This window comes from Colossoma macropomum, unplaced genomic scaffold, assembly GCF_904425465.1.
Source record: "Colossoma macropomum unplaced genomic scaffold, Colossoma_macropomum, whole genome shotgun sequence".
In the NCBI taxonomy this organism is placed as follows: Eukaryota; Metazoa; Chordata; class Actinopteri; order Characiformes; family Serrasalmidae; genus Colossoma; species Colossoma macropomum.
The window spans coordinates 13,046,026-13,112,952 of NW_023494801.1; the positions used below are offsets into that span (position 1 = coordinate 13,046,026).

The 66,927-nt window shown below is 39.9% G+C and overlaps 4 protein-coding genes across 10 annotated transcripts; all 4 read right to left on the bottom strand.

Annotated features, from left to right (window-relative positions):
- Positions 1 to 7,730: 7,730 nt before the first annotated feature.
- On the bottom strand, positions 7,731 to 9,895 carry hoxb1a (homeobox B1a). Its single transcript, XM_036589980.1, has 2 exons — positions 8,956 to 9,895; positions 7,731 to 8,147 (listed from the first exon to the last, which is right to left on the bottom strand). The coding sequence occupies exons 1-2, from the start codon at positions 9,581 to 9,583 to the stop codon at positions 7,831 to 7,833; spliced, it is 945 nt and encodes a 314-aa protein (XP_036445873.1). The 5' UTR covers positions 9,584 to 9,895; the 3' UTR covers positions 7,731 to 7,830.
- Positions 9,896 to 26,195: 16,300 nt separating this feature from the next.
- Positions 26,196 to 29,291, bottom strand: hoxb2a (homeobox B2a). The gene is made up of 2 exons (XM_036590174.1): positions 28,317 to 29,291; positions 26,196 to 27,483 (listed from the first exon to the last, which is right to left on the bottom strand). The coding sequence occupies exons 1-2, from the start codon at positions 28,777 to 28,779 to the stop codon at positions 26,744 to 26,746; spliced, it is 1,203 nt and encodes a 400-aa protein (XP_036446067.1). The 5' UTR covers positions 28,780 to 29,291; the 3' UTR covers positions 26,196 to 26,743.
- Positions 29,292 to 31,379: 2,088 nt separating this feature from the next.
- On the bottom strand, positions 31,380 to 55,760 carry hoxb3a (homeobox B3a). 7 transcript variants are annotated; one of them, XM_036590166.1, is made up of 4 exons: positions 55,669 to 55,760; positions 40,841 to 40,904; positions 34,316 to 34,913; positions 31,380 to 33,633 (listed from the first exon to the last, which is right to left on the bottom strand). In XM_036590166.1, the coding sequence occupies exons 3-4, from the start codon at positions 34,803 to 34,805 to the stop codon at positions 32,873 to 32,875; spliced, it is 1,251 nt and encodes a 416-aa protein (XP_036446059.1). In that variant the 5' UTR covers positions 34,806 to 34,913; positions 40,841 to 40,904; positions 55,669 to 55,760; the 3' UTR covers positions 31,380 to 32,872. The 7 variants fall into 7 exon arrangements, with proteins under 7 accessions (XP_036446059.1, XP_036446061.1, XP_036446062.1 ...); XM_036590168.1 differs by lacking the exon at positions 55,669 to 55,760 and adding an exon at positions 50,599 to 51,327; XM_036590169.1 differs by lacking the exon at positions 55,669 to 55,760 and adding an exon at positions 45,915 to 47,828.
- A 1,552-nt stretch (positions 55,761 to 57,312) lies between these two features.
- Positions 57,313 to 60,427, bottom strand: hoxb4a (homeobox B4a). Its single transcript, XM_036590177.1, has 2 exons — positions 60,001 to 60,427; positions 57,313 to 59,058 (listed from the first exon to the last, which is right to left on the bottom strand). The coding sequence occupies exons 1-2, from the start codon at positions 60,422 to 60,424 to the stop codon at positions 58,745 to 58,747; spliced, it is 738 nt and encodes a 245-aa protein (XP_036446070.1). The 5' UTR covers positions 60,425 to 60,427; the 3' UTR covers positions 57,313 to 58,744.
- Between the last annotated feature and the right edge of the window lie 6,500 nt (positions 60,428 to 66,927).

Consider the following 66,927-nt stretch of genomic DNA (forward strand, 5'->3'; position numbering starts at 1 on the left):
ACAAACAATGTAAATGTACCCTCAAAGATACAACAGTGATTTTAAGGTCTAATTGTGTATCTTAAATACGTTTTTCCAGGTGAAAAGTACATATTTCTACCTTTTCATAACCTAATGTTTTAAAACAGAACTATAAAATAAAAAGGCTGGAGACGAGACGATGTGTGAGGAGTCTATACAACAGAAAATATCATTTTAATGGATTATGGTACAATTATGTTCCCTGACTAAAGGTACTGAGACTGAGGCCTTGAGGGTACCACCCCAGTGACATAAGGAGTACTGCCCCAGTGACAGTTTACTACCTGTATTTCTGAGAGTGTCGTTCCCTAAAGAATCATCCAAAGATTTTTTAGGGACTAAAAGAGGTTTTTCTGTGGCATTGTGCACAGAACTCTTTTCGGCACCTTTCTTTGAAGGAAAGGGGGACTGAAGAGTAACTTTATTAACAAAAAACGTCTTAATGTATTTCATCTCAAATTCACTTATTCTGCTAATTTCAATTATTTTTCATAATTATTACATCATTAAATAGTTGAAATGTGAACAAAGTCTTTCAGGGTGGTTTAATGTGAAATTATCCATTCTAGAGAAACTTGCCAGGTCAGAATTGTTCATAGTACTGGTGGTAGGAGCCAGACGCCTGTAGAGTTAAATGCCTCTAACAAAACGTTATTACATAAAATGGTAACAAATATATTGCTAATACCTGAGGTATTGTTTTCTAGTAGTTTTTAGACCTGAAACTTTTTTTAATCCATGCATGGTGGAGAAGTACATTTGCAGAGCAAAATGGTGCCAAAAAATATTTTTCTTCTTTTCCCACATTAAATGTTCTTTTACTATTATCAGTATTACATATTAATATTGTGAGAACGATTTAGTTATGCGTTTTTTTAACTGATGGAATCTCTCTTAATGCTCACCTGGACATCAACTTAAGCTTGCAAAGCTTGAGGTCATGTAGAGTGAAAAGCTAAAATTAGCGTGTGTTTAAGCTTCAGTTACTGATGTAGATGCCTGACAGCGTTACAGCTAGTTGAGGTTACTGTGTTGGCTCGGGGCTCCGCTGATTAATAGTGCTGTAGAGCTCAGTGCAGTTATTGAGCAGTTCTGTTAGTCTCTGATTGTGTCGTTTTGAAGTAGGTGCTGAAACAGCGCCACGAAAAGCCAAATGCATTTTCACAGATCAAGGCTGAGATTTAGCAATGACACGCTGGCCTATTAATAATGGACACTTCATTTCCTGGCTATGTGTACATGACTTCTAATGTGTCTTGCACTGTTCTGTATTATTTAATAGGCTAAATGCTTCTGGATTTCGGCTGCCTCTCCTGCCAGTCAGCCTGCTGCCTTTTCCTCTGGCGTTCCTCATGCGTTTAGGAGCGAAGGAATTTTTTTGTCAGATAACCTTTTGCTCTGAATTCACCCAAGAATGTGAGAAGACGCAGAAGTCGGCCTGTTTTTGTGCTCCTTCTCACCAGTTCGTACAATTTTTTTTCTTTATGGTGTAACGTAAATCTTTATTTACCACGAAGTTCAAGATCAGAAGTGCTTGAACAGTAATTGCCGTAGTCTTTCAGGTTACATAGTTAAATACAGTTAAAGGCAGTGTTTTTTGAAGTTGTTTTTCTAAAGGAGTAACTCTTAATCGCTTAATTAATGGTATATATTGGTCAATGCACAGTTAGTGATTGTTTTAAGCCATACAAGAATCGTTTTTTTGCAGATATTCTTTTCAGGTTCTTTTCATATATTTTATTTTTATGTTAAATTGTCACTTTCAGCAGATTGCTGTCCAGTTTGCATCTCACTACATTCCAGGATGTTGTGCGTGCGGCTGGTCAGCGCGGGGTCATGGTGAGGTCACCGCCATTTTTAACACATTCAGCTGGAAGACGTTTGCCGGCCACTGAATGAGTAGAGATACTTTATCATTATTATTATTATTATTATTATTATTATTATTATTGATAAATTATGAAGAAATTTCTCTTCCACCATCTGTATATGTGGACAGCATTAGCCAGAGAGTATACAGGATGTAAGATTAAAGTATCATTTATTTTTACCAAAAGTCTGTACATTATTATAGTAGACTTTGTTTAATGGAAGCATGTATATTATTATTATTATTATTATTATTATTATTATTATTATTACTCGGCATTTTTTCAAATGGCTAATGTATGCTAGCATTTTTAGAAGGCCTGTTTAGAAACATGTGTTCGTTTTTAGTGTTTCAGATTATTCAGTCTGAACGAACATTTTATTGTAATGAATAATTAGCAGCCCGAAACGAGCCTCCCAAAGCGCGCTCACACCCGACAGTGCTGCAAATAAGATTAATGTCTTTTGGCTCTGTTCTCCGAGAAAAGCTTTGTATTTTATTATTTTTATTTTTTATTTATTTATTTTTTTTTGAAGGAAAGTCAAACGGGTTCAATAATAATTCAAATTATGTTTATGTTTCACATATCAAAGAGTGAAAGTTTGCATGCAGCGTTTAAACTATTACCAACAAAAAGACAAGTATAAAAATAGACCTTTGACATAAGTGACATTATTTTAGGTCACTTATTTTTTCATAAAGTTTCGAATGGTAACTTTGAACATGTGTGTCGGGTATATATCCCAAAACCAAACTATTTTGGACACACACACACACACACACACACACAAACCCACACACACACATATATATGTGTGTGTGTGTGTGTGTGTCCAAAATAGTTTGGTATAAAAAATTATATATGTATTTATTTTTTTGTATAATGAAGATAAAAAAGATATATATTGACTATTTATCAGAAGCACAATAGCTTACAAAGTGTAAAAAAATAAGGGAAAATCTGTGTAAAATCTCTTCTGTTGTTTGAGACGCTCAGCATTTTAATTTCCGAACACAGACATTGGGAATGGACAGAGGGGGAGCTGGAGAGGGAGCGAGATAAGAAAGGTGAGCAGGGCGAGGTGAAGACCGGAGTGGCGCTGAGGGGAGAGACCTGCGTTTGACCCCGCTGAGATGGGAGCTCGCGGCAGCTCCTCTCAGGCTGCCCCTCTACGCCTCTCCAGAATTAATTTGGTGCTGAACTCTCGGTGAACCGCGGCCGCGGAGAGCGGCCCTGGCAGGCCGGAGCTGTTTGAGGCCGGGGCCCGGGGCAAAGCCATCCGCCTGTGCAAATATTGAGGCAGTCCGTCAGAGGGTCGGGGGATGAAATGGACCTGTCAAGTCCGCGTAAACTTTGAGGAAGAGGTGAGGCCACGAGAGAGAGAGCGCGAGGAAAAAAAAACCTTTGGCAAAGTCGTTTCCTCAAATGTTGGTGAAAAAGACCCCCAAAACCTGTCCGACCTCCTAACACTCTTCCCCTCTTTCCCCGCACCCTCTTGTCAGCACCCTCAGAGTCGTTCCCCTCGAACCTTTCACCGGAGCTCTCCAGCCTCGCAGGGCTCGGATACGAAGCAAAAGGCCACGGGACTTTAATATGATGTCTAATTTTAAGAAAGAACCGTGGCTTCCTGGGCTGTGCGCGCGTGCGTGCGTGTACTCGTTGGATGGGATTCTTTCAGGTTGAACTCATCGGGTAACCCCCCTCAGACTTCTGTTTTTCCTCACATAACTCACTCCCTCAGGATCAGGTTCTTCTGGCCTTTTTGTGTTGATTAAAGTTTTTGTTTCTGTGAGATGTGAACGCGGAAAATTCGAATTAAAATAAAAGTATGTTGCTCACAATCAGTTCCACCCGCTAATAAAGGAAGAAATATAGACTGCCCTGATTCCACATTAAGAAAGTATATCACGTCATCCCAGTTACTGCAGCAATTGTGTTTATTTAATATGATAATTTAGAAACAATATTTTAAAGTATTGGAATCAAGTAAAATTCAAACACTAGATTTTTTTTTTCCTCAAAAAGTAAAATTAAAATATTCATCCTGCACACTTTGAGTTTATTCAATTAAAATCAAAATACATTTACTCAATTACAAAGTATGAATTAAACTGTTAATAAATTTGTACTAAGAACTTAAGGTTTGAACTTTTTCTGTATAAAGGTCAAAAAAGTTTTGAGCTTTACCATTTAATTTTAGGCCAAAAGTGCATCAAAAAGAGAAGAAAAGATCTTAATAAACGCCACTTCCTGTGCTGATGGGTGTACTAATAAGTTCAGCAGCAGTTCTAGAGTGAACTTGGTACTTAAGTGCACTGTTAAAAAGATGGCTCTTCAAGGGTTCTTTAGTAAAGACAATGGTTCTATATGTAACCATGAACACTCAAAGAACCAATGTATGCTTAAATTGTTCTTTGCATGGTGTAATCCTTTTTCAGATTGATGGAGAATGTGTTATATATGGTTCTGTGTAGAACTTTTTTGAAAATTATTCTACATAGCAACAAATAGGGATCTTCTATTATAACATGCTTGACATCATAACAATAGCAGAACACTTGGTGCTATATAGAACCATTTTCAAAAAGGTTCTACAAAAGAAATCATATAAAAAAATATTATCCATCAATCTGAAGAACCATTTCACCATGCAGAACCATTTAAGTATGCAAATGGTTGTTGGAGTGCTCATGGTTCTATAGAACCCTTGAAGAACCATCTTTTGTAAGAGTGTAGTGTTTTGGCCTTAAACTTTTGTACTCACACTTTAGCTGTTTTTGAAAAGATAGTTTTAGTTTTAATTGAGTTATTATTTCACAGAACTAACAATACTTTCACTTGTTTATGGGTTTACCAACCTTTGTTAAACCCCTATAAACATAACCACCCATCCTGTAGGACCTCCTGGATAAATGATAGAAGGAATCAAGGGCTAATCATTAAACTACAGTCCCTTTAAAATGAAAAAAAAAATGCTGAGGTTAAGCGGTAATGAGTTTAACTCATTCTAGCAGGTTGACCACATTAGCATTTGCTCATGATGATGCTTGTTTTCCATTATTTTAGATGGTGTCCCAAAGTCTATAAAACTGTCTGAATACATCGGAGTTAATTAGGCCTAATAGCAGTTTTATGCTGGAAAGAACTGTTCTTGCTAGTTTGTACAATAGGCTAATAAACACATCGTGGCGTGTATGAGGGCGGTTAGCTTCAAGATCCTTTAATAGGCTATTCGCTTTAGCCACAGTCCAAAGCACTGGAAGGTGCAAACAAACTGTACCTTTGCTACAGTGCATATTTCAGTTGTTTTAGAATGAAAGAAAGAGAACGTAGTGGTCAGTGTGGAAAAGTCCACATGTGGAAGAGTTCACTTAAAGTTAAGGGTGACCTCTGGTTAAACCCGCCACTGTGTGCGTTGGGCTGCTTTGCGTTTCAATGCAAGCTCGCGATGGTGACCGCAGGGAACAGCGGGTTTGATCAAAGGCCGTTTTGGGGGGTACAGGACAAACGCCCTGAACAGCGTGACTGAAATCCACACCAACTGCGCTAGCAGATGGTCAGGAAAGACTTTTTCTGGGGAATCCTAGGATAAGACGTAGAGTTATGATTTAAGACAGTTTGTCCTATGAAGTTGTGTTATGAGACACCCATACTACGCCCTCTCACACTAGTGTTCAATGCTGAAGATAAATAGCATGTTAAACGTTTTACAACTAATTGGTAGCATGAATTGTGAGCTATTCAGACAGGCCACAAAATTATCAGTCTTTTAGACCTATTGTGTTGTGGTGTCATGCTGACTGGCTTGCAGCATTTTATTCCGCAAGGCAACCACCCAGGGAGTGGATAGACGCAAAAAAAGGATTCAGAAAGGTTCATAAATGGTTCTTGCGTAGGATGTGTGGTTCTAAGAAAGAAAAAAAAAATATTTGTAGCTAGAAAATTATATATATATATATATATATATATATATATACATTTTGCAAAAGGTTTTTCACACTCATTTGCAAAACCATTAAAAACTTCTTTATGCAATTAAAAAGTCTTTTTAGTACTTGTATTTTCAACAATGTGCATTTATTTTTTTTAGTAAATGATCTATTTATGCTCCTCATTTTACAACCAAGTGTCTTTGAATTGTCAAAATCTGCTCATTAATCTGGGGTTGGTTTCTATTATTCAGCAATTAGGCACCATTTAATCTGCGCCTGTTTTGAAGATGCTATTCTTGTAGCAACCTATTATGTTTATATGGGTCCAAATGTAAGATTTATGCCTGAGAAATATAGTCCTAAATCTAAGTTACAGGTCACACAGTGGAGCTTTAGGCATTTAGTATACATCACATCAGATTTACGACTTCAAATAGGTGTTCCTAGTAACTCAGAGTGGCCTTTTCTTATTACCCTAGCTTAGCACTGGACATTGAATATGTTTAACTTTAAATCAGAGCAGGTTTGCTGCAGTAAACGCCACTGAAACAACTCGTTTGGGAGAGTTTGTTTACATGTTTAGAGATCGCAGAGGTAAAAGGGTCAGCTTGAGCCACCCGGGAAGTATAGCAACATTCCTCACTGAGAACAACAGTACTGACTGGTGGTCGCTTTCTAGCTCTATCCCAGTACAGGCAGACCCATATAGACCCGTTTGCCTTTTCACGAAGTGAAGGCAGATTGATGCCCAAGACAAAGGAGAACACGAGGCAAGGACGAAGCATTGATCAAGTGTCATAAAAATGCAGGATAAAGTTGTTTAAATAATGTATAAGAGTATTTCAAGCATACATTGAATGTGTGTGTATATATATATATATATATATATATATATATATATATATATATATATATATATATATATAAACCTTGAAAGCAAGAACCGTAACTACCTTAAATTGTCTTCATCAAATAGTAAGACACTTTAAAAAGTTTTAAGCTAACTCAGTTACTTACATTTTTTTAAGTTAAAACATCAAATTAAACAGTAGCCTTCTCTCTTAAATGACGAAGAAACGAGGTACAAAATATTACAACACATTACAAAATTATGAAAAATGTTTACGGAACCAAAAAACTGTAAAATACTTTTATTATTATTATTTGAGGTAGATACACAGTTGAAATAGTACTTTCATTAAATCAGACAGACATAAACTAATAAAACTCAGCCAGTCTGTGTTTACACGATAAAATAAAAATATATATATCAATTTCTAAAACCGTTCTGAAAACAAAAAGCACATTAAAACCCTGTATTTTTTCCTAAACAAATGAACGCTACAATTTTCAAAATAAATCTGTCCGTGACATGAAGTCGAAATAGGCCCGCTGAATCCAGCACTCCAAGATATGATAAAAAGAGTACATTACACTTTGCTTCTGGTTGCAATTTTAAGTTAAACACTGAAAAAGGAATTAGAAGAACAACATTCATTCGCATGGAGGGGAAATCTTCAGCAGATTCCCGATGTGAGGGGCATTACTGGAGTTGAGGCCTGTACCCTGTAACCGCGTAGTGCAAACGGTCAGATTAACCTTTATAACATAGCTAGGCCAACTATTCACAATCAATTCTCAAACTTTCATCTAAATCACAAAAAAAATCACAATAGCACAACAAAAGTCTTTCTTTTTGCCCTTATAGGCTCCCTGTAGTCGAAAGGCCCATTTAGAGATTTGTAAACATGCTGAAAGTGCACTGTCTTGGAGGAAACCCTGAATTACTTAGTTCGCCTTAGCGCTGTAGAAGTGGTTCTGAAACTTCGAACTAGTCAGAATGATTCCACTTCTGTGGTGGTTAATTTTCCCACAGTTCAACACATAAAATATACAAGCCATGTGGACGAAGTTCTGGGCACAGTTTGGAATGTTTAGAAGACATGATTTTGTAATTTATAGCTCGTCAGTTGATTTAGTGCATTAAGTTCTGCCTTTTTCATGCGTTAAGCCTCAGGACTTGGGGACGCGCCTGGAGATGTGGATGTGGAATGGTCCGAGTTCTCTTCGAAGTCTTTAGACGCGGTGGACGAGGCTGGGGCGAGGCCCTCCTTTTCGCGCTTCTTCTGCTTCATTCGCCGGTTCTGGAACCAAATCTTCACTTGGGTCTCGTTCAGCTCGAGCGTGGCGGCGATTTCAACGCGCCGCGCACGCGTGAGATATTTGCTGAAGTGGAATTCCTTCTCGAGCTCGGTGAGCTGCTTCGTGGTGAAGTTCGTCCGGATTGTGTTTTGGGGGCCCAGTCCAAACTCGGCCACTTTTGCTGTAGAAAAAAGATTCAAAAGAGTTTAACACATTTTAAACAACATAACAGGCTATTTATAGTGGACAGTGTGTTTTCCTTTTCCAGAAAACATAGTGTGGATAGTGAAGAGGTTAAAAAGCACGTGTAGACACATATGTGTGTTGCTTAGGAGCCAACATTTCAACCGGGGTGAATAACTCATGGTGACATAGTCTTGATAACCTCCGTGTTTACTTATGTTATCAATTTTGAGTGAGTACACAGCAGGACACATCCATGCGCGCGATGTATGTAATTCAGTATCCCCCAAAGATGCTTTTATGACTACTCTATTTGTACAGTAAGTCAAAATGGTGGTCCCCGTGCGTAAGAGGTGGTGTTTTAAATCGTTGTTAGACAGCCTTGGACAGGGTTGCGGAGGAAAGCCTAAGAACACAATGGAGGCCAACGAAAACGAATGGAGCACAGCAAGAGCCGGGGACAAGCTAAAGATAACAAAGTTGGGACATTTCCTAGGGCGTAAGAAAGCATGTCTGTTCGACGCATTAGCGCGAGGGGAGACGGGCAGAGAGTGCAAGCAAGGCTTTTGGACAAGCTTTTTACTCTGAGATAGCGCTATGTGGATCAAAGATATGGAAAGGGAGAAAAAAGCTTTCTGAATCTCTTATTCCTTCCATTATGTGGAGGCCTTCGCCATAAGTTGGCGCAAATTCAGCAAAATGGAACATATTAACTGTAAGTCAGATAATAGTTTCGTAAAGAATCGCTCACAGTGATTAATTTCTAACGATTGCGATCTAGGAGGAATAAACGAAAGCCAACCCACCAGTTTTAGGAGGGTTCCTTTTGACTTTCATCCAGTCGAAGGTCTTCCCTGGTATTTGATCCGAGTCTCTCTCTTTTTCTTGGCAGGATGATAGGTCGGCGTATGTGCCCTGGTTATAGAGTCGTTGGTGGTCTTGGCCCTCGAGGCCGTGATATTGATATGGCGCCGCTGGAACTGCACCCTGCGTCCCGCAGTACGCACCAGCCAGGGACCCATAATTAGGCCCCACGTTTGGAGCAATAAAGCCTGTAGACTGATAATACATCCCATCCTGGTCATGGTTCATGACGTACTGGTGATGACTATAGTCCTGGTTGGCAGAGGCCTGCGCTCCATAGCCTGTGGTTCCTGTGCCACCATAAGACAGGCCCATGCCGTTGTGTGGAGTTTGGTGCTGGTGATGCGCGTAGCCTCCGCCATGGTGCTGATGTTGTGCCATGGCCGGCGACGCACTTCCCCCTACGTAAAGTCGTCCATCAGTGTTATAGCTGTCACTTGCTTGAGCGGACTGGTAGGGGCCCGAGAAAGCCTGATCCAAGTGATGGTATCCTGACTTGGACGAGTAGCTGTTGGTCCCCCGGTTACAAATCGTGTACTCCAAAAAAGAGTTCATTCTGGAATTGTCCATGCGCAGCTGATGGCGAAGGGGGAACCTGGGAGTTTGGGATTGCCTATCCTGCGACCTCGCAGCAGTGTTTCATGAGGGGAAAGGGGGAACGCTTACCTCCAGTGTATTTGCCCGTGCTTCCCTATAACACATCTTTACCTCAGCTGCTGGTCACGTGAGCCGTCACGGCGCCAATGGTGAGGGGACCTCCAGAAGTTTGTCAGCGCACGGCGACCATCCATCACGCGCTTGACATTTGCATGACAAAGGCACTTCAATCAAACTGGCCCATCAATCTGATAACAGCACGAATATGTCAAACCCCGCGTGAAAGACTGGGCTGAAAGAGAGAAAGAGAAACGAAGAAAGGGAGTTACAAATGTTCTTTTGAGATTTTAAGCCTTCTTCCCGTCTTTTCTCTTAGGTCTCCTTACTAGAGTGCAATGCGTTTAGCTCAGCTGCTAGATGCTATTTTCTTCTCTCTTTACTGTAGAAAGCTGAAGTGCAGCGTCTTATGCGATGCCACTTATTTCCTGCTCTTATACTGACTTCACATAAGGTTTATACAGAGTTCAGTATCTGCATTCAGGTTTGAAATCCATTTAACACTCGAATTGGAAGTGACGCCATCGTTTTCAGATCGGTCCGGGTAGGCTTTGGGCCTATCTAATTGAATCAGTGGACTGATCTGTTACCAAAACGAGGTTAGGCAGACAGCAAGCCTTCTGTTGAGTCCGGACCAACAGGAAAAGAGCGTGGAACGAGTTTCTCCCACGTAGCCTCAGCACATAACTATGTGGAGCCTTCATTTTTGCGTCTATATGGAGTATGATGTCTGGTGAATTGGCTCAAAGACATTTATTTTAGTTGATGTACACTCGAACCACTGACTGATCTATCGCGCATCTTCACCAAATACGTCAAACCCAGGCATCTGAGCGCGTTCACACTTTGGGTTACCTGACAGGCGTTGGCGGAGGACATGGAAAGAAGCAAAGGGCTACAGCTAATTATTAATGGGGATGACAATAGTCTAGCAAATCTTCCTCTTCATTAAAAAGGCCCACGCTCAAAGGAGGGGGCTGAAGGATCTCGAATATATTTGCTCGTTGCTACACGGAAAGACAAGAGCAACTAACAATATGACGCCCACAGCAATTTGTTACTTGTCAGGATGTTTACTGCCGTCTCTGGAGAAGGGATGGTCATGCGGGCAAAGGTTCAGAGCTTGTTAGCCAGCCTTTTTCAACTGGTGCTATCTTCTTTCTTAAGTGTGCTGAAAGGTTTTAGTCACCCCCCCTCAAATTTGCCCAGCAGCTCTGTACATCACTGTAACACAGTCTGTTTGTGCATGGTTACATAACTAGTCCACTCACATTCTACATAATAACCTGCTTATTGAGTCCACCCCCCACACGTTTGATAGGTGTCTAGGTCTGTAAATAATGTGTAATTGCATAAATGTAAATATAAAATATAACCACCATCTCTCACCACTGTTTAGATTATGAAGCACCATGGGACATTGTTAGTCTACAATAGGCTTCCATAACAAATGGCAGGCCAGTCTATTTATTGTAGCCAGTAGCAGACTGGAGAACTCTGGGATTTCATTATTCAGATATTATCGAAAGTTTACTGGGATGTGACAAGTGGTAACTTATCAGATGTTGATAAGTTTTGATGTGAGTTAGCCATGTTACTGGCCATAGTAACCTAGTTGAATATTAAACAAATACGAATAAAAAAATGGATAATCGTTAAAAGTCTAACTGTTTGTCTTTATTTCGTCCAAATATATAATAATAATAATAATAATAATAATAATAATAATAATAATAATAATGTACAAATGTATTAGGTACACCAACAGGACACGACGAAAATACCACACATGCAAGTTCGTGACCATTAGCAAGCATATCAACATAAGCCCCAACCCTACTGAAAAAAAACAACAAAAACAACCCCCCCCCCCAAAAAATATACATTTGTACATTATTATTATTATTATTATTATTATTATTATTGTTGTTTTGTTATTATCATTATTATTATTATTATTAGTAGTAGTAGTAGTAGTAAATATAATGATTAACAAATCAATAATAAGCCTAAGACTTAAGTTCGTCAAATACCCAGGGTTCTTATGTCTCAGTTACACTAATGATTTAGTCCTGGAAGTATTATTAAAATTTGCGTTATAATTTATTTAATACATTTTCAAAATACTAGTATACTGATCGTTAATGGTCCAATAATATGATACGTATCATGTGTAGTTCTATGAATGGCAAAAAAAGACTAAACTTTCTAATTACTTACATACATACATACATACATACATACATACATACATACATACATTTTGCATTAATACATAACTATGAATATATAGCCTTCCTTTCATTGTTGGATAAAAAGGCCACGGTGAATTAGGTTTAAATCGTTGGTTTAAAGCCTTTTAAATAGTTTCAAATAGATCGTTTGCTAGACAATGACGAGACGAAACGAACCTAACGACACGGCTAATTCCGTCAGCAGTAGCTAGGCTTCGACCTGTTGGCTACGTATTTTGTCCGCCTGGCGGTGTGAATGTGCGGGAACAAGAGCAGCAGGCGCTTCACAGCGAGGCGTGCCGTCTCTTCTTAATGCGCACTCTTGCGGTACCATGGCGAGTTGCTTGCTAGAATTAGCTAGCCTAGTTTTGCGGCATAAAGCGTAAGAAGGCATACCAGTTCAACGCATTCTCGCATGACACCTATTAACCCATCCAGTGTTCAACAGCTAAATTTCTACAAGGAAATGTATATTGTTATACACTGGATGATCCTCAGACAATACATGGTTTAAACATTTTGATTACATGTAATTTTTATACTTTTATTCAAAACTGAAATTGGAGTTTACATTGCTTTGTTAAAAAACACATGACAAAGTTTAGATTTAATATAAAATGTTAAGTGATAAAAACTCACTTTTTAGCTATATCATGTTTGTGCATGGGTATATAACTAGTCCACTCACAGTCTACCAAATAACCTGCTTATTGAATCTACACCCCACACATTTGATAGGTGTCTAGGACATCTATAAATAATGTTTAATAATGTAAATATAAAATATAACCACCATCTCTCACCACTGTTTAGATTATGAAGCACCATGGGACATTGTTAGTCTGCAATAGGCTTCCATAACAAATGGCAGGCCAGTCTATTTATTGTAGCCAGTAGCAGACTGGAGAACTCTGGGATTTCATTATTCAGATATTATCGAAAGTTTACTGGGATGTGACAAGTGGTAACTTATCAGATGTTGATAAGTTTTGATGTGAGTTAGCCATGTTACTGGCCATGGTAACCTAGTTGAATATTAAACAAATACGAAAAAAAACAAATGGATAATCATTAGAAGTCTAACTGTTTCTCTTTATTTCGTCCACATATATATATATATATATATATATATATATATATATATATATATATATGTATAGATATTATATATATATATACAGTTTGTACTCAGGCAAGCTCAGAGAACATATATAGTAGCACTTTCTGTCTGAAATAAATAGGACTAAATAATGGTCTCGAAATTCCAGGACAAATTTTGTCTTGTCAGTCATCCTTACAGCAGAGGCTCTCACAAGCCAACACAGGCACAGTGGTGTAGGCTGCTTTGGCTTTTTATAACCCCAAACTTAAAATGCCTCTGCAGGGTTCTGTGCTTCTGTCTTGTTTTGCAATAGGCCTATAAGGTTTTGTCTCTGCGTTTGCAATGCATTTTAAACATGCCAAAACAAATATTTGTGTTTTAACTCTGGTGTGTAGCCTTTTATCAGACAAATTTTAAATATCACTTTCCTTCATCATGTTGTGAATGCAGAGGAAAAAAACGTTCAATAATCACTTGATGGGTTCTGCTTATAAAATGTCATAGCAGCCATTGGCTTCTGTCATACTGCTAAATAAAACTCTTTGATGGTTGATACAAAGTAGGCAAATTCTAAGAAGCAAGATGTTATGAGCAACTGGAATACATGTTTTGTCTCTGTGTCTTTTATTTTTCTGTTGTCGCACTACATATGGCATTCAGCAAAAATCTATTTTTTAACAAAATGGGTTATGCTTTTCACTGGATGACATAAACATCCAATCAAAATATAACAAATCTAAAGAATTGTTAAGGCTTCATGTAAGGTCAATAGATTCTGCAGAATGCCTACAACAGCATAAAAACAGAATGTATTAAGACACGCAGTATGAAGTTGTGTGCTTTGTTTATGAACTCAGGCCTAATCCTGTGGTGTGGTGGCAAAACAAATACAGCTGAAACAGTGGTATGGTTGGCCCTGAGTTTGCTAACAGAGAACATGATAAACAAACCTATGCTAAATGCCTATGCTAAGTGAACACTTGAATTGTTGGATTGCTCATAATGCAAGTTGAATTTTGATCCAGGTCCAGAAGGCTGGAACATGCATAGTGACCCATTGCATTTGATCAATGAAATCTCAGCCTTTCTAATAACTGTTTATAAGGCTGGCTTTACATGGCAAAAGTTTCACACAGCTACACTGTAAATGTTAATTAGTTGACTTTAAAAAAAAATCATGCAAACTTATTGAGTCAAAAAAATTAAGTGAAGTTATTCAAGTTACTCACTTTAGGTTCAAGCTTAACCCCTTACCAAGCCAAGTTTTATTAGACTCTTCTGTAACCTAAGAAAAGCTCCATTTGTTTGCATTGAAGTCCATGTAGTCAATTAACATTAAGCCTTAGGTAATAAGCTTGGAATGTTAAGGGATCAAATACTTTTGTCACTTATAGTTACTTTATAATTTTCAGTGATCCACACTTCTGCAACAGAGTAAGAGTAACAGTACTTTTTCCTGGTTACTGTCCTGGTTACTCTTGAGTTAGTTAGGTTAACTTGAATATTTTTTTTTTTCTTGTGTAAATGGACTGCTTCATACAGTGACAGGTAGATGGCTTAGATAAGACTGGAATCACCCATTTCTGAGGAATTGTTAAATGCATACTTGCTGTTCTCTTTGCATTCATGGCTCCAGGCGAAACTGGTAAACCTGAACACAAAACACTGTCATAGTGAGAACAACAAACATGTTAAATGCACCCAAACTTCACATTTCACAAACTAAGTATGCTATGACACAAAAATAACATTTTCCAAAGAGAATTATATTTATAAAGCAGAAATATAAGAATTAATTAACAAAAATACATTAACAAAACCACTGGGAAGCTTTTTGAGAAAGATTTTCTTCTGTAGGGCTTGTCCAGATTAACTGATCTTAAGAAGATTTACCTTAGTAACTTAAGGTTATACAAGAAATAGTGTTACTAGATTTGTATTAGTAATTTTAACGAATTAGTAAACCAAAAAAAAAATAAAAATACAGTGTGGTTGCAGGATGTGACTTTCACACTTCATAATATCTGTACAGCTTGTAGTTAACACGAAATAATTCATAGACAATCAAATTCTCATGCAAAACAAATGACTATTCTACTTGTTAGCAAAATTAAAAGCTAGTATTTTTCATATCATTCCTGCTTCTCTTATTTGAGCTAAGATCACATGATAGGCTACAGCAGTCTAACAAAGCAGAAGAAACATGGACACAAGAAGCATTCAAACAGCTGTCAAGTTGGCATTAGCTGGCTAAGTGGTTACCAAGAAACATTGTAGAGACCAGAGACCATCATCTGTTTTATTTTGCTGTGTGTCAGTTAAAATCAATTGGTTAAAATGATACTGTTTGACATTATCACACAATGCTTTAGCTACATTTGACTTCATGAAAACTGTTTCACAAAGTTATAAGATGGTTGCAATTGTTGCAGCAGAGTTTAATGCATGTTTCGAGAGAGCTGCAGAAGGCTTTACATCGGGGATGCTCCGTCCTAGTATTGGAGATCTACCACCCTGCAGAGTTTAGCTCCAGTCCTAATTTAGCACACCTGATCCAGGTAGTGAAGGCCTTCAAGGGTACTTGAATATTAGAGCCAGGTGTGTTGGATGGAAAATCTCCAGGGTGGTAGATCTCCAGGACCAGGATTGGGCACGCCTGCTTTACATTATCTAACGAAGACGAAATTTAACAATATGTAAAGTTCAATCAACTTAAGTTCTGTAAATTTTTAAGCCAGCCTAAGGGCCAGACTTCCTTTCTTTACTCTCATAACTATGTACCTTACAAGATTAAAATATTAATTCACTAATACCTATTGAACACTTAGTAGTACCTACTGAATAATAAGACATAATGATTAATAACTCAATAACAATTCTGAAGTTTAATCAAATACCCAGAGTTTTTATGTCCCAATGGAAAATTCACTTAGTCCATGTCCTGTAAACATCAATTCCCCATTTGCTGAGGAGATTCAAATAGATTCTGGCAACTGCAAGCAGGTCTCTGATTTCAACCAGCTCCAATTCAGGAGTAAGATGCCTTTAACATATTGGTTGACAGAACATAATATTGACATGTCAGTTAAGACGGTACAGTAAGTTGATGAAGTTCATTCACATTTTTGTTGGAACAACACTGTTGGAAAGGAACATCAGACAAATAATGAAAACGTCAGTTCTTGAATTAGTGTCCAGTTTAGTTCAGGTTAGTGACAATTTAAAAACTGATATTAATCTGTGTCTTGTTTGTTCACTGTTCAACACAGTTTTAGTCACCACACATTAACCTTATCTTCTCACCCACATACATTGACCCTTTTAAAATAACACTTAATCCATTTCCCAGCACTACTCTGATATCCATACGGCATGTGTGTTAATTATAGTGCCTCACTTTATTGTATCTGCCGTGCCAGGACAAATATATGTCCTGCCACCAACACCTGAACCATCTATACTTATGCCTCTGCAATTCCACAAACAATGGCAACTCTTCCCTTTAATGTGTACACATTGATTTTTCAAAGGACACTTACATTTACCATACATACAGGTACATGCAGGAAAAACAACTATTTTTTGTGAATCCAGCTTATATAGTGCCATAGCAGTCATTGACTGCTGTTAATGCTGCTACTGCTAACTTTTGATTTCTTATCAAAATCAGCTGTACTCTGAAAGAAGGAAGATGTTAATACAAAATTATCCTAAAAAGTGCCCTAACAGGGCAGGTCTCAAGACACATAGTATGTCACAAGACATGCTTTCAAATGCGTTCAGAGATATTGTAAAGTCCTTTTGGGGGGAGAAAAGGGTAAATGTCATTCAACACATGGGGTTTCCCAGTTAGAAGGTCTTGACACCTTAAAATCCCAGGCTTATTATATACTAAGGTTATTATTCAGTAACTACAGGGACTTAAATGCAAACTGGTTGAGCTGTTCTTAGATTATAGAAGTGTGTAATAAAACTTTGGCCATGTAAGGAGTTAAACAATTCTTGATGATGCTATTACTTACAGAGATGGTCAATTTCCATGTGATATGATATCCAAATTATTGTTTAATCTACAGTTTGCCTTTACACATCAGTGTCAGTTTATCCACAGTTAAATCAAACTCCCAATTTATTAATAATTAGACACTGTGTCTCACAATAATCACTGTATATGTTGAAAACTATTGACATACATGTTTTAAAAAGTGCTGGGGAAAATAATGAGGGTTAGATTAAAAAAAGTACAAAACTAACATGTTAGCTGTACTGTTTAAGCTAAAGTTTCAAGTAACATAGCTAGCGAGCTAACAGCTAACAACTATTCATGTTTCAAAAGCTAGGTAGCACTGCATAGCCACCATGCCAACTGAATGGTAAGGAATGACCTTTTCTGTATGGTCTCAGTAACGTTTTTAGGACATGTTTTTACAGATTTCCATCACAATCTATTATATAAAAGATCCTCAATAGTTTACACTATTAGTCTAAAGGTTTTCAGTAGTCTACACTAACTGTCTAAAAAGTCTAAAAACAGTCTAAAACTATTACAAAAAGTGGTGGGGACTTGTTCCCAGCTGGCAAAATAGACTCTCACCACCTCCAAGACCAAATGAAACACTGTTTCTAAATGATCTTGTATTTATTTCAGGAATGTTTTGTGTGTATGTCCTTCTATAAGGTCCCCTAAAGGAAATAGTAGATATTCATTTTTACATACACATATTTTGAGATGAATACTCAGTGTGGTAAATGGTGCTTTGATTAGCATAGTAGACCTATGCATTACAAAACCATTCAACCAGTCATTCAAGATTTCTGGTTTATTTTGTGAAAAGTAGAACTGCATGTTTAGGAGAGACAGTACATAATGTTCTGTGAATTTCAGGAAAATATTAGTTTTTAGTGATTTCAGTGGATTTCATTGTCCAGTATACTCAACATTGGAATTAGGCACATAAAAAACATATTAAATATCATTAGTGTAACAGACCCAAACAAAATTCTGAAAATATTTTGGCATATAAAATATATGTAATGTGTGTAATATTGCATATAAATCTATTTATTATGTAATAAGGCATATGTAGTGTTTTCTGACTTTTTTCATCAATAACCTTGATTGTTTCAACCATTTGTTTATTTTAAATAGAGTAACGTGTAGTAATACATGTTTATAAAACATTTGTAATAAAAACTTTATACTAAGCAAATGTAGAGTACAGATTTGTACCTTTTACATCTTCACTGTGTGCCTGGCATAAATTACACCTGTGTGGAAACTGAACAGTCTTGCCCTCATTTCACCTGTTCACCTGTACAGATTGCTGTCACCTATATGCAAAAGAGATGCAAACACTATGCGGAGATGTTGTCGTTTCAGGTGGGTGAACACTGAAGTGGTGGTGGGCCATGCGTGACTGAATCTGGAGTGCCTTAGCCAGATATGGACGCCAACATTTCCATACAAGCAAAGTTTTTTCAGTCATCCTGAAACACCTTGCAACCAGAACATTTCCTGTGTGTGCTTTTGTATTTGCTTGAACTCCCTCATTAGAATCTCTGTTTCAGTTTCTTGTATCTGTTAGCATTAGTATGTGCCATTTTCATACAAAGCTTAGTTTATGGGCAAATCTCAGCAAAGGCATACTGGCAGAAACTTCTGCTTAGGAGGTGCTTTCACTCTTCTGCCATTCTACACTTTTGCTCAGACTTGCTTTTTAAGCAGGCCATAGCTGGAGGTGACACGCTGTTTTTATTTTCACTAAAGGATGAGGTTGCAAAAACTGGCACAAGAGACCTTCCACTACAGCAGATACTTTGTTGTGATTTCATGGTGTCGTCATTGTGGTAGGCGAGACTGTTGTAGCCAAAGGTAAATGTTTTATTTGATAAACCTGGGTTATGTTTTCACTGGGCAAATGAAGTCGTCTTTGCACAGCCCTCATTCTCACGTGGTTTGAGTTTTGCATTATGCGTCTAATTTGCTTAAGCTTTAACTGCATTGCAAAGCTTTGTGGGTCGTGTATAAGCTGTTAAGTGGCTAGGGATGAGTTAACAGAGTCAATAGAATGTTTTTTTTCTATTATCAAAAACAAAAACAAATATAGCAGCTGGTGAGACAGATAGACACTCACCACCTCCAAGACCAAATGAAACACTGTTTCTGCTTCATCTTGTATTGATTTCAGAAATGTTTTTGTGTGTATGTCCTTCTATAATGTCCCTCTTGTGAAAGGTAAAACAGGAAGTAGTAGATACTTATTTCTACATACACAGATTTTGAGAGAAGGACTCAGTGTAGTAAATTATGCTTTGATTAATGTAATAGACTTATGTGTTACAAAACATTCAGGATTTTTGTTTATTTTGTGAAAAGTAGAGCTGTATGTTTATTTAGGAGTAACAGAAGAGGATTTACTGACAAGTATACTGGACATTGAAATTAGGCACATGAAATCTGCAAGACTGAAAAATAAACATCTTTAATATCAGTGTAACAGACCCAAACAAAAACCTGAAATGTTATTTGTCTATGACCCTGGTCTGGCATATGAAATGCATGTTATGTATGTAATATTACATACAAATAAAAAACATATGTAATATAGCTTATGTGATGTTTTTCTGATTTCTTGGATTGATCACCTTGATTATTCAACTGTTTATTTTAGATATGCTAACATGTAGTAATAAACATTTTCAACGGTTGCATTTTACACACAAACAAGATATATTGGTTTTAAAACTTTACATAAAGCAAATGCAGAGTATAGTTTTGTGTTCTTCACATGTGTAAATTCCAGCAACCAATACAATTTACTGGAAGCTACAGTTCATTGAGGATGCTTTCTACTGGTTCTACTGGATGTTTTTATACATTCAGTCTCATAACTGACCCTGTTCCAAGCTTTCAGCAGGTCACATGATATACTATATGGCATTCATTACCACTTTACCGTATACAGGGGCTGCCTTACAGGAAAGTGGAATGTGATATGCCCTCTCTGATGCTCTCTTGTCCTTTTTAGTGGGTTTGCAATTGCATTAACCCTATTGGCAAAACTTCTTTACTTCTACATTTAAGGATAGATAGTTAGATAGACAGACACAGACATACACACATCTATGCATATACCAGCGTCATATCTGTGATTTCTGTTGGTGAAAAGTCATGGCATTCCAAAAAGAGAATAGATAGTACTATGTAACAATGTCTCAGACATACTGTATAAAGACCACCATGAAGCCGAAGGAACGTCAGCTTCATGGTCCATGAAGTTCATGAAGCTGACTAGGAAAGCTTTAAAGGTTCTTGAATATTCTGACTGTTGGCAGTGAAAATTTGGGGTTAATACCAGTTTAATGAAGCAATGAACCATTAACATTAACTAACCATTGTCTTTCATGTTTTCTCTTCTTATAGTGGCTCATATTATGCCTTGGATAAGGTCAGTTCAGCATAAATATCATCCAGTCTTTGTAAGTAATTTTTTTTCTAAACATCTAATTTCATTATTGGTAGAATACAAGGGCAGGTATGATGAAGCACTCAAGGCATCTACATATAATGCATGCAGGAATTAGTGTGAAGAGTTTTCAAATTAGTCCAAATATATTAGCCCAGCTCAGTTGTTTTCTAACCATACCAATATGAATTGTACTATAGTATGCTCTTTAATTGTTGGCGGCTATAATAACTATTAGCATGTTTTATTGTTTATCTGCTTGATCTTACACTGAAATTTGAGATATAGAGAGAAATATTTTATTTGCCATCCCTTCTCCAAGATGATTCTTTTCTTCTAAAGCAGGACTGTGGTGGGAGAACACTTAACATTTGGGAAGCCTTCCACCTAGTTTTTGGCATAAGAGTCGCATCTAATTGTAGTTTTGGAGACTTTATTATTGCCTCCAGCAATTCTCTAACTGTGATCCTTGGAGGTGGTTTTTCTTCTCAAACTATCCCCCTCACTGCTTGTGGGAGCAAAATACACTTGCATCATCTTTCAGGCTTGCAGGGCCATCATTGCTGTAGTTGTTTGAAATGTCTTAGTTACTGAGAAATGGAAATTGCTGTTTTCAGGTGTAAAGCTTTTTTTATTCATACACAATTAAACATAATGGTTCTTGACTTGGACATACGCTCTACGAGAAACCTTTGATTGATAAAGAACCTTTACATTATATGGACGTTTTTTCAAACAAAAAAGGTTCTTAATGCTTTTTGGCTGGTTAAAGAACCTTCCTTTGAAAGATTCTTTTGAAAGATTCTTTTGAAAGATTCTTTCAAAAGCCAAAGGTGCTATTGACTATAGCTATTGCCTGATTTATGAATCCATATATTATAACACCCATTTGTCTCACTTCATTTGTGTATTCTCAGATCATGACCATTAATGGAAAGCTCACAGTGGGGCAGACTTTTTGAATATTCTTCCTTTGAATAGTTGAATAGTTTTATATGTTCTCACTGAAAGATTAGGTTGCTCTCATATTGTCGGTGTAAGATCATAAACAACAAGGACAGTTTCGCTCATGTTTACCAAGAGTCTAAACTCACCTGTATTCTCCTAGGCTAGATGTAGGTAAAGCCTTTTTTGTTTGAACTGATGTAGGTGCTCACTATCCAAGTTGAGACATGAACTGTTGTAAATGAATCATCAGAACTGTCCTAAGAACAATTTCAGTGTTTACCTGGAAAATAATCTCAATAAACATTTATCTCTGGTAGAGTGGTTATGGAGTCTCAAAGATGGCGGCAAGATGTCACATTAATCAAATCAGTGATTTGTTTGAAGTCACATGATTTGTGGTGGCAGCCAATTCAGCAAGAAAGTACAAAAGGTGACTGTTGCTCTGTCTATGTTTACCCTACGCTCTCAGAAAAAAAAGGTACTAATCTGTTGCTGGGGTGGTACCCTCAAGAGTGAATGTTCTCTACTTTTAGTTAGGGAAGATAATTGTACCATAATCCATTGCAATTATATTTTTTAGGTTATATTGACACCACACAACCGGTCTTGTCTCCAGGCTATTTATTTTGTTGTTCTAAAATGTTTTTTTTAAATATTAGGTTATGAAAAGGTACAAAAACATACCTTTCTTCTGGGAAAGACTTATATAAGATACACAGTTGGACCTTACAACTATTGTTGTTCTTTTTGAGGGTACATTTATATTGTTTGTACCTTGACAAATGAAAAATGTACCTGCACAGTACATTTTTTTCTGACAGTGTACCTTTGCATGTAAAGTGACTTGAGTCTCTTATCAGTGGAGAGGTGGAGACATATTTATATTCAGTTATTTTACTTGCTAGTAAAATAAGGGTAGAGTATAATTATCTTCTTTTCCCCAGGCCGTCCATGTTAGGAAGATGTCATTCTGATGTTTTGGAAAGTTTTTTAAAGAAATTTTCTAGAGTTGTGATCATCGTGATTAGAAAGTGTTCTACTAATCAGCCAAAACAATGTTGGTGTTTACATGTTAAAACTGTGTCCAATAGCTCTGTCTGTGTTTACCTAATGGAAGACTTTGGTTTAATCAGCCCATGTTCTACATTTGTCTTGTATGAGGTCCATTTATGAGGTCAGTGCAATTGGGTGAGCTGAAAATGTATTGGTTTTTGTAATGTCACAAAAACAATTCAAAACAGGTTATTTCTGAAAATAGTTTGTGGATGGTGAAGAGAATGGTTAATGTTGAAACTTTTACAATTAAAGTATTATTAGTATGTAGACTGTAGTACATAACTGTAGTATGTATTGTCTAGTGGAAAACTTTTGTTGGAAAATGATTTAAAAGAACTGTTATCAATTGGACTTAATATTTTAGCTTATATTAGATACTAGCTTCACATCAGTTGCTAGTGTACAGCATCCATTCTGCAGCAGAGAATGGCCAAGATAGCATGTTGACCACTTTCAAATGTGGGTGCACCGTGCCATCTTTGATCACCCTTCACTGATAAGGGTCAAAATGGCTCTTGTTGGCAAAAAGTCATTTTAATGAATTAACAGTATATATACATGAATAAATGCTGCTCCATGAAGATAAAGCTAAAGCAAGTCTTTTAAAAGCCTAAAATTAGATGTATGCATTTCGGTGCCACATTTGCATTTTGCTTTATATTTGCTACACAGCTTGTACTTGGTTCGATATTCCCCTTTCCTTCATTCTTATATAGAATATTATCTTAATACCTAGCAATAGTTCATGCATTACTATTACCAAGGGCATACTTTTGAATATGTTAACATTTTTGTCTTGTGAGGAAATCCCCATATCACTGCACCTTTGCTTATTTTAGGCTGTACCTTCCCAGAAGAGGAAGCAGTGCCAAAACTTGTGCACTGGAAAATAAACAAACGGGCTCCTGATTATGACAAAGCGAGACTGAGAAAGCATGCCACTGATAGACCTGTGAGAGTTGGCAGTCCACCAAGTAAAGCTGAGAAAGAGAGATAAAAGTCGACATGGCACCACACCTCAAATTATCATGTTAGTGGAAAAAAATGTGCCCTGTAGACATCTAAATATCTACTAGATATGAATGGCCTTAGAGCAAGTTGGATATTGTTGATCTTGTTTTAAGATGGCAATATGTTAAATCTTTGTCTTGTTCATCTGGTGTTTACCAAAATAGACATAGGAGTATGAGAAAGTGAACAGGCCCTGTCCATGATGAAATCAGGAAACTGGGGGATTTAGTAGAAGCTAACTGGAGAGCTGCCCAGTCTGAAATAACTGCGTCTCGGGGGAAGTCTATTCCTATGCTATCAGGAAAAAAAAGGGAACTGTACAGGTAGATTTTTGTTCATCAAGGTAAAAGTAGTGTAAATATACATGCGCAAAGATACAACAGTGGTCTTAAGGTCCAATTGTGCATTTTAAATACATTCTAAAGATTCTAAAGAACTCAAAAATATACAAATGGAATGAAATATGGTACAGTTATATTCTCTAACAAGGTACTGAAGTCATACTTTTTGGGGTGCCACCTGTGATCTATCTAGACAGACTGATGTCCCACCAACAATATCCATTGTTGTGTTTTGGCAAGAATTGTATTGATGTAAACAACTGCATCTTGGTGGGAGAGAGTCTTAAGCCTGTCTGTTTATCTATCTATCTATCTATCTATCTGTCTGTCTGTCTGTCTGTCTGTATACATGTCCCTTACCTTATTCAGCTGTGTTGATAAGACATCAATATAATATGTCTCACCAACACAATGGCTGTCCTTCATTTTACATCATTTGGTTGATGTAATATATTGTATTTGGTGCAACCAGTTGAAACTTTTCAGTCATATAATTTTTTTAGTGTATCCATCTATCTTTGTCTGTCTATCTATCTGTCTGTCTGTTTTCCTGGTGTTCATGTGTAAATGTAAATGTGTCCGTCAATCTCTTCCTCTTTACCTTACTGTGACACAACTGTATCATTTGAAACATCACAAGAGATCGAAGTTCATTCACTGTCCTTCTCTTCCAATTTCCAATTGATTTATGCCTGTCAACAATACGTCCCTGCATTTGTGTTGAATTCTCTGGGTAGACAGAGATATGAAGTATGTATCAATGAGTTGTACAACCTCTGCGCACACAGTTAAGCTTCAGTTTGGTAGCTAAGTGTTGACTATGGTGTGACCATACAGCTAATCTTTTTACCACACGTTCCCTCTCCAGCTCACTGATACACACACATAAACGAGCACACATATGTATATGTGTGCAGATGAATGTATATATGCCTATATAATGTTTTCACAACCTGGTGCCATCATGTGAAAGATGCACACCAATTCAGAAACCTTAGGATGTATGAACCCTTAAAAGCATGATACAGTTATGTAATTGTGTAATAAATGTAATATTTAGAAAAGGTCAAAATGTGTATGCTGTTGAGTAATGAGTAATAAAAACAGCTTTCAAAGAATCTGGTTTTAAAAATTACATTCATGAGAGAGTTAAATATGGCTTAAGGGCTTAAAAGGCGATTTGCACTTGGAGTTTGGATCTTATTCACTGACTTGAGCAAAGATATTAGTATTACTTATTGCTGTTCCCAGAAAACATTACAAAATCATTAGAAACTATATGTTATTATTACTATTATTATTGTTGTTGTTGTTGTTGTTCACTTAATTGTTACCACAGTCTTATTTTGTTTAGTCTGCATGGTCGTCTTGTGGTGTTATAATACGCTGTATTGGGGCAGATCCATCTATTACCTAAGTCTTCCACTATTGATTATGATGTCAAAAAGAATCATTATGATTTGACAAGACCTTCGTTTGCGTTAAAATGTTAATCTAAAATGATACATACAGCCGGGCACTGGCTAGTTCAGTGTCTCCTGCTCTCAGACTCAACCAAGACGTTCGATAATGGCTGCCGCGTTATTGTTCATATCCTTCATTGTGCTCCCAGCGCCATTTTGGGCTACATCTCAGCCAACGCAGCCATAAGAGCCCAGCTCAGCAAGACCAGAGCCCGTGTGAATGAACGGCCCACACAGGGCACACATTTCGCTAAATAGCTATTTTAAATGCATATAATAATAATAATAATAATAATAATAATAATAGCCAAGTAATAATCTAATGCATTTGTTATGTGTCTTATCAAAGGGGTGTTACACAGAAGCATATTCATATCGTTATTTTTTGACATGTATTCCATGTTTTACATAAGAGCTTGTAGCTTTTTATAGAGTTCAGAGAAATGCAAATTACTCCGTTGTTTGTATGGAGGATATTTGTAAGGTAAATTGTATTTGTACAATGAGAATTTGATACTTTTGTTTCTGAATTCACTTTCACCGCGTGACTGAAAATAAAATATATTTTGAAAAAAAAAAACTACTACGGCAAATAATAATAATAATAATAATAATAATAATAATAACAATCTATTATTATTATTATTATTATTATTATTATTATTTGTAGTAGTAGTGGTGGTGGTGGTACTGTAATTGTATGGCTAGTAGTAGTAGTTGCTGTGCATTATTTAATTAGTAGGTAAAATTTTGAATCAATGAAAACAGAGATATTTTCTCCAAGATGACTGATAGAATTCTATCTTCATTCATTAGAATCATTATAATAACAACAATGATAGGGTTCTTCAGTCACTCTGCAGGAGAAGGACTTGCAGTTTGACCCCTCATAAATCATTCACACATGTTCCAGCTTATAAATGTTTTATTTTCAACTATGAAAATAATGTACAATAAATAATTTGAAATTTACTATTAAAGAATCTCAATAAATAAACTAGTTCTAAAATTCATCATCATGGGGCAATGCCCGTCTCGGGAGAATTTTCCTAAAAGCAGTTCAGCTAGCCTTAAATTCTGACACATTTCCTGAGAATTCAATGATTGAGCTTCACTGAAAAGAGTCCCGCACATTTCTCTGCAAGTCAGCACGAACTAAAAGCCAGATAAACAAAAGGCAATAAAATACCTGAAACTGGACAGGGGTAGTCCCGGTGTGGATTCGCTAGAACAGAACACCGTAATACTGTCAAAAGCAATGAATTATTTCTCTCCGCTACGGCTTCGTCTCACAACTACGTTTCTGAATACAACCCAGAAGGGGATTTCTCTCTCTTTCTCTCTCTCTCTCTCTGCTGTCATTTCTTTCAGGAACGTTGTAGTCGGGAAAAAAAATTCATTCATAATACTGTGGCGGGATGCACTTGGATTGTTCTTTCTAAATTTTACAGTCAATCAAAACTGTAGATGTTGTAAATCTATGGTACAAAGAGTGCTCGTAAACAGGTCAAAATCCTCTTCGGAGAAGTCTACGGGGCTGTCCAGTGAGCTCTGCAGACTCGGCGATAAAGCGTCCGAAATCTGTAGGCAGGAGTCAGTGGAAAAGAAATTCAAATCGGCCAGTGAGTGGGCGTCCTGCGGCTCTGGGAACGTGCTGTGCTCTCGGCCCTCGCTGCCCATTGTGGCCGAGTTCTCTGTGGTGGGCGTTGGGTACGGGGGGGAGTGCACCGCTGTGTCAGGAGCAGATGCGCACTTCGGCTGCATCGCCTGACCTTCCTCGGGCGTGGGCTGGCTATTGTCAGCACTGTTCGTGTAGCAGGCGGCCGGGGGGCACGACTCGCTCTCCGACGCTGCCGCCGAACCTGAGCTGGAACCTGGACCGGACGACTCCGGTGGCTGGTTCGAGTAAGGCGAGGCTGCGTCTGCACCTTCGAGGGGCTCGAAACCGCTGGGTTCGCCCTCTGGACCGTCTCGGTGATGCGTCGTTTGCCGCTTGTGCTTCATGCGCCGATTCTGAAACCACACTTTGACCTGGCGCTCGGTTAGATCCAAAAGTGCGGCGATTTCCACCCTCCTGGGTCGACAGAGGTATTTGTTGAAGTGGAACTCCTTCTCCAGCTCAAGCAGCTGCGTGTTGGTGTAGGCAGTCCTCAGTCGCCGTGAACCGCTGCCGTTGTCCAATCCGCCTTGCACCTCTGCAAAATCAAGAAAGAAATGACTACACTGCGCCAAAACAACTCCAAAAGGCATTAAAACATCCACGTGTAGCCTATTGGTCCGCTTTTTGTGGTACAAGCGTGTAGAACTGATTGTAGAAATCCGTTGTCGGCCAGTGGAAGAGCTTTTGCGGTGCATATGCAGCAAGCTCCATATTTTGTTTTGTTCAGCTGTGTTCACATTGCATACTGACATCCAAAATGGCTACCCCAAGCCATGAGACATGGTTATGAATATATATCATTAAGACAGCGCTGACATCAACTGCGATTAAATCGTTATTCTAGAGCAAGATTTACTATCTGTATCAAAGGAGCTGCAACTTTATCAGGCAGAATAGTCATGCATTCGAATATTACGCCAAGAAATGGGGGGAGGGGTAGTAGTTACCGTATGAGGACATTGTAATCACGGATTTTTGCTGTTTGATGGAAGCGGTAATGTGCAATAACATAGTAGTTGAATGGTATTAATTAGACAACAGATTAAATATTAGTAGATCTGAACATAAAACTGCATTCCATAATATTCTTTTTGAGCAACAAATAAGCATATCAGATGCGTTGCCAAAATTGTAGCATATAAACTGCGCAATATGCTACATTTATGAGAAATGTAAATAAGCTTGGAAATTTGTAAACAAGATGAACAGCAGTCCATCATTATTCTGCTTCGGTTTGAATAGAAGGCAACTGATGCGGCCATATAGCTTGAGCAACCACAATATTAGACAGCCTTGCATTCACACAAAACGTCTTCCAAAACAAAAGAAGAAAAATCGAAAAAAGATGGTGTACAGTGAAATACTGACCTGTCGGGGACTCGAGTCCCGCTGTGGCGTAGCCAGAGGATGCTGGAGAGGGAGAGGCAGCTGCAGTGGCCGCTGCTGCTGCTGCTGTTGCTGCTCCAGGCTTGGGGCTCTTCTTTGACGATTTCTTCTCCTTCATCCATGGGAACTCGTGGGCTAGGGGACCGCCGCCCGACAGTGGAGCCGGGCCCTGCTGCTGTTGCTGCTGCTGCGTTGGTGGTGTTGCCTGCGTCCGGAGCTGGAGGCCATTGGAGGCGGTTCGCTTTTGGCTCCTCGGTCGCGCCTGGTTGCCTGTGCAAGGGCTCAGGCTGGGGATGGTGTTCTCGAAAGGAGGTGGAATTACTGTCGAGTCCTTGATTGATGAAGTTTGAAATGACTCCAGGACAGCGGGGAAAGACGTCAGGCACTCAGCAAGGGAAGGCTGGCTGTTGATGAACCCAATCTCCCTCTCAAATTCAAAATTCATCGCTTCGCCTTGGCAAGAAGGGCGACCAGCGACACCAAAATGCGCAAAAAAGTCACATCCAAAAGGCGCCGTTTTTTTGCGCTCCCGCTACGGCTGCATTTGCGGGCTTTAATAATTGTGTATATTGGTGATATTACAAGCGTATGGGGACCAGGGTCTACTAAACTGAAGACTATGGGCGAAATTGCAGCCAATTCCTGATCACATGACTGTTCTCAGCCAATCGAAATGCGGGGCCTAGTGGCAAAAAGAAAGCGTTATTTTTCTGAATTGATCAAATATTCAAGGCGATCATGGAAATTTGATGTTAGCAGGGGCTTTCATATAAAAATAAAAAAATGCTCGGTTGCCATGTGTTTGACCAGTGCTTTTCGGCGTGGGTGGTGAAGTAAGACCCTTGCTGAGACAATGGCCATGCTAATACACAGCTCGCGGTGATGTAATCCTCAGGCCTTAAGTGACTGTTAAAAGCACATGCACAATATGGTTAACTGCGTATTTTGGCGGGGATCATTAATCTTAAAAGTTTTGACAGGAGTAACAGACAAGAAAGGTAGCTGTATATGGTGTATAGCTGTATAAAATTCCCCATGCATTGTCTAAATAAATAGAGGTGTATCAGAGATTTCACGATTCGTGGTTCTATCTGTGAGACAAGGGGATTCCTCTTTCGAATGATGTCTGTGTACATGGTAGACTATTCATTTAAACCTTTCCATCTTTCTATGGACTCCTTGGGAAAATTTGGAACCTGCGTTCGCGTAAGTTTGCCGTGAAATTTTGGCTAGAATTTATTTAATTAAAAACGCATGCTAAAATATTTGCTATTACGTGCTGCTACCACCAAGCATTGCCGTCTAATACCGCATTGAGATGTAAAATATAGTTCTAGTCTAAAGTGAACTTTTAGGGTGTCTAAATAGCCCGGTTTGCAGCACAGACTGCCCAAAGTTCACCAAGAGGTCGCCTTCAAACATGTAAATCTTCGCCTGTGTTCAACCCTTGCGTTAAAATACGAAACATTTGAAATATTTTTTTTTTATTGTTGCTACTGCAGACTCATAGAAGAAAACAATAAGGAACGGGTAGCTGATGAAATAGAGAACGGCGATGTTTTAAGAAAGCTGAAAGCGAATAGGATATGGGTTAGATATTTTTAGAAACTAAGTAGTGAAGTAGCAGCGGTGATCAATCTTTTCTCCGGCAAAGCGCCTGACAGGAACCACCCTCAAGAATTCGCTTCTACCCTCCAGGATCACAACAAAGAAAACCCCCTTTATTCCAACAGTCTTGAGATTTTCTCAAAATTGCATCTTCTTCACGCAAAGATGTTAGTTTCATTACCTAATATGACGCATAGAAATAGCGAGGAAGCAAAACCAGGAATGCATCACGGTCCTGAATGGATGCTCAGATGGCTGCTCATCTCTGCAATTTTTCGCACTAGCTCGTCGTTTCGCCATTTTCTTGTTTGGAAGAAGCGCAGAAAACGATAAAATGTGTGTGGGTGTTTGGGTATTAAAAGGGTATACAAAGCGAGCTGGGGGAAGTGGACATTCGAATAAGAGGAGGTCAATTCAAGAGGCCCACTTCCAGAATGGAGTTACTGCGGGTTACTGGGACACATCGATCTCTCTGTCCAGTTTTATTTTAACCAGGAAAAAGAAGCGCCGATTTATCCGTATCCGAATTTTCTCTACGAAAAGGATTTTCCTGTCATCTGCGGACAATATTTTTAAAGGTTTTAATTTCGTCTCGGCCTTGCCTATCTATCTATCTATCTACCTATCTATCTATCTATCTATCTATCTATCGATTTTCGGACGTCAATAAGCAGAATTTTGACAAAAAAAATTAAAAAAGGAAAAATGTACTAATATATGACTTTCTGATGATGAATACATTGTCTGTGCATGTTTAAATAGTCGTTTTGTTAGTCTGCGTTGTAATGCTGGTTTATTTTCCGTGTTATGTTATGAATTTTTAAAGTTACTCTGACCGTGTCTTGAAATGCTGTTTAATTTAAAACCCTGGCATGAGCTTTTACTTTGCGCCAGGAAATTAATGCGGTTTGTTAACTTATTGTAAGCGATTGATCTATATGGTCACCAAGTATGCTCGACGTTTTGTTGCAGTGTTTTATTTGTAGATTAAACCAGTGTGGCTTACTTGTACATTTTGACACTGATCTTACTGTTAGACACAACAGCGTTTTCGTGTTTTGAGTCTATTGTGTTTCATTCCCCCTAAAAAATCAAACCACAACCCTGATTCAAAGAAACGTATTAAATAAACAAGACGCGGATAATTTTGGTCGAGTCTTTGTTTTCTGTTTTCTTTTTTTTATTTTATTATTATTTTTTTTTAATGTTACTGCCTTCCAGAACTGTGGACTTAGTAAGTTATGCTTTACAGAGGGAACTGTTTCTTTCTAGTAAACTGAGAGTAAGGGCCTGGGCTGACCTCGCCTCACGTGACCACCGATTTGCAGGCGCGGCCTTGAGGGCTCTTTCAGAAGCCATGAAGAGAGATATACCGTGTGTGTGCGGGGGAAGGGGGGTGGGGGTGGTGAAACGTTAAAGAGACGTACGACAAGAATGGAAATGAATAACATAACATTTTATTAAAGAATTGTTCAACAGCCAACTCTTAACAAGAAAATCAAAGTAGCTACAAAGAACAAATGAAGTTTCCAAAAAAAGTTTCGCTATACTGTCTAATTTCCGACTATGCAGGAACGGTTCGATTCCGCTCTCACGCCCCCTGTACAAGTCAAATCATTGTTTATGTACAAGGGTAACATAAACCTACGTTTCTCTAAAATACAAGAACTAAAATTAGTTACAATGACAAGAACACAATGTCTTCTTTTTATAACAGGTAAATACTAAAAAAGTACACTTTCTCGATATAAATACATGGGGGATAAATAATACAAAAAGAAAGTATTTAAACTGGCTATAACAAATAAATATATATTTATGAATGTTCATTTGAACACACACCGAAAGACGCTGATTGAAGGTCTTTCGCTTCAAAATAAGATTTAATTTTTTTCCTTATCCATCAAAATGTAAACTCTAAGTGCAACAATGATGCCCAGACGAGAAAGCATTAGGCGTAAACCGAAACGTCTACACCATTGCCTGGTTTCCCGGACATGCATTTTGTTCAATTATACCCTGTTTCCACGTTAAGTCAAGACATGAGAAAGTGTGGGCCTTCCGCATTAGTGTGGGCTAATGTAAGCAAACCCAGAGAGAGAGAGAGGGGGGAAAGGAGGGGTAGTCAGGAGAAAGGAGTGGGAGGGCGAAGGAGGGGCATTAACAGTTGAGAAAGATAGGGGTGACCATGTAGGCCTATTGACTAAATTCTCAAATCTTCTTTCTTTACCCTGTACCAACGTCAAAGCAATTATCTAATTCTAGTCACTTCATGGGAGAAGGCCCTAGGTAGCATAGTTGAAAAATGGACCTCGACTGGTCAAAGCCAGAAAAGAGTGTAGACTGCTACTTTGTCTTGCCAAGAAGAGTGCGCGCATTGTTTTGTTACGCTCATGTTTTTTTTTCGGGCGCATAGACTAAAAAATAAACAAATAAACAAATGTTTAGTGAGTCGTTTAAAAAGAGGTATGTGAAAGAAGGGAAGTGAACGAAAAACAATCCAGTGGTTTCCTAACGCCAGTTTCAAGAGTACACTACCACTCCGCTCTCAAGCAGTTCTAAGTGTGAAGAACTTGGCAATATGCTGCACGAATGCTAATGGTGACGTAAAAGGGGGGGCACACGGGGTCATACAGTAAAATAATCTATTCCTTGGCGTACACTAGCCACAGTTACCCAATATTCATGAGCGCTGTCTTTAAAGGGGCCTTTTAGGGCTGTGGGCAATGGATTGATTAGGAGATGTCTTCTGAACAAACGAATGTGCTCACAGGTGAATGGAAAGACAACATCGACACCAACTGCGGTTCTAGACAAGGCAAGAAACCACTGGATCATCTTTTTCAACCCCATTGCATCGTCCCATGGGTTTATGTTTGTTTTTGATTTAGTTTTTTTTTTTTTGTTTCTTTTTTTTTTGTCCAAACCTGCTACAGATGAGTCAACTTGGGTGCTTCTTGAATTCTACCCTGAGAAGGATGGTGCGTCGACAGATCCGTGTATGTCGGGTGTGTATCGCACGGTCCGTGGTGTTGGTTGGCCGACATCTGTGTGGCACCGTTGTAGTCCATGCTGGCAGACTGGTGGTGTGGTAGGTGATTGAGGCCGTACATAGATGGCCCGGTGGCAGGCATGGCATCCACATAGTTGCCTCCCACGTACACGGGGCTACCCTGCATGTTAGGCGTCCCGTAGTTGCCACTGTTACCCTGTAGCCCGTGAGGGTCATATTCCGGTGCCGTGGTACCATACTTCTGTTGCGATGGGCAACCTTTCATTGGGTTTTGATAGGCTGTAGACATGGCATATGCGTTTTGATGAGGCTTGTTGAAAGATGGTGGCGACGGCGCGTCATAGCTGCCCATAGAGTGCATGGAGTTCATAAAACCGGCAGAGGACTGCATTGAGAGGGGCGGGCTTCCGGTCGGAGATGGCCCCCCTGAGGAGGAACCCATGCCTTTCGATTTTTGATCCTTCTTGTACTTCATGCGCCGGTTCTGAAACCAGATCTTGATCTGCCTTTCGCTAAGATTGAGAAGATTGGCCATCTCTACGCGTCGAGGCCTGCACAGGTACCGATTGAAATGGAACTCCTTCTCAAGCTCCACAAGCTGCGCGCTCGTGTAGGCTGTGCGCGCTCTCTTGGAAGCCGCAGAACCCGGAGGGCTTTTCTCGCCGCCACTGCTCTCCGCTGGGGTGGGAATGAAATAAAACATAATTACTACATGCGGCAATTGAATGCATCGTTCCCCTTAATAAAGCTGGTCACGTAAAAAAAAACCTTAGCCTCCTCATATTGGTTGTCAACATTTCATAACTGGCATTTATTAAGAGATGTGCCCCCTAACATTGACCGGGTATATGTAAATTGTGTTAGGACCAATGCCCACGGCCAAAATCGTACTGTGCAGCACGCTAGACCATATTTGCTCTCCACACATTGATTGAATTTGAATGGCTCGTTTGCCTTGTGAACCAATGTTTGGGAAGTAGTAGTGTAAATAGTGTAACAGTGAAACAGTCAACGGGGCACTGGTCTCACTGTAAGTAATATATATGAATATACTTCGTTTTTATCCGACTATTTGAATGTAAATTTTGCAGGAGCCTTATTGCCATTACTTGACCCCCGTCAAACACACAAAAGGAAAAAAATGGAAGAGTGCAATACAGGCTACGATTTTGGTACCATTAGCTATGATTGCAATCAACCATAAGCTAAATCAGTTTCAAAAGCTGTTTGTGTTTTAATCCTGGTTTAGGATAGGCCTCTTTACAGGCCAACATCTGTCCCAGGCAAACAGGAGCAGGTGGGGTTGAGGATTGGGAAGGGGCGGTTGATCGTTAAAGGGTAGGGAGGGGTTGGCACACACCGTTAGCTGAGCTTGCGCTGGGGGAGCTGTTTTTTTGCTTGGTGTTCTGACGCGATTCTTTCATCCATGGGTAGATCTGTTTGGTGACGGTCGGGTTTGGGGCAAGCGTGGACGACTTTGATGACGATTTGGTCGTACTTCCGCTTCCAGCCCCACCACTTCCGCTGCCACCTGGTTGCTGTGGGGCGCTAGAACCAGTTGGGTTCACAGGGTTTTGGGGAGGGGAAACCTGGGGAGGTGGGTGGTGCTCAGATGGCAGACTAGGCCGCATACAGCTGCCGTTGAGCTCTTTCGTCTTGGCATGTTGTGGCTGTGTGGGAGCGCTGGTGCCGAGGGACTGCAGCGAGCAGGCAGACCTCTGGTAGTCACCCTCGAGGTGCGCCGAGCTCTGGAAGGCGGCTGGCTGGGCCTCATAGCCGAAGCCGTTGGCCCCCTGGTACGAGTAACCTCCGAATAGTGTCGAGTTGTCGTAGTAGGTCGTTTTCTGCATTTCCAAAAGTCGCGTTACTGGCTACCAGGGTCCTGACGACCTTCTGGAAGAACATTGGCACCAGATGTCACGTGACGGTCTTTTTCCAACGGCCTCTTGGAAGCTGACCTGAAAGGTTATAAGAGGCACATAATAAGAGGGGCGCGAGGTAAATCCATCTTACTGCGCTGAAAGGCGCCATGACATGAATAGCACGTTCCCACAACGCGGCTTGCAGATGCTATGTCAGGCAACGCTGGACTGCGATCTCTCTCTCTCTCTCTCTCTCTCTCTCTCTATCTATCTATCTCTCTCTCTCTGAGATCTCACAAATAAGTATCACAAACAACAAAATCGCGCAGCTCTCAAAAACTGCTCCTTTGCCGATGGTGAATTGAACACCTTAACTATCTATTTATCCATTGTTTTTCATTGCTGTTTTTGTACCAAACGTCTTATTTTAGTAACCCATAAACACACATATATATATATATATATATATATATATATATATATATATATATATATATATATATATATAATAAAATATTTTCCTCTGAATTTATCTGTTTTTATTGCTAATAAAAGACTTTTCTCTTTGTTGGTGTTCTGTTGCTGAAACTAGAACTGCCCCTCAAAATTATTACGTGTGTGTCTATATATTGTTTGTATATTTATTAAATTGTTACTAACTGATAATACATTTGAATGTATTATTACAATGTTTAAAACTGCATTTCGTTCAGTCAACCTAACATGAAAGTACAGGCTAGACTGAGCAATAGACAGACATTAGCTTTTAGCATTAGCTACCAGTTTTGTAGCCTAGAATGATATTTTATATAAACTACGCTGGAAAAAAATATAGCAAATAATAATTTTCAAACAGAAATGTAAATGCTATCTAATAAAGCTTTGTTTTCTCGATTCTAAAGAAGCGTGATAGTCTAATAAATGACCTGAGCTCTACAAAATAGGTTAGCAGCTCAGACAAATCAATAAATATGCCTCATGTAGAGAGGCAATCTCCAGAGAGCTTTCTCCAGTTACACACAAATGTATTTGGTCAACATTAAAAACCTGAAAAACCGGCATTGTGTTCCATGACCAATGTGGTGAACTTAGTAGTGGACCCTGTGAGTGTGGCGTGGAAAGAGGTCCCCGGAAACCCTCGCTAGATATGATTCATGATGGTCGCTGAACCGAAATAGACAAATCTAATCCCGGAAAGAGCCCAAGACCTCCTCTCTTGGTGTTGGGGTGGTTGAAAGGACAGGGCGAGGGCAATCACTCAAACACTTACAGACACCTGGCATTCATTTACGGTTACTAGTCAAGGGAGAATCGTAAAAATATGAAGAACTGTCCTGAGATTTACAGAGGTTCTCTATTTTGCAGTAGATATAACACCAGCAAGTTAAATTTAGTATCGGCAAATGCAATGAAATAAAATCGTTCATCGTAATTTTACTCATTTAATTGTGTTATAATTGATGGTGTATTGACACGATTATAAATGCCATGCTATCGCTACTTAACGCCCTTTTAATTGCCAAAACTAGAGGCCGTGTCTACGTTAGGTTAATATAGTCACCATAAGGCCTAATTTTTTAAAAGTGATGTAGTGCACAGTGTAGCCATAGCCTATCCATTATAAACACAAAGCAGAAAATAACTTAACCCATTTGGTGAAATCCGACAGAAAGCCAGTACACTGAATGGTGTAAATTAAATGCTTGCAGAAAGACGACCAAATGTAGGCCCATTAAACCGAGTGTGAAATGAATAAATACATAAGCGCAAGACAAAATAGACTTAAAGACAATTCTTTATCAGTTGTGAGTAGCAACATCAATAAACTATGTTTAAATAAACCACGAAAAAAGCTAATAAATAGTTTTCGAAAACGAAAAGGCTGAAAAACATACAGTTGTGGTTGTCAGTAAAACGAATTTTACTAACCACAGCGAAATTGCAGAAAATATGAAGGAAATAATGTTTTCCACGTGCTGAAATGTTATACATAAAACGAATGGAGATTTGTATGTGTCTGTTTATAAAACTGAGAACCTGAGCTACAGCTTTTGGACATCAACTCTCAACACGTCACAAATGTAGCTCATTTATCTTCGAAGAGGACGGACGGAATCCTAATCATTTACTCCAAGGAATTGTTCGGGGGAGAGAGAGGGGGGAAGAGGGAGGGAGGGAAAAAAGGAGCATTATAGATATCAAATCATATCGCAGTTCCATTAAATGGAACACGTAATGTCCTGGCCCTCTTGTTACGGTAACACAATAACCAACTTTTCTGTAGATTCAACCTTAACACAATTATGGAGTCGAGAACGGACGTGGTTGGGGGAAAGAGACCATCCCGTGAAACGTCAACAAAACAACAAGGGGGAGAACATTGCTTGGGCGCCCCTTAGCTATCGGACGTGGGGATACAGAAAGAGGCTAATTTCCGAACGGGCTTAGCAAAACAACACAATTAATGATCAATATTCGTGGATTTGTATTATATGTCTAGGCTTTTAAGGGTAAACGGCGTTGCCTTAATGTTAGTTGATTTTCTCCACTGGGGCAAAGGAGGCCCAGGACGAGCAATTTCTGAATCAAACAAAAAAAGCACCAATGGACAACGTTTGTAGAGAGATAGGAAATCTGCAAATATTTCAGTCCTTCGCTTAGCTACAGCATTCGATCGCCCAAAAAATATGGCTTTCCTAATGCGCTAAAATATAACACATCCTTTGCATCAAAGGCGACAGGACAATATACAGCCCCCTGAAATGATTCTCTCTGATACGGAAGAAAAATATGCGGCTGGCGAAATGAATGCGTTAGGCTGGGGAACAATCCGGAGGGGAAGAAAGAAGGCTGCTGCGTGGAAGGAAGCTTAAAGCCTTGTGAACTCTTCTTGAACCGCGTTTGGAGTCATACGGTCATAAATCACTAGGACACACATACCGCCATTCACAAACTGATAGCCTATTTCAAAGCAGCTTACCTTAGCCTCTGACGAGCGACGTCCGAGCAGGCATCATATTTTTTCACGTTCGGCCACCGTGCAATCAATAAAGCAGCCCAGAGCTCGTCGCCGTTGCGATATTTCAGCCCGCCAGAGAGCGTCAGACGCCGGGTATCTCGAGCACGGCTGCCCCGCGCCAGAGTGCGGGCGCTCCTGGACGGATCCCCTCGGCTCGCGAAAGGGGGGGAGATGGTCTAGCATGAAAGATCTGAGGTATGCGAGGGGGACTGCAAATGGACAGGCAGCGCTGCTCCTGGCCGCCCTGTCGACTGGTACGCCCTGCTCGCTGATAACAATGGCCTCAGATTTCGCCTCCTTTCTCCCCTCTTCCCTCGCTCACGGTGCAAACCTGAACATCATAATCCGAGCAGAGCTGCTGGCTCGCCGCCGTCACATTTCCCCGTTGCATGTCGGGCCCCAGCCGTTCGCTCGCGTTATTTTCGCCCTTTTGCTCCTCTTTTGGCGGCTTATTGTATTGTCAACACAGGCCTTCCCAGGCTATTTGGAAATAACGGAGCTGGCTGTGGATGTGCCAGGCGCGAGCGTTAATCCCCATCAAACAGCGTCACCAGTGAAAAATTATGCTAATTGCAGGCGCGCAGGACAGGCTAAGGGCCTACAAGCGGACATCCTTGCAGCTTTTTTTCTTTTTTCCAGCCCACTTCTCCACTAGTTTACGTGTCAGGCTGTGCTAATGCGGTTCAGTTAGGTACGTTTAGTTCTCTCTTATTCCACTGATGCATATTAAATGACTAGGAAGTGCGTTCTCAGTGCTGGCTGTCTGTTAGCTCCAGGCATAAGCAGCGTTCAGCCTGTGTTGTTAATGTTACATCACATCTCTGCCAACACACCCAACTAGTATAACTTATGCGCAAAACATGAAAACAGGTGGGGAGGGGGCGACAGAGCGAGGGAACAGACAACAGACGGACTTGAAAGCGGGGGAGGAGTGTGAAAACAAATCACCAAATAGAAAAAAAGCGAAGATAATTTTTGATATTTAACCGCACCGACGGATCCTGATCACACTAGTTTAACTTGGCTAGCGAGCACAAGTTAAAAATACACAAGTGGGTCTCCTTGACATTTTTTTTAATTTATGCTAAGTGGGACTTTGACACAAGGCGGATTTTTTAAAAAGTAAATCAATAGGAAATAAAAGACAAAGAGAAAAAAATGGCGAAAAGGAAATGTGGAAGAAAGCCAGCGTGAGAGCAAAATGGAAACGAAAACATGAAGGTGTTTTAGAAATATTACTTTCTCTCTTCACCGCCTTTCGTCATCTCTCTCTCTCTCTCTCTCTCTCTCTCTCTCTCTCTCTCGCTCTCTCTCTCCATATTTTTATTATTCAGGACACTACCCTCGTCGTTTATGGCTACGTAAGATTTATGACTTCTACCACACACAGGCAGCTGTAAATAGGCAACTTTAAAAAGATGCTTTTCGGCTAGGTGCCTGAATAGAGAACATCACCAGCGGTGTGGGAGGAAGGCAGGAGGCAAAAATGTAGGTGTCTGCATTTTGTTACCAGCATTGTTCTTAGTTTTGCAACTATTGCTAAATGCGTGAGTAAGTGGGAACAATTTAAAAGATTACTAATTAACTAATACGTGGGTGGAAGAAAAGAAATGCAGAAAACAGTCTTTTTTTCTTTTTTCTACTTTTCTTAGCACCATGATATATTTCATACAACAAGCAATCCTGGGTGGATTACCACTGTGCACATTGGATTATTTCATGCTTTAATGCCTTTTTTTGAGTGGAAGGTGCTATAATTTATTGTAAAATTGTTTGTTTTTACAGGAAGAACAGGTCATTGGATTCTATTTGAAGTTATTTGACGATGGATACCTTTTTTGGACAAACGATGCAATTTGGAAAAAATACAGAGCACCACCGCATGAATATATATATATATATATATATATATATATATATATATATATATATATATATATATATATATATATATATAGGTCGTATTAAACATCCTCCATTTCCTCATCCTAATCTATTTGATATAATATCCACAATCCACATTTTAGTTTATTTTCATATGTATTCGGAATGCTAAAACCTTTATTTTGTAAATTTAAATACGAAAATATCTCATATTAACGAGTGACACATTCTGTGTTGAGTTTTTTAATCAGTACAATAAGAGAGTGTAATGATATCAGTCGCCTTGGGGTGAAATAATTACCCTGTTTTGCTGGTTTTGTCATCTTCAGTGTCACTGTAACATTGTAATCGCCCAGAGCAGCTGTTGTTGTTACTGTTATTGTTATGGTTGTTCTTGTTGTTCGTGTATTTACTTACAAGTGAAAAAACAGATTGGGAATGTTGTTACAACGTGTGTGCCTGTAACAAGACTTGATTGTTCACCTTTTGCTGCGCCATTATTTGTCATTTGATTCCTCGAATTCACACGGTGGGAGTGGAATGTAAAGCATGGCCAGTGTTTCAAAATTAGGGCACTCGTACTATAATCTTCCATCTAAGCCTTTTCTCAGTTTTACTCGAATGCAGTATCGTATTATTGAAATTCAGAAATTCTTCATTAGAAAAGTAAATGTCTTCGGACATATGGCAATTGCAGCTACGCCAAGGACATGCACACAAAAGATTAACATTAATTAATCGTCTCATACAGACCGAAGGGACTTGTTAATAATTGCATTGTGATTTCTTCTTGTTTTTTTCCCCTGCACGTGTTCATTTCATGTTTGGTCTTTGTTGGCAAATGTTCTTTCAGTTTCAGTTGTGCAATTAAAATGACGCTTAAAGTCAAAAATGTTGTTTCGTTATTAACATTGATTTCAATAAAATGTGGATTTTTCTCCTTTACTTCATGGGTCAGTATTATTTCGTATTGGTTATGAATACAAATCAATAATCCACATTATAGACTGTCAATGCAAAAACACAGGCTTAAGAAACAATGTCTCCTCCACAAGCACATAGTCTGCAGATATGAATTATGGTCACACAGAGCAGTTTAAAGAGAGATTGGATCACTTACCGAGATAACGTCTTTCACTTCTAGATTTTATGCAAGGATACAGCTTCCTGATAACCCGAAGGATCTAAAAGAAGAAACGCACACACACAAAAAAAGATGCGATCAAAATGGGGTCGCCAAAAATCCAATACGACCTCGTGTACACAAATCGACCTCGGAAGCAATGTAAGGGTTGGCCACCGGTGACGGATATCATCAACCTTAAATTATGTTGAGGAATACAAGAAGAAATTCGAGGCCATCGAAAATATACAACATGAATCAGCAAGTCACATATTTCTATTGATTGCAGTCATTTATGTAATGATGTGTAATATTTATTATAATTTCATTTCAAAATCTGACCTTCCACTTAATTCTACTGAAACGACTAAAAAGAAAATTTAGAAATTCAAAAACATATAAATTTAATGGCCTCTTTTTTTCTTCTGGTCACAAATGCGCACATGCATACTTGTTTTCCAATAGGATTAAATAAAATAATATATTTAAGTTCAAATAGCCAAATGAAATATCACTAATTAGTATTAAAAAAAAATAAACATTGCTGGCGCGTTATAGCTATAAAAAGTGAATAATGAACAAATTAATCTCCTTGCTTTGAGTATTTGTTTTCCATTAGTGTGGAAAAAATAATATTTTAATATGATTAGTTAGAAAAGAAAAATGTGATAAACCATTAGGGAAAACATAATAATAATAATAATAATAGTAATAATAATAATAATACTAATAATAATAATAAACGCAGCAATTCAAAAAGCACAGATAAAACACAGTGCAAAGAAACAAATACAAAATAAAACGAAAGTATCAAGCGAGGTGCGGCGACCACAGAGAAAACCATAAAACATAAGCCCCACCATTCTGGTCAAAAATCCGCCCATAAACTTGGTAAACACAGCTCTTAATCCAAACGGAAGCCTTGGAGAAGCGAAAATGGATATATACAGTAGGCGAGGGCCTGAGTAGAAATGGAATGAAATGGCCTTGCTGGTCTGCATAGTAGCGCTTATTAAAAGTGGAATAAAAACGTTGGACGCTCCCGTTCGCCGGCTCCTGACAGCTACCCCAAACACATAAATCAAAACGAGGATTCCCCCGACCTCCCCGACTCTGCGGCCTATAGCGCTATAAAGTTATTTATTGCATCCCAGCACTCACGCACGCCGTTGGCTCGCGTCCATCCCAGGCGCCCGGGCCACTTTCAAGCGCTAAACGGGCAGTTTTGGGTGTTTTTTCGTCCCCGCTAACACGCCAGCGACCCGCAGTCTTACTGGACTAACCTAAAGTTACCTACAAAGTGAAGGGTGCTCCTGCCCCCGCAAGCAGGAACGCTGCTGCGCTCAGAACAAAGGGAGGAGGCAGCTTCCAGCCAGAAGAGCTGATGAGCCAATTTTTAGTGGGGGAAATGGGGAAGAAAGAAGTCAGGGAGCAACGAATTTCTAGTCGAACCAGAACCGGACTCTACAGAAGGAAAGGCTCCAGAAATGGCTAGATTATTGCGCTAAGTGTCGAAGGCACGGAGGGAAACAACAGCGGGATGCGCATGGGTTCATTTCTGCAGGCTTTGCAACAAAGGGCTCCTGCATAATTTATCAAAATGCATATTAAGTGGATATACAGGCATTGGGGAGCTCTGATGTGTTTGTCGGGCAGAGATTTTCAATAAAAAAACAATGCAATACTCAAATCCCATAGTACACACAACACACCCTCAGCTCAACTCACATAGTAACCACTTAAACGTCCAACTTTATTGGCAAGTTCTCTCTCTCTCTCTCTCTCTCTCTCTCTCTCTCTCTCCCTCTCTCTCTGATATAGCATCAGTCCCCTGCTGTATGATCACAGGCCATACCTAACACAGTTTATCACATCTTACCGTGACTTGTATGCATGCATGCAACACTTAAATATAAGCAAATCTGGAAAAAGAATAGATGAGCGAAGCTAACATAGAGCCGCGATGTGTCTTTGATAGATTGGCGTTGGGTTTCCAGCGTGACCTTTGAATGGAGGCGCAGTAACTCACCAGATTAATGATCAATCAAGTACTCTGGAATCCCCTTGTAATGTCTTATATTTATGTATTAATCCCCGGCGTGTACGTCCACGGGCTCTCGTATGGCACTTCCTAGAAATCGGCACAATGCCGACCTCATCACATTCACATTTGCCGTTTACTTATCAGGCAGTTGTGAACAGCAGAGTTAGTGAGTTAAAGAAACCTTAAAGGCCCTGTCTACGAATCCAAAATAATGTCCTAATTCCACCGCTCACGTGACACGCATGCGCCAAATGTATGCTCTGCGAAACCTAAATCACGGTGGTATATGTATCCACAAAATATGTCTCTATGACTTTTAATCTGTTATCCACAGCTGGTATGAACTCCCGGCTTCTGTCCCCTTTTCTCCAAAAGACCCATTTTGCCTCCTTTGGTGAGCTTTCATCAAGTCCATTCGTTGGATTCCAAACCCAAACGCGAGCGGTACAAGGTTGTTTTAAGCGGAGAAAGGTTTGATATATCTTCTTTTCTGTTGCATTCTGGCGAAAGACACGGAACTTTCAACACCCCAAACTTGTGAGCGTCCAATCTTTGAACACTGAAGGGGTTTTCTGCCATTGCTGGGAGAGTGGGAGAGCAGTGGGCTTGGTTTTTGACACCCACGCTTATGGCTCTATAGTAAACATGCCTGGATTACAATTAACTCTCATTGGAGCCTCACTGACCTTCCCAAGATGTTCTTATCGATCCCTACGGAACTGCCTGTCATGAAATTCTGGAGTGGGTTAGAGGAATTTCTAGGCTAGTGCATTTTAACTTCAAAACATTTTCTCTCATAATCTGGAGCTACCTTCTGATTTTTGAATTTTTATATAGCTCGGTATGTAGTTTGTTACCAGTGACTGTAGAAAAAAAACAGCATTGTAAATATATTATCCTGGATGGTAGTCAAATCGAGTAATGAGAACTGTGATTCTGCTAGTCTGCCTGATCCTCCGCTAACAAGAGACTTTTCTTAGTTAACGCCAATCCTAAAATTCACGCCGTCAGCGTCTTTGTAGGCGAAGTTAATTTTTAAAGACCAGCAAGGCTTAGAATGGGTAATTTTTAACTTGGTCTGAATGCAGGCGCACATTGAGGACGAGTGGGGGGATCTGGGTCATCGTAGCCCCATGCCCTCTGGGTCTGAAAAGTGCCAACCTCACCAAATATGACAAACGACTCCGGAGAGCGCGACTCCAATGTGCTGGTTGCCTTAATGACACCTAGAATTATTGCACTGCATCTTTGGATTCTTGATAAAAGTAGCATCAATGTGTTAAACTAAATCGCATTTGTCGCCACTAAAGAAACCCAGCCATGTATTTCAGTCCACTTCTCTGAATACAGCTGTTGCTTACATATTAAAGTCATGTGCCATGACATAACAACAACAGTGGCCGTAGTAGGCTATAATGTAAATCTTCAAAATGTATATTGAAGGCTAAGGAGATCCTATGGATGAGCTGACACTAGAAAAGAGGATGTATATTATATTTAAGTCGCACTAAAGATGGCAGTGTAGGCTATTGTAACTTTCTCTCTGCTTCTGATGCTCTCTCAACTGTCAGTGATTTATGATAAAATCAATTAAATCATAGTCACTTACTGTTTTGTGGTTTTAACTAGACCTGTGCTTTACAAAGCGTAAACCGCTGGGTCACAAAATCCTTTCTCTGTTGAACAAACGACTCTGAGCAGCATAGAAAAGTGTAATACAGTTTAAAGAGTAGCAATAGCTGAGAAATATCTAGAATGTGTTATTAGTGGAGCACATTGAAACCAACAGTATAAAGATCAGAGTGTCAGATATTAGTGAATGTGGCACGGTGTGGCTGCTTTGCTCTATCACGTATTAAAAAGCGACTTTGGGACGTTTTGCCATCATCCTCGCTCCATCTTTGTTAATTCAAGCCAAATAGTTTGCAGTGGCTAAGATCTTAAAATAAAAAAAATGCCTACATTTAGACTTTACCTGGCAAATGATGCTTGTTAATATTCTATATTTATAAGATTGGCACATGCAGTTGTTTGTGGTTTGTGCAAAAAAAAAAAGTCTGCTTCAAATTGTTAACAATACATCGTCTATCAGATTCCTTTTATTAAAATTTCCGACTGAACGACATGGGCCTAGGAATGCGAGATTGATGGCTCTCGGTCTTCTAAGAAATAGCGAAGCGACGGAGACATCATGGCATGCACAACCTGTGAAATCATGAAATGCGCAACCTTGGAAAGCTATTAATGAACACTTCATGTGTGGGAGGCTCAAAGGCGACGCAAAAGTCATATTGTTTTATTTCTTTAAAGACCCCGTGTTTACACACCTAAGGAGCGGGAAAACTCCAAGGAGACATTAAGTTTCAATATAACCATCCACCTTGAGGCCACATTTGAATTATTAGCCGCCCCTCCGTTCACTCAGGCAGCTCGCGCCTGCTGTAAGTTTTAGGAACGCCAGTTGTTTCACACTTGGCAATCTTCGAAAACGTAATAACAACGAGAGCCCGTAGTGATCATAAGGTGTGCATTTTGGGATTCCTGTGGCGTGCATGGGGGAAGAAAAAAACAGGGGTCTAAACTGGGAGCTGCTTGAGTACGCAGTCCTTTCTTCGGGTCATAAATCACCAACACATGCGTCTTCTTTTTACACCTAACCTTCAACGTTCATTCTCGACTCTCTTGGCCAGTCTAAACACTTATCCACGCTGTGATGAGCCACTGACTTTCCTAATGAGAAAACTTTTATAGGGTGATAGAAACTTTAGCTAAGAGCTAGCTGCACGGTAGAGGTAAAGAAAGGCGTATGGAGAACGAAACGAGGCAACCTTTAGCCTTACTCAGTTACCTATTTGAAGGCATCTGTCCTCAGTTGTGTGAAAACAAAAGGTTTTCGAGCCTGGGCACACCCAGGGATGGCTCTAGCCTGGGTCACACGACGGATAATTAATGACTTGTCGGCAGAGGAGCTCAGGACACTAGGAAGAATCCAGGCATGCGGCATCAGTTGGAGCTTGCAAACCTTACCTGAGTTCCAGCATTCCTTCGACCTCTCCAACGAAGAAGTGCCCTGGCTTTTGGAATACGTGTTCAGGACGCCCATGGAACGGAGGGACAAGCCAGGGAGCGGATTTAGAGGGTCTGAGACGGCGCGGAATGACTGATTAGCTTTTGTGTCATACTAAAAGCCCTACAAATAATTTGGAAGCAAATGCGACTGTTAACATTGTGAAAATGACACAGATAGGGCCAAAGATGTTGCTAATACGCGCGCGTCCTCAAACGAACGCTCTGGAGTGCAGAGAGGATTTTTTTTAGCTCTACAGAATTCCGGACTCCAAATCTCGGCGTGTGACTCCTCAGGCGCAGCAGTCACCAGCAGGCGAAAGATTCCACCTCTACCCTCTAGCTGTCTTTCCGCCTCTCGCTGCCTGCGCGAAGCAGCGTGGATTGACACGGTGAACTAGTGAACCAGTGGACTGACAGGACACACAGGGTGGAGAAGGCATCAGGGTTCCTCTGTCCAATAGGGAACTACACGGCTCCGGGGCCAACACATGGGCCATATGGTCATTGCAACCTGGGGGCTTCAGGAAGGGCGAGCACGGCTAGTCTCACTCTGATAGCTAGTTTCTCGTGGACATTCTGAGGAAAACTAGTTTCTAATATAGACCACTAGGATGTAGTTTCTTTAGATATACTAAAATTTGAGCAGACGGTAGATGGCGAGAACCGTGGCTGTGGCTTTACTGTGTTTCTTTGATTGAGCTTTTTTTAAAGTCCTGAAAGATATTGCATAACTTGAGCAAATGTACTTGGCCTTGCTCCTTTAAAGTCTTTGTTTGCTGGGTTGTACTCTACCCACGCAGATTGGAGAAAAACACCCACACGACTCGAGCATTCTCTCTCTCTCTCTCTCTCTCTCTCTCTCTCTCTCTCTCTCTCCCACACACACACACACACACAAGCGCGAGGGAAGTTCAATTATAGCGATTTAAAAGCGTGATGATAGTGTCCGTGCTATTCTTAGACGCTGCATGAAAAAGGTGGCCGTCCTCTCCCGAACATTTCCGGCTCCGTTCTCTTATCGCTCTCCCACATGATCCTCAACCGGCTGAAAACCCTCCGCGTTGCCTCTGGATATCTTTTCTGCGGTCATTTTTCATGCGCTCTCAATCGCTGCTCTGTACAGACCGTTATAAATTAGCGCGAGGTTTGATATTGATTTATTTCTAGACGGGTAATCATTCCAGCATTATGAGGCCGGGGAAACACCTGGCCAAGCTAAAATGAGATAATACGCAAAAAGATAGTGCGTAAAACTCTTTCCAGAGGCCCATTACGTGTGCTGCCCCACTAACACACTATTATTTGTCTCTAAGCACGAGAATACTCAGTGTAAATGTTAAGAAAAAGAATGATATTTGGCCACCACTGGCAGCAATCTGTAAACGCGTACATAACGAGTATATAATTACTCCAAGTTCAAATAAAAGAGCAAAGAAACAAGATGTTATTTTACTACATTTGTCTTTGTCCGTACACCGGACAATCTGTCGGATTTGGCTGTAATATTTGTGGTGTCTTGTGTTTGTAGAGTTGAGATAATTAGCCTCTGTAAGCACACAATAATAGCCAATGAAAAAATAAATCTGTTTAACATATTTGCAGCCGTTCCACGTCCCTTTGCAAAGACTGGCATTTGTTTTTGTATTTTTGTCCTTTAAAGAAAGATACAGAAATACGTGGCTCTACTTCCAAGGTGTACTGCAGTACTATTTTCACATAGTGAGCTGGAGTTTATATATGTTCCTGTCTGCCATTCTGCCATTGTGGAAATGTATTCTAGGAGGCACATGCAGCATGAGCTAGTTTTAGTATAAAACTATACCATATTTCAAATTACGGTACAAATTAATGTTCCATTTATATTTACAGCAGCCTAAACTAACAAAGACTAAACCAGCAACCTTTTTTCTTATTTTAATGAGTACTGGACTCAAAAGAAAAATAATAAAAAAATATATTTTTTCTTTTGAGGTCGCCAGAATCTGGAGCACAATATGGCCGCCACACATGGGTGTATTGTTTCAAGAGGTGGGCTTTCTTACTAACATTGCAATGCTGTTTGATAAATAAATAAATAGCTTAACAGGTTCCTCTTTTAACACAGTCGAACACGCCTATCTGACACATATCACAAAACAGCCAAATGCATCTGTGTGAGGTGTGTTTGCTTTGCTTTTATGGCCTTAAATCTTGGCACCTAGTTGTTGTTTTTTCTAAGGCATGTTATGCTGAGAAGAACAATTAGCTATTTTATCCCTGATCAAAGTCCTTTAAAATATTAGGCATAATAGGCTGTGACCACTCTTGCTGTTACTGCTACTAATGGTAGTGTTGCTGCAGATAATAATAATAATAATAATAATAATAATGATAATGATAATGATAATAATAATAATATGGCTGTAAATCAAAGTAAATGTGTTCTGTAGGCTGGTACTGTCTGCAACTGCCCACTTACTGCATTATATGCTGTACATATACAGATATGTATAATGTGTACATAGTGTGTGTATAGTGTGTGTGTGTGTGTGTGTATACATATATATATATATATATATATATATATATATATATATATATATATATATATATATAAATATGAGTGTGTATGTGTATGCATGTCTGTATGTATATATGGCGGTTCTAAATGTTTTAAATGTCAAACTGGCTGCTATTTTGATTCCTTTACTCAACCTTCACTCGACTGTTACTGAGCACATATCAGATATGAGATGAGAAAAGTGTCCCATCTCTTCGCCCTTAAGCATCCTCCAAAATGAGCTCAGAAATTGTTTTTGACACTTCGCCCGGCAACAAGGAGCGCCGCTGGAATTATACATTTTGAAGGTGTTCACCTCATGCAGCTGTGCCCATTAATATTTGATAGCAGCCGCCGTGTTGTTCTAATTTTGCTACAAAAAGGGATTCTTCTGCCCAGACTAAAACATAAAGATTAGAAGACTATAGATACAAAAGGGCACGGGTTATAAGTATACTACTCTGTTCTTTTATTGTTATTATTATCATTATTATCATTATTATTATTATTATTGTTATTATTATTATTATTATTATTATTGCTGTTGGTTGACTTTAACCACCATCACGTTCTCCTCTGCTGTAGTTCTATGAACACTAATTATTGTGCATGTGACGCTGAATATTTTGATTTGTCTGTGTTCATGAGTAAAGATAATAATAAAACCTGTTTTTAAAATGAAAGGAAAATATTGGCTCCTTTGTTTGAAGACTTCATCCTCAGCAGCGCATGTGCACCGCACAATTATTACAATCTGAAGGAAGAACACGTCATAAACGAGGTTTACAAGGAGAGCAAACAAACCTCCCCTTCGTGTAGAAGCTAAAGAGCTACTCTGCCTCTTGCGCCATGCTAACCAGTGTGGAAGGTGTTCCTCACACTACATCTCAACAAAGCAGTAGAATCAATGGAGAAGTATTTTGAAAAGGCCGCGAATTTTCTTCCCCTCTCTCTCACTCTCTCTTTATCTTTCTGATTGCCTTGAGGGGCCAAGGCCATCTCTTTCTGTGTGCATGGATATTAGGAATGGCCGGCGTTCCTGTCCAAGCAGGAAAAAGATGTGCCAGGATATGAAGAAAAATCTCTTTTCCGTTTGATTCAGAAGCTATTGTGTGAGTGGCCTGTGGCTTGTCGAATATCGTCGCGTGGCCAGTCTTCGCCCAAGCCGGAGCAGACCACCTCTACTAAGTTCGTATTCCAATTAAGCTTTTTTAATGCTCTGACGAAGAACGGCTGCAGCCCAAGTGCGAGACCCCTGGCTATGAATTTGCAGGCGGGCGCGAGCGCTTTTATGAGATTTACATAGCGACGAGGCGTTCCCGTTTTGGCAAATTTAAACAAATCTTCCCTTAATTGGTAATCGCATATGCAGTAACTCTAGACCTGCAGCTACTTAGCCCTCATATTAGTCGCTGATCCATTGCCGTATATATCGCTCGCGATAATCAACTTTGGGGCAAAAGGGGGGAGAACGGGGGGGCAAGGCAAGAGAGCTGCACCGCGCCGTTCTGAGAGCGAAAAAGCCGGCGAGCTCAGCGCGAATCCAGGAATCTCTTCCTCATTCCAGCGTATCATCGCTCGCCCATCATTTTTTCCAAGAGGGATGATTTATCGCGAAGACGGCCATAAACAACACAACTCCCTCACAAATACACAATGGCAGCCCCGCTGCCGCTGACACACATATCACTATAAATCAAGCGAAGTAGCTGGCTGAAAAGAGGGAGAAAGACAGGGAGAGAGAGAGAGGGAGACATGCAGACGAAAGGGAGAAGGATGGGTTATGGTGACGGAGAGCAAAAGAGAAGAAAAAACAAGCCACTTTAGAAAAAAAAAAGAATATAAATATATATGTAAGTGGTCTGATATGAATGGAGTAGAATGCAATGGCATGTTGTATCACTGTTGCCAGTTGAATTCAAACGATGGAATGGGCTTTTGTGAGACACACATGCAGGATGACGAGGAATGGTGAGGATGGATATTTCCGGACGATATTTACCACAACACCGTAAAGAGCAAATAAATGCAGGGAGACGGGCAAGCCCGGACACAGTGGCGGCGGTGGTGCTCGCGTGCTTCCCCGGTTTCCGCTATACTCACAAGCTCCGAGACGGTGAGATGCTCCCCCGTCCAAATTTGTTTTATTGCAGCCTCCGTGAGGGTCTGTGCCTTCGCTTTTTTTCGCTCTGCTATAGGGCTTGTTTTTAAAAGGACAGTTGAATTTCACGTCAGACACTAGGAGACCATGTCTGCGATATTCCTGACGAATACATATCTATTCTGCAACCACTGCATTAATTATTTAATGAATCACGTGACCAGGAGGGGGATGGGGTACCTCGGCTTGCACGCTCGCGGGACCACTATGACCCAACACTGCGCAGCCATTCTCTAAGTTGCATTTCTTTTTAGGGGCTTATAAGAAGAAATTAAGTGTCAGATCGTGCAGGCATGCATTTTTCTGTTTCCTCTTTTTAAAGATAAAATGGTAAGTGAATGTGATGTGTTAAATAGTGAGATACATTCATGTGCAAACTTGAACTGTACATAACTGTCTTTCGGTGTCGCTACGCGTTTATTATCACCATGCATTTTATTCCATGCTTTTAGGTTCCTGCTTTAAATCCTTCTAATGATAAACAGTTTGGGATTTAGTCACAACATAGAGTATCATTTGAATTTGCGCATATTTGTTGTCCTCCATTTATTTGCTGTCAAAGTTACATAATATTGTAACGATACTCTGTACATGCATTAAAATAATAATAAAAATCTGTTTGCTTTTTTCTTTGAAGTAAATGTTCATGATAACAAGCTCTCTGACGAATGGCTGCTGGAATTACAGCTGATATCGCACTGCCAGTTTTCACCACTATCAGCATGCCAGCAAATTTCAAACGGCAATCAACTTTTATAGGATCATTTGTAGACAGAATTCACAACACAGTGGGCAAGCCTGAGCAGTGTTTTTGGTTAACATTAGTACAAATATCCAAAATACAAATTGATCATGAGTCTGACTGGAACAGTTCTGCGAATTAAAGACAGGTAGCACGCGGCAGAGAGAAAGAGAAAGGGGGGAATCTCTTCTGAAGACCCTGCCTTTGAGCACCAGGAAACAATAGCAGCGATCCCCTTCTGCACAGAGCTAAGACAAAACCGAAACAATAGGCATGGGGCTTAGTCAAAAGGAACGAAGTCATTCGGAGACTCTTGAAGGTCAAACAATAGCAAGACTTGCTGTGTACGTCGAGAAGTCTAGCAAAGGGAGCAGCTCACACTTCTCCTTTCACTACAGATGCAGTCAAAACAGCTCGGAGCAACGAAAAAAGCAGCACTACAAAGTGTGGCTTCCACCTTTGTTAAGAAATAAAACCACGTAATCTTTATCACACTCAATTAGCCTATACACTTTGATAAAGAAGTCAGTCGCGACGAGGATGTGCTTCATGTGCAACTGAAACCGCAGTGCAGCTCCTGCAGGAACATTTGTGCCCGTGAAAATATGTGAACAACAAGGACAATGAAAGATGCGCGAATGCCATAAACTGTAACGTCAACACTGCTGTTTATCAGATTATAGAGCATGTGAGACTGTATAGCAGTCCCGAGCAATCTAATGAAGAAACTGTACGACTCCAAAAAAAGAAAAAAACGTCGAAATAGATGTGATTTGTGGGATTACAGTTCAGTATTCTTTTGAAAGGGACCACACCCTGTACTAATAAAATAATGGGCACATTCCACTAATATAGAAAACGAAATTATTATTATTATTATTATTATTATTATTATTATTATTATTATTATTATTATTATTATTATTGGACCTAGTAAAATATCAATAAGAAAATATTGCATAACAAAAAAGATTATTCTCGAAAACCTGCCGATGAGATGTAAACAAAAAGATCTATTCAAATGGTTTGTTTAAATTCATGACTCTTTTACCTCAATGTGAAATATGTACAGGGAGTCTAAAACAACGAAAATTAAAAGGAAATGATTTTGAAATAAACAAAAAGGGGCTATAATTTTATATCAAAGAAAACTTCTAAATCAAAGAACATGCGCATGATGCGCAATAAGAGAAAAACGCCTATTTTTTAATACATAGAGATGAAAAACCTACTAAACTATCAATGATACAAAAGACAAAAAAGAGAGAAAGAGTTAGAAATAATAATAATAATAATAATAATAATAATAATAATAATAATAATAATAATATGAAGGATTTTTTTCTTTCTTTTTCATTTACAAAAACTGTGTTTTAGACATTAAAATCAGAATGTAAATCGAAGAACACGTATGTAAACAGAACATTTAGCTGAAGGCTAGGTTTATTCAGAGCGGTGGAGATTGATTTACGGCGCCGAGCATCCCTTCCTTTATTGCGGACCGTAAATCTGTCAAACGCAGTGGAACGCGCAGTGCCGTTCTGAAATATAGTGGAGCGCGCGACACCGCGGGACAGCAGCATGTTGTGGTGAATGTGCTTTTATCTAGCATTTGTTTTAACACTTTAAAATCAGCAGAAAATAAGGATCGTATTAGTCGTTTAATGTAGGCTATGGAGATTTAATGCTGGTGGCACTGATAAAACAGTGTATTGAGGTCAGGCTGTAAGTGTATTTATATTTATTTTTTATTTTTGTATCTTCTTCCTATTATTATTATTATTATTATTATTATTAGTAGTAGTAGTAGTAGTAGTAGTAGTAGTAGTATTAGTAGTATTATTTTTATTGATAGTCGACTAATAATGGCGTTTAAAAACGAGCAGTGTACGGTACTTCTGTTATGGGCATTTGTCAAAACCTTCTTATCATAATTTCATCATTCTAAGCAGTAGGTGCCAAAATATGCAAGTTGGTCGTTTCATATTGAGTCGGCCGCCACGTTTTCGGAAGCTTTGGAGTAAAGAAATAAAGCTTCTTAGAAATCCAGAATATTCCTCTTTAGTGAGCGCGCTCATTACTCTTGTCTCTCCGTGGCCATAATGGAATCTGTATCACAGCAACCATTGAGTTAGTTAAATATTAATATCAAATGAAGAGCACCCAGTTGGGAAGATACAGCAGGGTAAAAGAAATTAATGTGCGCATCGCACCGCGTCTCTCGGAATAAAGGAATATGCGTATTTACTAAATAGTTCTAGTAGCTGTGTGCGGGTAGATAGGAGGAACACTCCAGTAATATTGATGCTATGGGAGATTACTGAGGCAGCAGGGAGGACGGTTGGCGTTTTGCTGGCATTGTTAACAATGGTGCTTTGCCTTACTTAATATGTGTCTCTTTTTTAAACACACACGCGCTGGCTCGCGCGCACGCACATACACGCGCGCACACACACACAAGCTCCCGGTCCAGGAGCACAAAGCTGGCGCGCGCGGGCCATATATCTCTGTGACTACGCGGCGCTGACCTCCGCTCTGCGGCTTTTCAGAATAATAATTCAGCAATGCGCGAGGGCTATTTGTTTCGCAATTAGCGGCGTGAGCTAAAACAGGCACCACACCACCACAGCCGTGCTGCAGGGCCAAGTGACCAAGCTTTCCAACAAATCTTGGAGGGCTTTTAAAGAGGGGAGTGTGGAGAGCAGAAGAAGGCGCTGCAGAGGGAGGGGGGCTTACATGATACAATACGAGGCGTTGTCACACAAAATAGCCGTCATATTTCCGAGGTGGAAGGCCCTCGTGCTTCCTCTCTCCTTGCCTACGCCGTGCTTCCGAAATACACAGTTGTACATTCAGGGCCTGGGGAGGAACACCGAGAGGAGTGAGGCGCGAGCCGTGCTACATATGGTGAATACGTAGTCTATCCAAGGGGTCTGAAACCGAAACAAGGAAGACGTGTGGAAGAAAAGGTCTTGGCAAGGCCGCGACTCGTGTTGTTTTAAGGGCCCCGTTGGTTTACACGACTGTCTGAGGGAAGAGATAGCACGCTGCCCTCAGGTTACAGTGCCCCGACCGCGCTGTTATGACAAACTCGCCCTGGGGCTTTGCTGACCATGTAACACAGAGCACAGTCCAGCCTGCGCCGGGTCAAGGGTTTCAAAGGGTCAGTCTGTGCCTTCGCAACAGACCTAATCGGTCAGAAACAACGTGTCCCCTGGTTGAACCCACCGCAGCCCATCCTGCTGCCCACTCCAAGAATTGATTTTTTCCCCTCATCCCTCAACTTCTCCCAATACTAAGGCCTATATTTTCGCCATTTGTTCCTGTTACTTCACCACGCTTCATGCTACACGAATCCACAGAGGGATGCGAGCGCCGTAAGCCAGAACCAACGGCCTTTTCCAATGCACGGTACAGATTGATTCTCAGGGGTTAAACGCCGGTGACTGCGTATCAGAGGCAGTCGTGCTCATCTAAGCACACAGCAACATGCAACAGCATCGAAGCAATTTGCTTTGTTTGAAGCAGTGTCGTTTGTTTTAGGCAAATTGTTTCTGCTTTCGGAACATTCTGCGCCGTCCTTTTAATTCTTTTCTGACCAATAGGGCATTGAACAATTCATCCTCGAAGTCGACCGTTTTTGCACCTGCGTGCCACCCAGGCGCTTTGAAAGAGGAAAACTGCAACGTAGTGCAAAAAAAGCAATATGACTTGCAAAAGAAATAAACAGCCATAAACTACAGGCATTACCCGAGCAGCCATATGATCACCAGCAAATTGCTGAAGTGCGTTTGAAGTAAATGGAAACAGCAGTGCGTCCAATATTTGCCAACTGTTTTGTTCACATGCATATAGTAGATTGGAATTGATGCATATTAACGTGCCCCCCCCCAACCATACACACATGGGCGCGCGCGCACACGCACACGCATCTCTCTCTCTCTCTCTCTCTCTCTCTCACTCTCTCTCTCTCTCTCTCTCTCTCTCTCTCTCTCTCTCTCTCTGCTTCTTTCTTTCTCTAGCCACATCGCTTAAAAGATGCTTCTAGGTATCAAGACAACAGTTGCACCTCCATATCCAGCCTTCATCCCACGACCTAACTACAAACACACAACAGACGGCTCCCAAAAGTCAAAAGTCACCCCTTTTTCTGTCACAAACCTCCAGAAAACAAAAAACAGCAACACTACGACATTTGCGCCGATGCTACCCGACTGTGAAGACAAGGCCATAAAGCAATAAAACTCTCAAACGAAACAAAGTACTTTACCTCCATTGCTGCCATCTCTCGTCCCGTGAAGAGTTTCTCTGGTGTTACCATTTCTCTTGGATTTTAGTTCATGGGACATCTCTCACCCAAAAGTTTTCTTGTGGCATGACTTGGTGAATAGAAGATGGTAGAGAAGGGAGGGGGGTGTCTTCAAGTGTCCTCCAAGACTTCACTGCCCTCCTAGCAGAAGGTCCGTGCAGTTGTGCTGCTGAATGACAATAGAGAGAAGACTTGTTTAAAGAGAAGCCGTGATTAATGATTTTTCTGTATAATTCTCACATTTTTCTTAGGGCCTCTGTCCGCAAATAATGGCGATGAACTTTTGAAACCCTTAAAAGAAATCTGTTCGGCTCCATTCAGACCTCCGTGGCAGAAGTCTCTTTTTACCCTTAAAAATATGGCAGGGCTTTGAGTAAGAATAGAATTCCAAGGTGCACATTGTAGCAGATGCCACACGCAAATTCATTTATTTCTAAGCAGGCTTTTCTTTCAGGAACAGACGCTAGAAGCACATGCTACCAGCTCTAACAAAGGTCATTTAGACATGAAGTGTTGCTTTCTAAAGTGTAATTCCCAGTGCTTGATATGTATTTAAATCTGTAGTATATATTACATCTAGAAACATTTTATTTTGTTTATATATACTTTCAGGCTGTCCTCAAAAGTAACAAGACATTCCCAACAAAATGCCATTTATTTAATTTTATTTATTTATTTGCGCATATAAATAGACTGTACAGTGTGAGCTTATTAAATGTTTGTTTGTGGGATGCTTTCATTGGCTACATACATTTTTGCAGCTTGAAGTCTGTGACGTTTCTAATTTCAAGAGAACATTTCATAAATAAAGAGGAGAAAACAGACAAATGGCTCAGGCTGGATATGCGGCGAAAAGACCCTCTGATATCAACGAGCAAGTAATAGAAAATTTTCTAGGTGCCACGGAATGCTAGCAGACCAATTTAAGGCCATACTATTGTTTAAAGTTCAACACCGGCAAACGGAATGTTATTTTCTCCGGCTCTATATTTTCGATACCTGCTCCAGGAAAAGAAAATGAAAATTAATACAAGGGCTGCGCCATCCAAAAGAAGCCATTTGTCTTCTTGATTATCTATTTGGTTGTCAGCGTTTGAGCTATGGCACTGGCCCGCTCCTTTGTAATATAAAAAACACACAGCTCGCGCTGGCAAATACACTCGAAACTGTTGTGCAAAAATTACACTCATTAAAGCATTAAAAACCTACGAGCCGAGAAACCCTTTTCTGCCTTATTTTCGAAAAGGGATGCGCATTTTCAGGGGCCTTCTTAGCCTCGACGAGCAGCGGATTTGTGCACCGTTAAATTAAGGAGAGAGGAGACTGAACCGAGGGGTTTTGTGATTTAGAACAAGATTACAAGGCGTAATGTACCAGGATTACTCGCGGCCTGGCGATATAAATCACGTAGGAGATATGCAGTGATATTCAAGACAGGCCAGCTCCAAACGACTAACGAAAACCCGCTATAGCAGGTCCAAATTCAATTAAACATGTTTGCTTTAGCATGTATCACTTTATATTACAATTCAGGACAATCTCAGCGTCGAGGAGGTAAACCTGGCTTCAAACTCCACAAGAGGACAGGACACAAGAAGAAAGACAGATATTTTTGTGATTTATTAAATTTCTATAGCTATTTACAAATAACAAAGGTAGACAGTGGAAGGCATAAGCAGAAAGGGGGCGACATACAAATATGAACGAGGGAAAATACATTATCACTGGAAGAACTGATCTTTGGAATGTAAAATGATTTTTTATACAAGATAAAATACTAAAACATGGCACAGGTAAGAAAATGAGCAAAAGATAGAATAAAGAAACAGAAAGAAAGAAAGAAAGAAAGAAAGAAAGGCATGGCATGTGCATATGTTTATTTGACGTGAAATGCAAACAAAAACGTAGAGACGAAATAACAAGGAAAATGAAAAAAAATAAAGTGTATTCAATCATGCAACATACGCACTTTTTTCTCTATACAACCCTGGCCACACATAGATTTAAATTACATTTCAACGTACAAACAAATGCAGATATTTTTGCAGATATTTGCATTTCAATCAAATGAATTAAAAAACTTGTCACTTCATAAAACTAGATAACAAAAAACATCAACAAAAAAATTGCAACTGAGGTAATTCAAATAGTATTTAGCAGTGCTCTCTTTAAAATGCTTTGCATTGTACCGGTTTTGGTTATGGATATGCCCAGCTTCATTCAACTGTTATGACTTTCCATTGAATCTGAATAACGTCTAAATCAGTCGTTTTACTACAGAACGTCTGATTTTTCTATTCTCAGTCTGAAATGCGTTAAACAATTGAACAGAAAAAAACGTGGCGAGTTCCCGTATTTCTGAACGACAACTGGACTTCACACAATCTTTATCAGTCCCATTGGCAAATCAAAACATTAAATGTGAGATTAACGTTAGAGGAGGACAAAAATATGCAATAAGAAACTTCATATGATGAGAACAATGTCCAGCTAGTTTTCTAGGCTATAAGCCAGCAAAGAAGAGGGAGTTAGAAAATGCCTCTTGACAAAACAAGGCGACTCATTTATTAAGCACAACGCTAGACGTCGAGGTAATGGGCAGGCCTACGGTTCATCCTTTGTACCACAGAGTAAACATGACAAATGGGGCTGAGTTTGGCATGATTAAAGATGAAACACGGATCCATCTTCACCAAATCTGAAAACTATCTGCTGCCTTCTGTTGTTGTGGAGGGGGCGAGGGAGCAGGAGAAGGAGAGGGGCGCGGGACAAAAATGGGAACTGGACTGGGAGGGAGCCCATCTGTGGAAGTGTTTTGAGTTCGAGTCTTCGCCCCATTTGTGTTTAAAAGACATTTTCTTTGCTCTTTTTTGCACCTTCGCGTCACCCCACCTCGCGTTACATCCCTGTCGTTTAGGAGCGTTGAGAGGGAGATAGTATGAGACAATGTGACTAAAATCCTCACGCCTCACTCCTGAAACTGAGGTTTTCTCTTTTTTAAAAAAAATGTGCGTGTTTTTTAAGGAGTGCAGGAAAGCTATAGGCTCGGTGGAGGTCCGCCAGCTCGGTTTTGACTGCCCAACGGGCCGCCGCTTGAATTCGAGTTGGCAGAGTGGCTGGAGCGTATCTTCGTGTTGGGCAGTTTGTGGTCTTTCTTCCACTTCATACGCCGGTTCTGGAACCAGATCTTTATCTGTCGCTCGGAAAGGCAAAGGGTGTGGGCGATCTCCACCCTGCGCCTGCGAGTAAGATAGCGGTTGTAGTGAAACTCTTTCTCCAGCTCGAGAACTTGCTGGCGTGTGTAAGCTGTGCGCGAGCGCTTGGGCTCTCCCCCCGAATAGTTCGGGCTCACTGTGGGAGAAATAGAGCGACACGTTACCAAAAGTCTCACAGTAACTCACTGAAGATGTAAACATGCATAAGCAAACACATTCAGGATTTACTAGAATGTACTAACATCACATACATGCAGAGTATGCTACATGTACCTTTGGAACTTCAATATATGGTATATCTAAATATACGCACACAGATATATATAACTTCAAAAAGGCCAAGCAGGATCTGTGCAGTAAGCTACTGGACAATGAGTGACACCACGGAATGGCTGGTACAATAAAAAGCTGCAGGCATTATCATTTAAAAACACAAAGCTATTTTACGTGTACAAAATTAAATAAAAGTCCACATTAACCACATTTACCATATCGGAACAGTTTAAGGTAGTTGGCAATTAAAGTGTCATGTTTATAGCAATGACTTTACAAAAGGCTAATTTTCCTTCATTTCAACGCACCTCACGAAAGCTTTCAAGAGAAAAAAAACTTGCTAATTATTGCCGAATAATAGTAGGCTATAGGCCCTTAACAGACTTCTGTTTGCTTTCCCATTAGTATTTTATTATTATCTTCATAAATGTGAATATTTTATCTGTCATAAAACTTTTCGGAGAACAGTAGTGAAGTGACAGAGGAAAGTATATGTTTATACATCCAACCACTTAAAATCAAATTACCAAAACATAAAACGTAACTTATGGGTTACTAGAGTACTCATAAAACCTTCCCGGGAAGAAATTAGAACGAGGAGGTCGCATAGACTTCAAAGGTGCTTGGAGAAGAAGTGCAATAAAAATTTATGGAGGGTGTAATTATATTGCCCTGCAAACAGCCGATCGTAAATCTCGACCAAGGGCTACTTCACGAGGGGAGCAATAGATTTAGTACCCGGCGTTCGGCTCTAAAGCTCTAGCGCACGGCGACGCACAAGTAATGGAAGTTTAGCTGCACTTACCGATGTTTACGTGGACTTTTTTCATCCAGGGGTAAACCACGGGGTCCTTGCGCGAAGTGGCCGAAGGAGTGCTTTGGCTGATGGGAGTCTGACCGCAAGCAGGCGGAGGGCTCGGAGTGACCGAGTCGCAGTGATGGCTTGGTTCTGGCAGAGGGGTCGAGAGTGCAGCTGGGCTTAGTACATGACCCCGAGGAGACATCACCACGGCGGGCTGCCCTGGACCCTGGCACGACGAGTAGGCTGGGTCGGCGCAGCCCGACCGCTGGTGGTAGATCGACTCATGCTGGAACGATGGCTCTTGCCTCTGGGCGCTATAGTAGTCCGGAGAGTGACTGGGTAGGTAGTCGCTCTGGGAGTATTCCTCGCAGGGTGGAAACTTGGGGTCCACATAGTTCGAGTTGATCAAATAGGAACTCATGGCCATTAATTTCTTTGAATTGCACACAAAATATACTAAAATTTATATCTATCCCTTTACTCGTTTTCCTGTTTCGTAGAACCCTCCTACTTTCTGTCAAGTGAACAAAGTTAAGAGTCCATGTGACAGCGGCAGCCAATGGCGTGGATCCTCGCGATTCCCGGATAAGGAAATGCGAATGTGCAGTTTAGATTGCGCTCAGCATCAACGCATAGTTCAGAAAAGCCAAATGTTTTGTTATTTTTTATTTCTTGGCATGGACTTAATAAGCTGGTGAGATAACCACAATAATAACAAAGCGAAAGCTGACCGGCCGAAAAAGCTCTCCAGACTTTTGTGAACGCGAGGACCTCCGAGCCTAAGCGACACCCCCCCTCCCTCCATCCCTCCCTGTCCCCCTCAGCTCCTCAGTGCAATAAGAACATTTACTCTCCCCTCTAAAGCATAGTTCAAATGTTTTGAACTTGAATGCTCCTCATTATTTTGGCCAGTCCTCGTGAAAAGCGGTACCAGGGGAAAGTGATGCAAGGGGCTAGCTCCGGCCAAGCTCTTATGCGCTCGCTAATAACGGGGAAAGAATGGAGGTGGCGTGATCTGCGTGTCAGAGATGAATCTGGGCTTGTTTAGGATCGATAGAAAATTCATCAACTAATTCAGGTTACAAAGCCTCCTAAATCAAAAGCGAGACCTTTTGCATTTAAGCGCAGTCTGCAGTCACTCTCCTCCAAACGGCGCGTTTATCCTGCTCTCCCATTTACACACCACGCATAATAATTGAAATGCACATTACCATTAACATTGCTTGTGCATTGCCTTTGTCTTTTTTCTTCTTCTTCCTCTTCTTCTTCCACTGATACAAGTACTCTGAAGTCAAGTTCACTTGCATTTTGCTCCAGATTTAAGGCTGACAATAAAATTCTTTTGTGCTTCCAATGAGTCAGTCACATGGTAGTCAAAATATGGGTGACATCACAAGGTGTTTCACAGTAACCATAATAATAAGGTCGCATTTACGATGAGTAAGCACCTAACGCCACTAAAAAAGTAGAACTGTTACATTTATGGACAGACATGACTTTAATGAGAAAATCAGACCGAAAAATATACACTGCACCTTCGTCTTCCGTTGCTGTTGAAGTGTGGTCTATATATCAACTACATACTCCCCTAGATACGAATTTGTGACTGTGAGTTCTTTCACACAAATCCGGATCTACAGGGTATATATAGATGACAGTTATCCTCTTGACAGCTATTGATGGAGTTGCTCACCTTGACAGCTCCTCCTCCATGTCAAGGTGCAAACACCTGGAGCAGTCTGCCTCCAAGTGTATCAGCAATCTGTCTAGCAACGTAATGGATCGCTCCTTCGCTCGCAAACATAGCTAATGGTGACAATTCTCGATAGTTTCTTACGACGTTTTCCATTGGATAGGACAGTCAAAGAAAATAATTGTTCCAAAATATCCGATGCATCAGATGAAGCAATTTCAACAACATTTAGACGAAAGTAATATAAGCCAACATAATTTCCTCATGAAAAAAAAACTCTTTTCTATTCGAACCAAATTTTTTGTGCGAACAAAAGAGCAAGAAATAACAAGCTTAGGCCGATCAACAGATACCTTACTGGGGAATCCTAACACACCGAGCACGAGCGGGCTAGACGTCGTGTGTGAGGAGCAAGTGTGAGATTTGTGAAAAAGGGTCAAAGAAAGCAGCAACTGAAAATAAAACATGTGGGTTTTATGGCAGGTTAGCCCTGTTTACACACTACAAACAGCAGTCAAACGGGGGATGTTTCCGCAGATGAGGGGTATAAAACAATAAAATATGCACAGAAGAAAGCGCCACGTTCACACTAAACTGGAAAAAACAAGCAAACATGTTATGACTTCTTTAAGAAGTTTTCTCCTCGCACCAAACACTTCGTCCCTCATTTCGTTTTAAAACGCCTTGAATTTAAGGACTCTCAACTCAGTGCGTGGGTTCCTTTTCCCTTTTCCAAGAAGATAAAGCAAAATGAAGGGATGAAAAAGGTAAGACTGTTCTAAGATCACGATTTCACAAAACAGTGAGAGGCAGGGCAAGGTGCATATTTAAGAAAAAAGGGTAAAATCCTAAAATCGTTAAACACGAAAAAGTAATGGCAGAAACTATTATTAACTATTGTCACGAAAATAGCCAGTAAGCTCTAACAGTGAATGTATTATACAGTAAAGTGAAATTCGACACAAAAAAGATAAGCAGCCTTTTTTTGTGGTTTCACAGGTCAAGTAAAAAAATGAAACGTCATATTTAAATAACAAAATAAACTAAACCTATGAGCGGAACTGTGTACATATGTTATCAGATCCTGACAGACTATTATCTGATTCTCTGTAAGTCGTGCCAGTATATTTCAAACCAATATGTCTTTGTACAAATTATAATCATTTTGTTGCCACTACAATATAGCCGAGTTCTACTAAAAGAGTTTAAAAAGACAAGTAGATTTTTTATCATTATTTTCATAGAAATATTTCTCATATTATGCATCGATATTACAAAACGCGACTGTTTGGAAACAGTAGCTTATCCTTCTCAAAACTCAACAGACTTAATTTCTGTCAGAAATCAGCATCAAATCGACAAGTTATATTTGATTCATATTCTTATCAAATTGAAGCACTTCATAGCGGCTGTTTTTTGTGTAATATTATTTATGCCCAAATTGCTATATTTTCGTTTATAGTAAAAGTTCATTTCAGGATTACTAAAAGTATGCTGACACCTTTGTGGTGACAATAGCCTGCGCTCGAGAGCCTTTGTTCTGAGTTATTGAGCTTCCTTTGTTGACGGTTTGATGAAAAAAAGAAAAAAAATTCAAGATAAAAAAAAGAAGAACATAGCTAAATTTTGTGAAAATCTTTCGTTACTTCACATAATTAAAGCAAATAACACAAAGTCGAATTGTTTTGTGAGGAATCAAACCAATAGTAAAAGCAAATGTAATGTAACCGGAGAAATCTGCAGCACCCCTAGCGTTTGGTAATCACTGATTTGCCTTTTCTTTTTTTAAGGTGGGCCTCTTTTCCTTTTTTCATCTTTCTTTTTCTCCTCATCTGAATCTTTTCTAATTCACGTTAATTGCCATTCTGTAAAGTTATCCTCCACTCAGTGGGCTCAACAGTCACGGCCAATTTGTAAACAACAAACCAGAAAAAAAAAACTTTAATAAGAGTTGACTTGTGGTAAAACAGTGCACTTAACAGCTACAGTATATTGTAATCCACGCTGTAACAATCGAATGTTATAGCAAAAAAGGAGAAAGTTCATCCTCGCTGTCCACTCTAACCCTTTCACCCCCTGAAGTCCCCGACCTCGCCTTCACCCCCGTGAGCCATCTCCCTGTGAAAGGCATAGGGACCTCGAGCCATCTGCCTCATTATGGGGTTAATGTGTGCACCCACAGGCATTCAAAGCTCAGGCTCGGTGACTATGGCCAAGGTAAATATTCACCATATAAAAAAAACCACACGTGCAACAGTGCGACTTCGTGGGACTCAAAATCAAACTCATAACTCCGTTATGAAAGGAGGGGGGCACGCACACTCACCACAGTGCGCAAAAGGCACGTGGTCCGCCCAGGCAAAGCACCTGCAGAAGGGAGCGCGGCGATATGTAAATGAATGGCCAATTTCTTTACTTACTTTTCGCCTCCACGCGTTGCACCTCGTTTCCGCGAATTTTCTCCCCACAAGTCCTCTCGCTCGCCCTTCTCCGTGTACCGGACGCAAACGGGACCGGACACTGCCGCTACTCCGAAGCCTTTCTTTCTGTTACGAACGTACCGCGAGCCCCTCCGCCTAACCCCCCCTTTTCCTCCTTTCTCTAACGCCACAGGTTTAGCCCGTGACCTCGCCGTGATACCTTTGTATGTGCAACTCCCTCTCATTTCCGCGGTCCTTCGAGCTTCTCCCCAGCTGCTCTCGGCGACAATGGCCAGGCAGACATTAAAGCGATCCAAGACCATCTTCCAAAACAACACAAGACCTGAAGCATCGCGAGCAAAAGGAATTATGAAATAAAACATCGAGCTAGCAACTTCGAGAGCCGAAACGGGTGCTCGATCCATTCCCCAGTGTCTCTTTAACCCCTCTTGTAGGCGACAAGAAGGGGGTTTCCCTGCACAACGCAGGCTGCTGCCTCCTAAAACAGCTAAAAATAAAATGCACGTTAGCCTTGCGCCGTTGTGAACACTACAATACCATTGGACGCTTTCAGGCATTTTGTTGTGGACTCTCAAGTTTTCGTATTAATCTCGCACTTTGGCAGTCTTTGTTAAACAGTGAGGCGTGTCACAAGTCCCAGTACATTTTAATATTTGTTAGACGCGCTGACCTGCGGTTCACCCCTTCTGCGGGTCTCTCCCACTCGCAAGTTCTATAGTAATGCATGCACAGTTTGCGCGCTCATATTGAATTGTGCCCAGGTCATTACTTTGAAGAAAAATGGCTTGGGCTAGGGAGGGGGGTCATTCTAAAAGCCTTTTGAAACCCACAAATCAGTCTAACCACAGAGCATGTTTTCCACTTATTTTCTTCTTGCGCTCATAAAAATAAGAGAACATCTCAAACTTTACATACTGTACTTTGCATATACTCAGTTTTATAATATGGAAACACCTAAAGCCTTTTTTTGCTTTGCTTTATAATGAGGTAAGCTTTTCCAATCATCTTGACAACACAAAATGCAAACCATTGCTATACATATATATATATATATATATATATATATATATATATATATATATATATATATATATATATATATATACAAGATTGGAAGACACTGTGAGTTGCCAATTTAGTACATTTAGAACATAAATCAAACATTTCACATTTACACATGAAAAAAGCGGCGTGAAAAAGAAATTTAGTAAATTCTAGTCTTTTCAGGGTGTTTACAAAACAACCAGTTTCAGTCACAGTGCAAAGATCACACGTCAACATTTCATCCGTAAGATCATAACACTCTACAGAAAACTAGAAAAGACTAAAATTCACCCTCAATTCTTTTGAAACGATGTGTGGATTCTAAAAAAAATTATAATGCACGGCATATCCCTGCCAGGCAACGGCACATGTTACGGTGGAATGGAAATTAATTCGATGAACTCTGCGTGAACTCCAACGGGGACCTGTTTTCTAATACAATTATTCACCACTCATGCACTTTGTTTTTCTAAGTACCAATCCGCTTAGAATTATATCATCCTGAGCTACCACCATTTGTTCGAATATTTATTCTTGTAACGTAATTATTTATATACTGAATTATCAATTTTCCTCGTTCAAATCTCATTCTAAACGTCGCTCATATGAAATGTATTACACAGCAAAGAAAGCAGCCTTCACACGCGCGTGCAGGTTGCAGATTATTCATTTGAGTGTTTATGTTTTGGTCAAATTGCCAGGTTTGTACTGGAGGTTATTCCTCGCTCAGGTGCAGATGAACAAATAACACCGCCTTTGTCTATCTTGAAGTAACAAGTGCGGAGATTTTGTTAAAATTTGTAGGGTTTCACATCCAGTTGAATCAGATTATTGCTAATGCTGTTGTTTCCGTAACAAGGGGAAGTGGGCGTCTTACTCAAGTTTTCTTGTTTATCTCAGTTGTAGGTGGAGACAACGCCTTGTCGACGTTTTAAGCAAGTAAACAAAATTCCCCAGGTGGTCTTCCTCTTGTGGTCACTCTGCATATTTAATTGTTTGGGTCAGTTTTTCTTTAAATTCGTTCACAAAAACTTCTTTAATTATACTACTCAATAAATTTCTCTAGCACAGCAGTACACACTGAGAAAAAAAATGACATCTAAAATTATTTTTAACCTGTTTAACCGGCTGAAAAAATGACTCACTGTCCGTCTGACTCCGCTCATTGGAAATGTTGCCAATTTATATTTATTGTAGCAAAAGGAGAAGAAGTTTAACTGATGTGCTGATACCATCAAAAAAAGAAAAAAAGAAAAGAAAAAGCAACCACCACATTCATACCTCCATATCCACAACCACTCAAGCTTACTATTACAGCCACTCCTGCTGCCAATATGCAAAAGGTGATAATAATAATAATAATAATAATAATAATAATAATAATAATGATAATAATAATAACACCAACTACTCGTGTGTAATCATTTTCAAGATAATGTCAGAGATACCACTTCTTTTTTACTATAAAACGTTAAGGCCTTTTTATTATTTCAGCCACACATTTTTTGTAGTTTGAGAGAAATCTACATTGCAAGTGAGCGAGCATCCATTAAACAGAACCTTTTTTTCTGCTATCTTTTCAACGGATTCTTCTTTCTTTCTCCCTTTCTCACTCTTTCGTGGGGGTTTGCTTTGTCACACAACGAAGGTTGGCCCCTGAACGGACCCGGCTCCTAATATCATTTCTCTCATCTTTGCGCATGAGACGATCTGTAGCCCCTCACTCCCCCCGTTTCCCTCCCTCCTTTTCCT

Bases quoted from the DNA above. Each gene is read 5' to 3' on its own strand.
- hoxb1a (XM_036589980.1), bottom strand. From the start codon at position 9,583: ATGGACAATTCCAGAATGAACTCTTTTTTGGAGTACACGATTTGTAAC. The intron at 8,148-8,955 runs GTGGGTTGGCTT...TTTTTTCTACAG, and splicing joins AAGGAACCCTCCTAAAACTG to CAAAAGTGGCCGAGTTTGGA.
- hoxb2a (XM_036590174.1), bottom strand. From the start codon at position 28,779: ATGAATTTTGAATTTGAGAGGGAGATTGGGTTCATCAACAGCCAGCCT. The intron at 27,484-28,316 runs GTCAGTATTTCA...TTGATTTTGCAG, and splicing joins GGGACTCGAGTCCCCGACAG to AGGTGCAAGGCGGATTGGAC.
- hoxb3a (XM_036590166.1), bottom strand. From the start codon at position 34,805: ATGCAGAAAACGACCTACTACGACAACTCGACACTATTCGGAGGTTAC. The intron at 33,634-34,315 runs GTGTGTGCCAAC...TTCCCACCCCAG, and splicing joins CAGCGCAAGCTCAGCTAACG to CGGAGAGCAGTGGCGGCGAG.
- hoxb4a (XM_036590177.1), bottom strand. From the start codon at position 60,424: ATGGCCATGAGTTCCTATTTGATCAACTCGAACTATGTGGACCCCAAG. The intron at 59,059-60,000 runs GTAAGTGCAGCT...TTTCTCCCACAG, and splicing joins AAAAGTCCACGTAAACATCG to TGAGCCCGAACTATTCGGGG.